This window comes from Chiloscyllium plagiosum, unplaced genomic scaffold (assembly GCF_037043375.1).
Source record: "Chiloscyllium plagiosum isolate Xiang-an unplaced genomic scaffold, Cpla_swu_hap1 HiC_scaffold_13, whole genome shotgun sequence".
Lineage (NCBI taxonomy): Eukaryota > Metazoa > Chordata > Chondrichthyes > Orectolobiformes > Hemiscylliidae > Chiloscyllium > Chiloscyllium plagiosum.
In genome coordinates this window covers 115,717,613-115,789,701 of record NW_028270151.1, presented here as the reverse complement: position 1 = coordinate 115,789,701, position 72,089 = coordinate 115,717,613, and the positions used below count along the sequence as shown (strand labels likewise).

Below are 72,089 nucleotides of genomic sequence, written 5' to 3'. Positions count from 1 at the left end.
CAGTTGTGATCACTTTCAACAAAGTGCTCTCCCACCGTGAGTTCTGACACCTGTCCTGGCTTGTTGCCGAGCACCAAATCCAAAATGGCCTCTCCTCTCGACGATCTGTCTCCATCGTGAGCAAGGAAACCGTCTTGAACACACCTGACAAAAACGGCTTCATCCACACCATCTGCACTTAGGCGGTTCCAGTCGATATTGGAAAAGTTGAAATCACCCATAACATTTACCCTGCTACTTTTGCTCTTTTCTGGAATCTGCCCGCATATGGGATCTTCAATCTCTCTACTGCTATTAGGTGGTCTGTAGAAAACCTCCAAATGCGGTAACTGTTCCCTTGCTGTTCCGAACTTCCACCCATACTGACTCAGTAGACAAACCTTCCTCAACAACCTTCATTTCTATAGCTGTGACACACTCTCTGATTAGCAATGTTACACCCCCTCCTCATTGTCCACCCACCCTGTTCTTTTTTAGATAAGAATAGATTACTTACAGTGTGGAAACAGGCCCTTCGGCCCAACAAGTCCACACCAACCCTCCATAGAACAACCCACCCTGAACCATTCCCCTACATTTACCCCTTCATCTAACACTACGGGCAATTTAGCATGTGCCAGTTCACCTAATCTGCAAGGAAACCGGAGCACACCCACGGAGAAAATGTGCCTCTCCCCTCGTCGGTCTGTCTCCATACTGAGCAAGGAAACCGTCTTGAACACACCTGACAAAAACCACACAGACAGTTCCCTGAGTTGGGAATTGAACCCGGGTCTCTGGCGCTGTGAGGCAGCAGTACTAACCATTGAGACTCTGTGCCACCCCGAAACATTTTTAAACGTTTTAAACCCTGGAACATCAAGCAATCATCCCTGCCCCTGTGAAACCTACATCTCCGTTATGGCCATGACATCGTCGCCCCAAGTACTGATCCATGCTCTCAGTTCGTCACTCTTATTTCAGACATTCCTTGCATTAAAGTAGACGCACTTTAACTGACCCCTTTGTTTCATCGCTTTGGAAACCTTCATGATAGATTCAATATATCCTGTCACTGTCCCGTCTGCAACTAACCCCCTCTCAGTCTTATTCCTACTCCACTGCCAAACTCGTTTAAACCGGCCAGATTCACAGGAGCAAGCCTCCCAAACAGGACATTTGTGTCCCTCCAGTTCAGATGCAACCCGTCCTTCGTATACAGGTCCCACCTTATCCAGAAGGTATCCCAATGGTCTAGATATCTGAAGCCCTCCCTCCTGCACCAGCCTCGCAGCCACGTGGAAAGCTGCATTCGCTGACTGTTGCTCAACTCACTAGCTCGTGGCACTGGGAGCAAACCTGAGATCACTATTCTACTCGTCCTCCTCTTCAGCTTACAAACTAACTCTCTGGAGTCACTTTTCACATCCTCAGTCCCGTTCCTGGCTATATCGTTGGTGCCAAATGATCTCGTTTCCACAGCCTTCTGTTGTAAGGAATTCCCCAATTTCACCACTCTCTGGCTAAAGATGTTTCACCTTATCCCCGTTCTAATGGGTTTTCCCATTTCTTTACGTCTGTGTCCTTCTGCCAGTGCCAACGTCCTCCCAATTTTGTCTGTGTCCAGGTCATTCAGTATTCCGTAAGTTTCAATTGGATCCCCCCCTCCCCCACCCTCATCCTTCTAATCTCCATCGAGCATAAACACAGAGTCCTCCAACGTTCCTAATGTGTTAAGCTTTTCATTTCTCTTGACACACACCAAGGCGAATGCATCCTTCCTGAGGTATGAGGCACAAAATGTTGGAAATGTGGTCTGACCAGAGCCTTAGAAAGCCTCAGAATCCCCACCATTATATCCTACTCCTCTCAAGATGAATGACAACATTGTATCTGCCTTCTTAACTACTGACTCAACCTGCAAGTTTATCTAAGGCGAATCATGGGCTTGGAATCCCACGTCCGTTTGTTCCTCAGATTTCTGAATTGTTTTCCTATTTAGGAAATAGTCCATGCCTGTATTCTCATACCAAAGTGCATGACCTCACATTGCCCCACATTGTATTCCATCAGCTACTCCTTTTCCCACTCTCCTAAACTGTCGAAATCTTTCTGCAGACTCCCGGCCTCCTCAATATTACATGGCTCTCCAGCTGTCTTTGCTTCATCAGCAAACGTAGCCAGAATGCCTTGTGCCCCGCCACTCAGATCATTCACCTATAAAGTGAAATCTTGTGATCCCAACACTGACTCTTGTGAAACATTGCAAGTCACTGGCTGCCATCCTGAGAGAGACAACTTTATCCTCACTCTGCATCCTGTAAGAGAGCCAACCTTTTATCCATCCTAGTACCTTTCCTCTGACACCATGGGTCCTTATCTTACTCAACAGCCTCCTGTGGGGTACCATATCAGAGGCCTTCTGGAAGTTCAGATAGGTAACGCTCTCTGGTCCAACCCATCATTAACTCCTCAAAGAACTCTCATTATCTTGAGAGCAATGTAGGTTATTGAAATGGGGAGCAATCAGAAGGTCAGGATCATTCCTACAGACAGAATGGAGATGTTCCTCAAAGCAGTTTCTGTTTAGCTCAGTAATGTAAAGGAGACTGCATTGTGAGCAGCAATGACAGGAGATTGAATTGAAAGCGTACAAGTGAAATGCTGCTTCACCTGGAAGGTGTGTTTAGAGCCTTGGACAGTGAGGAGGGAAGAGATGAATGGGCAAAAATTGCAGCTTCTGCATTTACATGAGAAGGTGCCATGGGGATGTGGAGAACTGTTCGAGGTAATGGAGGTGCCACAGAAGGAATGGTCCATATGAATTTCTGACAGTGGACGGGAGGGGAAGATGTGTTTGATGATGCTGTCCTGCTGGAGGTGGTGGAAGCGGCGGAGGATGATTCTGTGAATGCAGATTCTAGTGCAGTAAGAAGTGAGGACAAGGGGAGAACTATCATTGTTCTGGGGAGGAAGGGACAGAGTGAGGGCAGAAGTGAGGGAGATGGGATAGACACAGCTGAAAAGTCAGTCCATCAGATTTAGGGGATTTCTCGTTTGAGTGGAAAGGATGACATGTAGGAAGCTTCCCACTGGAATGTGACATCATCAAACAGAAATGACAGAGCCAGGGAAACTGGGAGAATGGAGTCACCTTCAGCTGATCATGTGTTCAGCCAAATACGTGGGTTCCCCCTGAATGATTGAAAAAAGCCAGGCATTTCAAATGCAGATTTATGTCATATATCTGGTCAAATACGGAGTGTGAAAATAGACACAGATGAAGGTAAGCAGATGTGTGTGTGTGTGTGGGGGGGGGGGGGTAGGGGTGTGGGAACATTTAAGCAGGTACTGATTAATAACTCTCAGTAATGTTTGGCTCTGGTCAAAAAGAAGATGGTATGAAGATGTGAAGAGGAACCACCCATGATACACAAATGCAGTGAAGGATACTAATCAATCACAAACTAAAGAATTCAGATTGGTGAGCTCTAGCGTCGGCCACATTTGGGAAGTTTACTTTTGGAACAAGACGCAGATTGTATAAAACAAAATACAAAGAAAAAACATTTCAAAACTGGCAAGAAATATGAAAAGAAACTAACCGCAAGAGTTTTCCCATATCGAATAAAAAACATTCAAGATGTGTGTGTGACCCTTGGAAGGAAGGCAGGAAAGAATATGTGGGACACCTGGAGTATATGACTGGGGAACTTGTTTCAGGGAACATGCAGAGAATTTAAAACATTATTTTACATTGTTCCTCGCAGGGGAAGGCACGAAGAGTTTCAATATTATAAACAAAATTGTAGTCAGGTGAAAGTTTTGCATAGTCTCTAACAAAATGAACAAGGCTTTTCTCAAACAGAAAAGGTAAACAGCTCATCAACAATTCATAGCTTGTTTTAATAGAAGTGGTTACAGAATGACTGGCGGCATTGTGAGAAATATTCCATAATTCTCGGGATTAAAGGAGTGTTCCAGTGAAACTGAAGAAACTCCAAAGTGGCGCCTGTCTTCAAGAAGCGAGTGAGTCTTCAAGTGTTTAGGTGCTCCCTTTGTCTGAATAGTGGAGCATATTTGAGAGGCTTAATGGCCTCATGATGCACTTTTATCCTGAGTGGTGTGCTCAGACCATGCTCTGGGAAGAGAATGGTCCCCCGCTGTACTAGACCATTCACCACGACCTCCGTGCCCCTGTCGACAAACTGTGGTGTAATTTCCCCATATCTGTCATGCTCGGGTAAACTGTGCAGGGCAGCTCCAAACTGAGAAAGCTCAACCGTGTGCCCATTGGCCTTTTAATGATGGCAACAGTATCAGGGATCACTGAATATCCAGGGGCATCCGGGCGATTGTGAGTACTTCCAGTCATGATGGGTGGCAGAATCGGGCTGGCATTGTATGAGAGGGACACTATGGAGTGGGGTGGGTAGTTAATTAGGTGAGTTCGATAAGATAACACCAGGAAACTAGCTCAGCCTCGTGCAGATATTCCTTCTGTCACATTCAATGAAAATGACACTGAGACAAATTATTGTACGATTCAGCCCAGTGAGTCGAAGACTCTGCTGATTCTACTGCCAGTTACAACGCTGCAGGCCAAATGCTTATACAAAACTCTCCATCATCTTAACTTACACAAATATCCTGCTCACCCATCATTCCTAGAAACAGTGCCTTATATTGCAAGACGCTATCGAAATGTTCTCATTTCACAATTTTTAAACATACCGTCAGATTCTTCTCTGAAATTCTCTCTTAATCTCCCCCTCTCTTTTAACCAAGTTCCTCTCATTTGTTGGTATTTAAACTGAATCCCCTGCCATCTCTCTCTGACAGTGAGTTTCACACCCACAGCACTCCTGTGTCATGCCACACTGGAGATATGGAGCTGTAAATGGAGAGGTGTTGCACATCCTGTCGCTTCCAGCATGAGCTGCAAGGTTCCCCACGCTGGGCAGTAATCTAACCCAGTGTTACTGAGCAATGCAGCGATTGGTGCACACAGCTGCGTATGCTGGGAAGGTAACTGCTCCAGATTAAAAGACAAATTCACTGCTATTTACTGCACAGCTCCCCATGCTGCACAGATATCCAGTCCGTGTGTATAGAACAATACCTTTGTGTGTTCTGCACAGCGCCCTGTGCTGACCAGATCATTTAGTCCAAATTTATAGATCAGTGCACTGTTGGACACATAAGTAGTGAACTGTTGAGCTCTAAACAGTGTTCGATCCTGGACGGATTGCGAAGCAGTACACGAACCTGGTCTACGCAGTACTTCATGTTGAGGAGGAATCTCAGCTGGGCTTTTTCGGGTCCGGGCTGGATCTGAGAGGTGGATTGGGTGTCCGATATAATTCCTGCCATGATAATCACTCCTCCACCTCGGCCCATTCCGCTGGTAAATGTGAGATGCTGCGTTTGAGATAGAATTTACTTTGTCAAAATATTCGACATTAAGCAAAACACAATTTATTCGAAGACTGTCGATAAAAGACAACAAAAGGAAGAGGAACTTGCAATAACTTTATTCTGTTGGAAAACTTATCAGAATAATAGTTTATTTAACTACTATACGGTAACTGCTCCAATATGGTATCATCACAAATGTCAAAAAACAAATGCAGGATACAGATTGTCTGACATGCAGTTGTCCAATCCAGGAGGAAAGAACATCAAAAGACAGTTCCGAGAGAAATCACAGAGAGAGTGTGTAGAACGGGGAGAGGTTTCCTGCCTTCCAACCCTGCTGAGACACCAGCAATAGCTGGCCAAAGGTAAAAGTAAGAATCCTGGTTCTGTGTGAATTTGAACATCACTCCACAGGACCAGACCGCGGCTGCAAGAACACAAGGAATGGACTGTATCTACATCGTCTATGGCCCTGTACGTGTCTCTCAAAAATACCTAAACCCACCTAAGCTGTTAAATGCTGGACAGAAAAAAGTCAATGTAAAACATAAATACATAAAGCAAAAAGATGCAGCGGGCCTGGTGATCAGACACAGACGGCCTCGGGAGCCCAGCAATTCCGATATTGCCAAAAAACAGCATAATAATCGAACTTGTGAAGAGAAAGTATTATGTCTCTCCCTCACCTCGATGTTTACAACTGGAGATGTGCCATTAGCCCAATAATCGTTGATATCAAAATCCCACCCACACCAAGTATTATTGTGATATATCAGAGTTGCCGTGAAATGGGTTAACTGGAGCTGTTTGCTCAGTGACTGTGATTAATATCAATCTTTCTGGACCTAACTGGATCACTGGAGGATTTCCCTCTTCCATAATTAGGGACTTCTTTCAACTTGTTATGCCATAGTATTCGGCGCAGAGTCAACCTCAACAAAATTGGGATCAGCTACAGTGAAAGAGAGAGAGATCAGAATCTGAGAACATTAGAATGGTCCAACAATGGATTTTAATTTGAGAACATTAGACTGTAATGTTCCAACAATGGATCAGAATCTGAGAACATTAGGCTGGAATGTTCCAACAATGGACAGGATTTATTATCGGGGCTTTATTGGCCTTCTCAGGATTGGCCACGGTTAGAGTTGCGGATACTAGCCGTGCTGATGATTATTCAAGCTGGATACTATCCCATCCTCGCCATTATTGGTGTTCCTGGTAATTCTATCTTTGTCGATTCTATAAATGAGGCTTTATGTTATTGCTATTCTGGTTGATTATAGTTAACAAATACATCAACTTTCAGTCACAAACGCCACTTCCTTCTCATGCATTTCCAAACTACTTACTCATAAACATCTGAGAAGGAATAAGACTGTTCGGAACCTTGAGTCTCCTTTTTACCGTGAACTGTTTTATGTCTCCATATTCTCTCTGTGATCAAACCTGCTGACACCCTCTTCATAATATCCCCAATCTCCAGCTCAGCCTGAGTTATGTTGCTGACTTCGCCATCACCTACCCCTTCGTTAACGACAGATTTTATGGCTCCAGATTTTATGACTTCTGACCTCACTTCCACTTGCAAATAGTTTGACCACAAACTTGTTCTTGTCTCTACAGTTACTTCACAACATGGACTCTTAAACAGAGTAATAATGTCACTGACTGTGCAATTCAGAGGCACAGGTTATGACTCTAAACGCATTGTCTGAAGTCCTACCACATTCGATGACTAAATTTAAATTCCAATATCAAAAATTGGAATGAAACCTAATTTCACTCATGGCAAGCACAAACCATCAGGATTTCTTTTCTTATTTTATTAATAACCTTTGGTAAAGAAACCTAACATGTTTGCCCTGTCTGAACTAAGTGTCACCTCAGACCCACGACACTATGGTTGCCTCCATATTGCCTTGACAAATGGCCGCGTGGTCAAGGGCAGTTAGGATGGACAACAAATGCAGCCCTTGCCAGTGATGCTGGCATCCCGCGAAACAACAACATTAAAGGTGAAATAACCAAGGAAATGCGGATGCTGGCGATCTAAAATAAAATTCTCCACCTTCTGAAAGAATGTTGGGTATTCTCAGCCAGTATGGCAGTCTGTCGGGAAAAAAACAAATACCGCTGCGAGTTCAGTGAACCTATCAAAATTGAATGCAACTGAGAAATAATATTATTGTATCAGGGATGGATGGAAGGGTGAGCTGGAGGTTTGTGTTGAGTGGATGATGTCCAGCAAGAGAGAGAAAGTGAGAGAGAAAGAGAGAGAGATGGAGTGAGAGAAAGAGAAAGGAAAAGCAAGCAAAATGATTGCTGATAATGGACTGAATATCGTATTCCACATATGCCTGAATATCGTATTTATAATGGGATGTCCCTGCTTATCGTGAGTTATGTTCCCTCTATCTCTCGTCTCTGAGTGTGGTGATCAAATCCATCAGCAATACTTATAGTCGCTGAGAAAGAGAAACGTAATGTTCCATTGTCAACTGCTTCTTTGGAGAAAGGAACTGTTACGGTGCGACAGTGTGGAGATGTCAAAGCTTTCTCAGCCAGGAAGAGAAACTGAGGAGCTGGAAAATGTATTGCTAGAAAAGCACAGCAGGTCAGGCAGCATCCAAAGATCAGGAGAATCGACGTTTCGGACATGAGCCCTTATTCAGGAATGAGGAAAGTGTGCCAAGCAGGCTAAGATAAAAGGTAGGGAGGAGGGACTTGGGGGAGGGGCGTTGGAAATGCGATAGTTGGAAAGAGGTTAAGGTGAGGGTGATAGGCCGGAGAGGGGGGTGGGGCGGAGAGGTCAGGAAGAAAATTGCAGGTCAGGAATGTGGTGCTGAGTTCGAGGGTTGGGATTGAGACAAGGTGGGGGGAGGGGAAATGAGGAAGCTGGAGAAATCTGAATTCATCCCTTGTGGTTGGAGGGTTCCCAGGCGGGAGATGAGGCACTCTTCCGCGCCTCCCCCAAGTCCCTACTCCCTACCTTTTATCTTAGTCTGCTTGGCACACTTTCCTCATTCCTGAAGAAGGGCTCATGCCCGAAACGTCGATTCTCCTGAATTTTGGATGCTGCCTGACCTGCTGTGATTTTCCAGCAACACTTTCTTCAGCTGTGATCTCCAGCATCTGCAGTCCTCACTTTCTCCGAGAGAAACTGAGGAGACCGAGGCATTTTCAATACTGAATGGATGCATTGTAGGTGTGGGGAATTCAATTGCTGTTGTCAGTGGAGTGTCTGTGGATGATGTTCTCAGGATAGTGATGTCAGCTACTGGGTTCATTCAAGGAGCCTCGATGGTCTGGGGACCCCACTCTGAATACTGCATTTACAGTGTGTCTGGGTCCATGATAAACAAATGGAGCTGAGACTACAAAGAAGGGAAGCTGTATAAACAGGGAGGAGCGAGACACTATATTTTCCTCTCTGAGTTTTCCAGGAACATCCGTCTAAGCTGCACCCATTCAGGTGTAAAGTGTAAAACCAACTTGTCTCAAAATTGAGGGGGTCACTGAGCTGTATCCCCTCCTTCAGTATAACCTGTTTTCTCGCACCAGTAGCAGGACTGCGCTGACACTCACGATGAATTAAACTGGATTGATTCTGGAACTTTTCAGGATGCAGTGGGTAATATATCCACCATCTCTAAAGTGCAGTCCTCCAATGTATTCACGAGTTGACTGAAACCATCTGTCCGCTGAGAGGAATGCATTGGTTCCATCTCCACAGGGGAAGGTACAGAAACTAATTTCCAGAAATATTAGGGAACAGAGGGACTGGTAAAAATTGGAAACTGCAGGAAATCAGAATTAATGAAGAGTATGTTATTGAAAATCTAATTGAATTGAAGTTTCATAAGTTGCTGCATCTGATGAGCTACATCTCAGAGTGATTGAGATGAGAACAGAGCTCGTGAAATAATTACTGATTATTCTTCAAAGCTAGTTAGATTCTGGAAAGGATCCTGCACACTGGACAGCAGCTATTGTCAACCTAAATATTTAAAACATAATGGAGAGGGAAAACAGAAAAATAAATAATTTGATGTCAGCTGTGAGAAAAAATGTTGAAATCTTTTATAAGGAACGTGACGACTAGACACTTGGAGAATAATGTTATGATTTGGTACATTCGGCCGAGATTCAGGAAAGGGAAATGATCTTTGATAAACCTGTTTGTGGAGATTGTCCATTGTGACATCGGCAGTTGTGTAACAATGGGAATGGAGTATTTGTATTTTTAGAAGACGCTTGACATGTTTGAATACAGGTGAGTGGGGAATGTTCGAGTCCATGGGTAGGTAGGGGTGGAATATATACCACATGGATTAAAAATTGGGTAATGGAGATACAAGAAGAATACTATTTTTCGCTGAACTGAATGATTGATGGTTGGGAGCAGGATCAGTGTTTGGGCAATAGCTGTTCACAAGGTATAAAAATGATTCAGATGTGAACAACAAATATCATCATGTACATTTATATTTATTAAAAGGCAGAGAGGTTGATGAGTGCTTTTGTTGAAAAGGATCTGGATCTCCTTGGTCATAAGTCACTGACAGAATTCATACAGGGCAGGAAGTAAATGATATGTGGCTCTTCATGCAAAATAATTGAAGTACAAAAGTTAGAATATCTTTCCCACTGATCGTGTTTTATTGAGAGAGTATTTGGTGCATTGTGTAAAGGTTTGGTCTGCTTTATAATCAATGATCTCTTTGACACCGAGACAGTGCAAAGGAGTTTGACCAGACTAAACACTGGCATGATGATACCATGAGGAGAGAGTGCAGTAATTATGTGCTTAATCTGTAGCGCTGTGAGAGAATACGAACTCGAAGCTTGATGGGTATGGACAGAAACTCATTATGTCCCAAACAGCTGAATGGGGTGAAAATGTCATACTTTTCATTAGATGTTTGATTCACGACAGTTTACATGCATCTGCAGAGCCCCCGTGTCGATTGATAGCGAGATGCAGGCTCTGAATGAACTCTGAACACTTTAATGCACAGTTACTGTGTGACACTGCATTGAATGTCACTTTGTACACAATCCTGTCAGCTCTCACAATACCTTCATTCTGAAACAGTTAGTTATTCCCCGACGGTTTCTGACGTCCACGGAGACCATGGATCTGCCTTCTCGGAGATGGAAGGTAACTTGGAGAATGGCTAAAAAAATGTTGACTTCATTCCGACTGCCAGAAAACCATGTTAAAGTAACACATATGTACCATGAGTAATTAAGGCATGTGGATCAATTTGGAGCAGTCTGTCTGTGCAGCCCCTGCTCCATTGGTTTGTGATGTTGGAGCATCTCTGACACTTTCCTTTTCCTGTGTTAGTGGCTTGACAAGCTGAATTATCTCTTCCTGTTCCTTTGTAAGTGACTCCGGGTGTGAAATGGTTCTTTCTGATCCCATGTATGTAAAATGTGGGAGAGAGCAGACTCCCTGACTTCCTGTGCAACAGGCAGGAGGGAGTGAATGGTCTATCCTTCTTTTGCCCAGTAGTTTTGATGGGATGAATGGCTTCCCCACATTCTTGTGAAACCAGATTGATCTGCTGAATGAACTCCTCTTTTTACTGTGGAAATGTACAGTGCTGTTACATAAATGTTCCCCAGACTTTAACAGCACGATCCTGAATGTTGTCCGAGTCTTGCTGCACATGGTCACAGACTGTTTCAAGAGCTGAAGAGGGACAACTTGTTCTGAAAATTTTGTAAAATTCAGTGAATGCCCCCTCTTCTGCTGCATGGTGGTTCAGTAGCTAACACTGCTGCCTCACATCACCAGGGAACCAGGTTCGATTCCAGCCTTGGGCAATTGTCTGTGTGGAGTTTGGACATTCCCCACTTGTCTGCATGAGTTTCCTCCGGGTGCTCCGGTTTCCTCCCACAGTCCGAAGATGTGCAGGTCTGGTGAATTGGCCATGCTAAATTTTCCATTATGTTAGGTGCATTAGTCAGAGGAAAATGTGTCTGGGTGGGTTACTCTTTGGAGGGTCGGTATAGCATGGTTGGGCCGAAGGTCCTGTTTCCACACTGTAGGAAATCCAATCTGCTCAGTTGAGACTCAATGGGCTGAATAGCCTCTTTCCTCACACCGTCGGGATTGTATGATGACAAACTGGAGGTGCCTGGGCTGAGGAAGCTACGCTGAGGATCCCGTGCAGATGTGTCCCACGGCTGAGATGATTGATGCCCACCTATGATAATCATCTTCCCTTCTGCCGTGAATGATACCAAACACTGGAGAGGTCACAATTAATTAATTCTCAGTATGTGTGATTTTGTTCAGATTCCTTGATGTCATCCTCAGTGTAATACTGCCTTGAGTTCAGGACCAGTCTCTCTTACCTGAGCCCCTGTGTTACCTCTTTTGTTCGTATCAATAGGTCATGGTGTAGAAGCAGAAAAGTTTTCTTCAAACAGAGGGTAGTGAATGTCAGGAATTCTATTACACAGAGAGTTAGGAGAGGTCGATCACTGAAAGGGACTAGTGATGTCCCACACTTGCATATGAGTGTTGAAGAGTGGGCTAGTAAATCTGCCGATGACACAAAGGTGGTTGGAGTGGTACAGAATGTGGAGGGCTATTGTAGGTTGCAACGGGGCATTGACAGGATGCAGAGCTGGGCTGAGAATTGGCAAATGGAGTTAAAACTGAAGTGATCCATCTTGCAAACTCGAATGTGAATGTAGAATACATGGTTAAAGGCAGGATTCTTGGCAGTGTGGAGGATCAGGGGGTACTTGGGGTCCTTGTCCACAGATTCCAAAAACGTTGCTCTCCAAGTTGATTAGGTTTTTAAGAGGCGCATGGTGTGTTGGATATCTGTTGCAGGGCGATTGAGTTTAAGAGACATGAGGTTATGCTGCAGCTCGATCGAGCCCCTCAGACCGCACAGGGAATATTGTGTTCAGTTCTGGTCTCCTTACAATATGAAGGATAAGAAAGCTTTAGAGAGGGTAAAGAGGAGATTGACCATGATGCTGCCTCGACAGGAGGGTAGGTCTTATGAAGAAAACGTAAGGGAGCGAGGGTTTTTCTCACTGGAGGAAAAATAGATGAGAGGTGACTTGATAGAGGTGTACAAGATGATGAGAGGCATTGAACATAGAACATTATAGCGCGGTACAAGTCCTTCGGCCCTCGATGTTGCGCCGCCCTGTCATACTCAGCTGAAAACCATCCCACCTACACTATTCCATGTACGTCCATTTGCCTGTCCAGTCACGACTTAAATGCACATAAACATGGCGAATCTACTACAGATGCAGGCAAAGCATTCCATACCCTTATTACTCTCTGAGTAAAGAAACTACCTCTAACATCCGTCTTATACCTATCTCCCCTCACTTTAAAGTTGTGGCCACTCGTGTTTGCCATCCCCATACTTGTAAAAAGAGAGAGTAAGTGGCCAGAAACATTTTCAGAGGGCAGAAATGTCTATCACTAGGTGGCATAATTTTAAGGTAATTGGAGGACGTTTTAGGGGAGATATCAGAGGTAGATTCTTTACACAGAGAGTGTTGGGTGTGTCGAATGCACTGCCAGCGGTGGTAGTAGAGTCAAAAACTTGAGGGAAACTTAAGAGACTCTTGGATAAGCACATGGAACAAAGTGAATGGAAGCATGTAGGTTAGCCTGATCTTAGAGTAGGACAAACGGCACAACGTCGAGGGCTGAATGTCCTAACTGCATGCATTCATGGAGACCTCTGAGCTCAAAAACTGCATGAATTCATGTAAAACTCCGTTATCTCACTTTATAGATTAGAATCAATCTAAACATTATGGCACAGACAGACAACCCGGGGGCACAACTTTCAACTTTTTGTCCAGCTATCACCATCATTAACAGCTAACCTGAGAACGCAACTTTAAAAAAAAAACGGTTTTGTCATTTACATATGAAAGAAATGAAACTATCATGGTATTCTAACAGATGAAAGGCTTAACAGACAATTAATTTTTCATTGTATAATTTCAGTTAAATCACACTGTAAATTTCTGCTATAAATTATGTGTTAGGGGTGAGCACTCCACTATCACCTGATGAAGGAGCGACGCTCCGAAAGCTAGTGTGCTTCCAATTACACCTGTTGGACTATAACCTGGTGTTGTGTGAATTTTAACTTTGTACACCCCAGTCCAACAACAGCATCTCCAAATCAGTTCTGTTCTTTGTTCTGTGTTCTATGGAAGTGCTCAAGAAGACTTGGACATTGAGGAAGATTTGAGACTTGGAGCCGGTCAGCCTTGATCTTAGTGAAGGCCAAGGCAGGCTTGGGATGGGAATGACCTGCCCCTGTTCCTGATGTTCTCCCATTCTGTTATTGGAAAGTTAGTAGGTGTTATTTTCCTGGAAGGTCTTTTATGGAATGTTGCAATCAGGGACACCATCGGACTTTATGAGTCATTGCTGGGTGAGATTTGGTATTCACAGTGAATCTGGGTCTCAAACATGATCAACAAATGAAGCACAAGTAGAAGAGAGAGGAAGCTCTGTAAAAAGAGATGAGCGACCTCTTTCATATCCAGCCTGGGTCTTCCAATTACATTTTCCAAAGCTCCCAAACCGTGTGGGACAGTGTTGAGGGACGAAACGGTCTCCTCTGTTTCTGTGCGCCATGCTATAACAGTAAGTGGACTTCAACTGCTCCTGTCTAGCAGGTTTGAGGGGTTGAATGGAACACAGAAACATGGGACTGAGGAGCAGGAGTGGGTCATGAGAGAATTTGAGCCTTCTCCACCAGGCATTAAGATTGTGGCTGATCAGATTGTGGTCTCAGCCTCATCGTCCTCTCTGTGTCCCATTATCCTTGACTCAGTTCTCTGTCAAATCTTTAACTAACTCAGCTGTGAATACTTGTAATCAGAGAAGCACCACAAACTTCTGGCGAAGAGAATTCCCATTCGAATGGCCCTTTTAGAATTTTTCCTCATATCGCTGTGAGAATAAGAGAGTCAGGCAGAGTGGAAACAGATACTTTTGTCCAAATTGTCCTTGCCAATCAAGCATCTTAATCAGATCTCGTCCCACTTGCACATCCCTCTGAACCATTCCTATTTATGTATCTATCCAGATACATTTTAAACGTGTAATTGTACCCACTTTCACCACTTCCTCTGACAGTACACCCACCAGCCTCTGTATGAAAAAGTTTCCCCTCAGGTCCCTTCTAAGTCCGTGCCATGTCACCTTCACCCTACGCCGTCTAGTTCTGGACGCCCCTACTCTGGGAAGAAGATCTTGCTCATTCAGACTATCCATGCCCCTCAGGACTTTTTTTAAAACCTCTGTAATGTCACCATTCAGCCTCTGACAGGCCAGGGGGAAAAGCCTCACCCTGTTCATCATCTCCCTGTAGCTCAAGCCCTCAGGTTCCAGAAAATCTTGTAAACATTTTCTGAAGCCTTTCAAACTTAACAACATCCATCCTTAAGCAGAGTCAACTGACATGTACGCAGTATTCTTAAAGTGGCCTCACCTACGTCCTGGACAAGAACAACACTACCCCACTTTAACTTAACAAAATGCAAAACCTCACCAATATATAATTAAACTCCATCTGCCAGTCCTTGGTTCCTTGATGGTCAAGGATCCCGTTATATTCTGAGATCATCTTCTTCAGTGTCCACTGCAACAATTTGGTGATGGTATCTGTAAACTTACTAACCATGCCTCCGATAATCACATCAAAGTTGTTTATAGCCGAGATGAAAAGCTGTGAGCTCAGCACTGATTCTTTCAGCGCATCGCTGGCTACAGGTCTTCACTCTGGAAAGCAATCCATTACCTTTAATCCAATTTTGTATCCAATTGGTTAGCTTTTCCTAGATTACATATAAGCTAATTTTAGTATTCTGTCTACGATGGGGAACCTTATTAAATGCCTTGCTGATGTCTGTGTAAACAATTTACACAAAAGTTTCTTCTTCAATCTTCTTTGTCACATCTTCATAATACTCAATCACATTAATTAGACATGATTTCGAACACACAAATCCATAATCAGTCCTTGTCTTTCTAAATAGATGTAAATTCTATCCTTCAGAATCCCCTCCAACGAACTCTTCGAAACTGACGTTGGCTGATTGAGTCAATAATTCCCTGTGTTTTCTTTTGTTGGCTTATTGCTCCCTTTTCTAGTCCCAATCTTCCACTGGCCACAAAAAATATTTATAACTAGATTGGTGATATGGCCAATGATATAGTTCTCAGAGTGTGTCAGGGTCAGTGTTAGGAACAAGTCAGGCAGATTTCTTTAATCTACTTAGCCAACACGTTTATGACCAAAGCAACGTTGCTCAAACCATGATGGAAAGAGGAATGACGGGAAGATATTGCAAATGTGTACCTCATTTCTCAGCACTTGGTCCATAGAATTCTCGTCCTTTCCTGTCCATGTACTTGCACAAATGCCGTTAAAATATCGTTAATATAAATGCTTCAACCACTTCCGTTGGCGGTTCATTCCTTTTGTGGACCACTCTCTTTGAAAAATACTGAGAAACGCACACACACGCACACACACACATGCACACACACATACACACACACACACACACACACACACAGACACACACACCCACGCACACACACACACACACGGATTGTTGATAACAAACTGAAAAGCAAAATATCTGCAAAGTTAACTTGAAAGAACATTGTCCAAATATGATTCGAACTCATGACCAAAGGAAAAATGAGAGTTTGACCCAAATGCTGTACTATTTGTAATCATCAAATCTTACAGCATGGAGAGAGGCAGAGAGGCCCTTTGGTCCAAACTCGTCCATGCTGACCTAAATATCCAACCACACTAACCTCATTTTCCAGCACTTGGACCATAGCATTCTCGTCCTTTCCTGTCCATGTACTTGCCCAAATGCCGTTTAAATATCGTTAATACAAATGCTTCAACCACTTCCGTAGGCAGCTCATTCCCTCTGTGTAAAATAGTTTCCACCAGTTTCCCTTTTATTCTTTCCCCTCTCACCTTAAACTGATGCCCTCTCCTCCTCGATTCCACAACTCTAGGATAATAAGGATGGGTCCATTCACCCTATCCATGTAAACTTCTATAAGATCCCTCTCAGTCTTCTATTCTCTAAAGAAAAAAGTTCTCGCTTGTCCAACCTCTCCCTATAGTTAATACTATTGAGTTCTGGCAACATTTTTGTAAATTCCATCTGCACACATTCCAAATTAAAAACATCTTTCCGATCGCAATGTGACTAAAATTGAACACAGCACTACAAGTGCAGCCTCACCAACATCTTGAATAACTTCAACATAACTTCCCAACTGATTGCCTCCATGTCCTGACCGATGCATGTTCGTGTGGCAAAAGCTTCTTCCCTACCGTGTCTAAATATGACCCACGTTCAGAGAACGGTGGACCTAAACTCCATGGTCCCTCTGCTCAACTACATTCCTTAAGGTCCTACCAATCACAATGAAACTCCTACCTTGATCTAACGTTGCCAAAATATTCCTCAGTCCACTTCTCCAGTTTGAACAAGGTTCTGCTGCAATTTCTGATATACTTCCTCACTGTCCACGATACCACCTATTTTGATGTCATCTCCGAATTTCCTAATCATGCCTTGTACATTCGCCAGAATATCATTGATGCAGATAACAAACAGCAATGTGCCCAGCACTGACCCCTGAGGCACTTCATCTGTCTCAAGCGTCCAGTCCGAGAGCATCCATCCACTATTCCCCTCTGCTTACTACCATCAAGCCAATTGTGTGTCCAATTTGTCATCTCTTTCTGGATTCCATGCGATTCTAACCCTCCAGACCAGCCTATCAATGGTAACCTTGTCAAAGATCTTACTGAAAACCATACAGACTACGTCTACTGCCCTGCCCTCATCAACATTCCTGGTCACTTCAGCAATGAGCTCAAACAAATTTGAGAGGCATGATCTCCCACTCACAAAGCCATGCAATCTTTCCAGTCTAAGAACAACTAGTAATAATAATTATTAAAATTAATAACAACAAACTAATAAATAAGAAGAAGATGACATTTTCAGTGGAGAATAAATTTTCCATGGTATGTGATATTGGAACGTGCATCATGGGTGAAGGGCAGAATAGATTTTGTGCCTGTGTCATTGAACTGTGTTGAAATAAAGCAAGGGTGGCATGGTGGTTCAGTGGCTAGTACTGCTGACTCATAGAGCCATGGATCCGGGTTTGGTTCCAGCTTTGCTTGACTCTCTGTGTGAAGTTTGCACATTGCCACTCTGTTTGTGTGGGTTTCCTCTGGGTTCTCCATTTTCCTTCCACGATCTAAAGATGTACAGATCAGGTGAATTGGCCGTGCTAAGTTACCCATAGTGTTATGTGCATTCGTCAGGGGTAAATATAGGACAGGGGAATGGAACTGGGTGGGTTACTGTACGGAGGGTCGGTGTGGCCTTGCTGGGCCAAATGGTCTCTTTCCATAATATAGGCAATCTGAAAAAAAAAAATTCTAAACAAACCCTATCTTTCCAAGTGCACGTATATCTTATCCCTCAGAGTGTTCTCAAGTAACCTAACTAACACAGGTGTTAAGTTTCCTGGTATATAGATCCCAGATTTTTCTTTGCTTCCCTTCTTGAATAATGGCACAACATTTGCTACCCTCCAATATTCTGGAACCTAACCTGTGGCTACCGATCATGCAAAAATATCAACCAGGTCCCGGTAGTTTCTTCTGTAACCTCTTGCAGTGTCCTTGGATGCATCTGTTTAGGACCAGCAGATTTATCCACCTTCATACATTTTAATGCATCCAACACGTCTTCTCCTGTGATGTTGACTCAACCCAAAATAACACCACGACTATTATTAATCTTCCTAGTCTTCATGTATTTCTCCACGGTAAAGACAGAGGAGAAATATTCATTGAGAATCTCGCAAATTTCTTACGGTTCTAGACATGCATGTCCACTTTGGATCTTGAGGGATCATATTCGCATTTAGCTATTCCTTTTACTTTAATATACTTAAATAACATATTTGGATTCACCATAATCTTCACACACAAGGCTATCTTGTGCTCCCTTGATCTCCTTCTTCACTAAACTACTGTATCCCCTGTGTACCTCCAGGGATTCCCTCCATCCCAGCTGTCTGGACATGAGCCACACCTCCTTTTTGCTGGTCAAAGCCTCAATATCTCCTGACATCCACGGTTCCTTATTCCTACCAACCTTGCCTTTTACCCTCACAGGAACATATAGACCTTGAACTCTAGACATTTCACTTTTAAAGGCCTCCCACTTGCAGGAGGTCCCTTCGCCTGCAAACAAACCCCTCCAACCAACCCCTACAAGCTCCTGTCTAATTCCATCAAAATTCACCCTGCCCCAATTTTGAACTTGAACATGTGGAGCAGTTTTATCCTTCTCCATAACTATTTAAAAATTAATGGAACTATGGTGACTGGTCCCAGAGTGCTCCCTCACTGTCACCTCAGTCACCTGTCCTGCCCTAGATCTTAGAGTACGTCAAGTTTCTTCCCTTCCCGAGTTGCACCCTCTACTTACTGCTTGAGGAAACTATTCTGAACACACTTAATAGATGCACCCCATCTCAGTCCTTAATTCTATGTCATTCCCAGTCTATATTACGAAAATTAAAATCTCCTACTAATGCAATTCTATTGGCCCTGCAAGTCTCCCCAGTCTGTCTACATATTTTTGTTCTCCTAATTGCTCGTTTACTATTTGGTGGCCTATAGTGCAATTTAAATACTATCACCATTCCCTTCTTATTTATTTTCTCCACCGTCAAATCCTCACAGGATGATCCATCAGTTATTTTATCTCTGATTACTGCTGTGATACTCGCCTTAATCAAAAATGAAAGTCCCCGTCCGCTCCTTCCACCATCTCTGTCCCGTTTAAAACACCTGTACCCTGGTACATTAAGCTGCCAGTGCTGTCCTTCCCTTAGCCATGTATGTGTAATGGCTATCATATCCAGGTTTCACGGAACTAGCCACGCCGTGAGTTCATCGGCCTCATCTCTCAACCATCTTGCATTGAAACAGATGCAATTTAATCCAACAGGCATTCCTTGCTCCCTGTCGTGTTCCAGCGTGAACTGTCTCTTCACTTTACTGTTTCTGATTACTGTATCTCCTTCCAGCCTCGCACTTGTCTCCTTGCTGTTGAGGATCCCAACCCTCCCCAACCCCAGCCAATCCAGTTGAAACCCTCCCTTGCCCCAATAACAAACCTGCCTGGCAGGATATTGGTCCCCTTCCAGTTCAGGTACAATGCGTCCTTCCTGATCACGTCACCTCTGCCCCTCAAAAGATCCCAGTAATCCAAAAATCTCTGCCCCCTGCACCAATTCTTTAGCCACCCCTTCATCTGCCGTATCCTCCTGTTCTTACCCTCACTAGCACGGAGCACTGGAAGTAAACTGGATAGTACCACTGTCATACTGCTGTCTTTTATCCCTTTCCCTAGCTCTCTGCAATCAGACTGCAGGATGTCATCACTATTTCTACCTGTGTCACTCTGTTAATGTGCACAATGTGCACAATGACTTGTGGCTGCTTCCACTCCCCCAACTCCGCCCCCCCCCCCCCCCCCCGCCCCCCGCCGCCGCCGGTGAGAACGTTCTGCAGTCGCTCTGAGACATCCTGGACCCTGGCATGTGGGAGGCTAGACACCATTCCGGATTCGCATTTGCAGCCACAGAATCTCCTATCTGTTCCCCTCACTATCGAGTCAAATAATTACTTCTGTAGTTATTCTGCTCGCACAACCTTCTGACAATGGGATTTATTCCTGAAACAGTTGAATTTAGTTGAATTGCTTTGCTTCAGGCAGTGGGGAGATTCTAATGAATCCTCATCAGAATCCTTCATTACTGGGAAAGAAGACTGGGCTTTTCTTTTCACTTCCACACATTGGCGTGATGAGTGACAGGGAAACAGAAAGGGAGCAATAGACTGTTCTTCCACAGGTAGGCTACATTTTCCATCTGTAAGTAAAATCAGTAACGTTATTAGTCCCACACTGGACGCTGTGAGCTCTTCTTGAACATTGTCCGAACTATATGACTCCATCACATTCTCGACTCCAAGTCAGTGTGTTATTGCAGAATCAATTCATTTACAATAAATGGTCCTACTTGTTTTGAAGATGTGTTAATATGTACTTGCATAATGTAAAAATAAGCGTTTCATGTCTTCACAATATCTGTAATAAAATGAATATTCTTAAACATATGCAGTAATTGCTGAAAAATCTCAACCTGTCTGTCAGCATGTAGGAAGAGAATTCACAGTTCAATGTTTCTGTCCAATGACCTTTCCTTTGAACCTGACTTATTCTTAAACTATTTCCCCAGTTTTATTCTCCCACACAAGAAGAAATATCCATCCGGTATTCACCACCTACACTCTTCTCAAGGTCTTACATGGTCAATAAAACATCCCTCATTCTCAGGCTGAACTGTTAATTCTTCATAACCTCATGCCTTCATGCCTTCATCACAAGAATGAGTAAAGACAGACATCTTTGAAACGTTTCGAAAGCATTTTTTTTCAGTTTAGACAGTTATGACGATACATAATACAACAGATATAATCTCAGCAATGCCCTGTACTGATGCAGAAAACATCGCTATGATCATACCCAGCACCCCTTGCATGAAACAGGATCACGACATTTACCTTCCAAATCACTTGCTGCATCTTCAGGGTAATTTGATGTGATTCATGTACGAAGACACACAAATCCCTCTGTAACACTGAGTTCTGCATTCTCCTTGCATGTAAATACATTTCTGCTTTTTTGTCTTTTCCCCAAAACAGAAAGTTTCCATCACATGTATATTGTACTGTTTATTTTTACTGAAATTTTGCTCACAGCCATCCTCTGTTTGTATGCGATTGCTGTTGCTGTGCCCTCCCCCAGTTTGTGCCCCATTGCAGACTTTCTGTACTCCCACTTTCTGTATCCCATTGCATACTTTCTACTCTCCCTCTGTGTGTATTCCATTGCAGACGCTATGCCCTCCCCGTCTGCATTCCATTGTAGACCTCTGCCTCCCCCTGTCTGCATCCCATTGTAGACGTAATGTCCTCCACTGTATGTATCCCATTGCATACGCTCTGCTTCCCCTATCTGTATCCCATTGTCGATGCTCTCCCCTCTCCTTTCTGTATCCCAATGCCGACGCAGTGCCCTCCCCTATCTGTATCCCATTGCAGACGCTCTGCCCTCCCCTGTCTGTATCCCATTGCAGACGCTCTGCCCTCCCCTGTCTGTATCCCATTGCAGACGCTCTGCCCTCCCCCGTCTGTATCCCATTGCAGACGCTCTGCCCTCCCTTGTCTGTATCCCATTGCATAAGCTCTGCCCTCCCCCTGTCTGTATCCCATTGCAGACGCTCTGCCCTCCCTTGTCTGTATCCCATTGCAGACGCACTGCCCTCCCCCTGTCTGTAACCCATTGCAGAGGCTCTGCCCTCCCCTGTCTGTTTCCCAATGCCGACACAGTGCCCTCCCCTGTCTGTATCCCAATGTAGATGCTCCCCCCTCCCTTGTCTGTATTCCATTGCAGACACTCTGCCCTTCTCCTGTCTGTATCCCATTGAGGATGCTCTGCCCTCCCCTGTCTGTATCCCATTGCAGATACTCTGCCGCCCCCCCCATCAGTATCCCACTGCAGATGCCATGCCTCCGCTGTCTGTATCCATTGCCGACTCAGAGCCCTTCTCCTGTCTGTATCCCATTGTAGATGCTTTGCCTTCCCCCGGTTGTATCCCAATGCCGACGCAGATGCTCTCCCCTCCCCTGTCTGTATCCCATTGCAGACACTCTGCCCTTCCCCTGTCAGTATCCCATTGCAGATATTCTGCCCTCCCCAATTTGTATCCCACTGCAGACGCCATGCCTCCCCTGTCTGTATCCCATTACAGACGTGCATCCCTCCCCCAGTCTGTATCCCATTGCAGACGCTCTGCACTGGTCCTCACCTACCACCCCACCAATCTCCACATACAGCGTATCATCCACCGTCGTTTCCGCCACCTCCAAACTGACCTCACCACCAGGGATATATTTCCCTCCCCTCCCCTATCAGCGTTCCGTAAAGACCATTCCCTCCGTGACTCCCTCGTCTGATCCACACACACCCCCCCAAGAGATACCACAGAGTGAGATACAGCCTGGAATCTAATCGAGGGTTTCAGGGTGGTTCATATTACAGAATAAAAGATACCCCGGAGTGAGTTACAGCCTGGCATCTAATCAAGGGTTTCAGTCCTGCTCAGGTACAAAATAGCTGTGCTGGCTCTCTACAGAGATAAATGTGCTTCTCTTTTCGTATCATTCTCTTGCCTTCTCCCTGTAACTCTACATATTTTTACATTCAACATAAACATTGAATTAATTTTTCAACAACTCGTTTGAAACTGCGTCTTTGTCAATGTCAGACCCTAACCATTCCCTCTGTGAAAACATTTCTCCTCATGTACATTTTTCTTCTTTTACTAATGTCTTTAAAACTGCTGAATCGTTCTCTATCCTTTCAGGCGTAGGGAGCATTCCCCCTTCCTTATTCCCTCTGTCTAACCCACTCATGTCTTGGAAAGTTTTAACAAGGCCAGCTTTTGGCCTTCTGCTGTCCAAGGAGAACTGACCCAACTTTCCAAATGACCTTTATTGTTGACATTCCTCATATTCTCACCAACCTGTGCAGCGCTGTTTTCAATCATTTCACGTCCCCACTTCCTAAAGTTTCACACCCAGAACTGTGCGAATATCCAGATGGTGGATTTACTCAGAGTGAGATTCTGTGGGTGAACATTCTCTAACGCTTGTTTGACTTTCGCCACATGTGGTACTGTGCTATGCCCACTACAATGACACTTCTGACCCCAAAACTCAAAGGTATTTCAAGGGTGCAACTTAATGATTTGCATCCTTTTTTATCAAACAGTTGATAGGACGACCAGGCAAAAGTGAAATCAAACAACCAAGGCTCGATGGCGACTTGAAGTAAGACATTCTCCCATGCCAGTATTAACACAAGCTGCTAAGCGAAGATCATACCCTAGACACTCTGACATTGCCAACACCAAACCAGCTGAGATTCGGTCAGGTCCAACTACACCTCAATTTGTTCTCAGATTTCTAAGCGTCAAAGTGTTTTAAGAATATCGCCTTGTCATTTTGTCTCCTTGTTCACAGAACAGTAAAGCTTATCCGTTCTGCTTGGACTAAGTTGTCTCCATCAGTAGAGTATTCAGCTATTTCCCTCCACCGGCAAGCAGTGTGAGGAGAGGCAAGTGTGGTTACACTCTAAAGCTCGCACTCATCGGTATGGTCAGTTCCATCAAGTGCTAGGAATCAGCAAGTTTGATTGGGAGCTTCCTGCAAATATCATTTATCTGAGCCAACGATAAAGTTGTTGAGCTGGTGGGTAAGACACAAATGTACTCCCGACTCTCTACCCTCAGGTAAAGTCATGTGAGGGCATTTTTTGCAGCCTGTTTGCTGTTCAAAATCCATCTTCACACAGCAATCCTGCAGAAAGGCTTTTGTAACAGTAACATCGGCTTCTTTGCTGCTATCGGGCAGCAGTGAACATCTGAGCCCCAACATTCATAGATAAAGACAATCCGAGTGAAAGTCTCACTCACAGAGAGCCATCCCTATGTCCCTGAGCTGCGGAGCTGCAGACAGTTTAACGCAGACGATACGGTTAACAATGAGACTTTGTTTCACCATCAGCCACTCTGTCCCAGAGACAGGAAGAGGGACCACATCAATGCGTGGCGTCACTCATGCGCCGATCGAAGCTGTTCAGCCCATCGAGTCCATAGCGACTCATCTGACGCTTGTTATTATTCATAGTTGGTGATGTATGTCCTAATAATGCGGAGCTGTGCCTGTATCGCAATTCTGTCTCCAACAAATTGATCCAATTGTAATTCACAGCTTTTCATTTCACAGTAAGAACACTGCTGTGTGAAACGGCGTGGGGAATAACTGCAGGGCGTCATGCACATAGAACACTCTAAAACTGATGTATCTCACTTTCGTCAGTTTATTCCCAGCTCTGGCAAGAGATTTTGAGAATCAGATCAGAGCACGGTGGCACAGTGGTTAGCACTGCTGCCTCGCAGCGCCAGAGACCCGGGTTCAATTCCCGACTCAGGCGACTGACTGTGTGGAGTTTGCACGTTCTCCCCGTGTCTGCGTGGGTTTCCTCCGGGTGCTCCGGTTTCCTCCCACAGTCCAAAGATGTGCAGGTTAGGTGAATTGGCCATACTAAATTGCCCGTAGTGTTAGGTAAGGGGTAAATGTAGGGGTATGAGTGGGTTTCGCTTCGGCGGATCGGTGTGGACTTGTTGGGCCGAAGGGCCTGTTTCCACACTGTAATCTAATCTAATCTAAGCACACCGACAGAGAACAGGAAAAGAGCTTCCAGAACTTCACAAGTGTGTTTCCTCATTTGTGTAAATTTCCCGGGTGTATCAGTATGAAATATTCATTTCAGATACATTGAATGAAAGGAAGCGGAAAATGAAACAACACGCAATGCGTAGAATGGAGATCTATTCTAGAGAAACACTGCAGGGGGCAGAACACAAACTGAAACTGGGAATTGTCAACGAGTAGAGGATGTTTTCAATCCATTAGTTTCATGGTTATGAGTCCAATACGCTCCCGCTGGGCCGCTCTGTTAGCGCTGACCACAGCAGTTTCACACAGTCTTCAGCTTTTCATCTGGCGTGCGGTATGTACCTCAGAGAATGATTCCAAAAGGTATTCACTGTTATTATGTGACAGACTGTGGCGCAGATGTGTCCCGGCTGTATCAATATAACCTGTGACTAACTTGCCACATTCTGTTGGTTTAACTGTGATTTCACTCAGAATCACAACATATGTCACAGTTGTTGTGGTTCTGTTCGCCGAGCTGGAAGTTTTTGTTGCAAACGTTTCGTCCCCTGGCTAGGTGACATCATCAGTGCTTGGGAGCCTCCTGCGAAGCGCTTCTTTGCTGTTTCCTCCGGTGTTTATAGTGGTATGTCCCTGCCGCTTCCAGTTGTCAGTTTCAGCTGTCCGCTGTAGTGGTTGGTATATTGGGCCCAGATCGATGTGTTTGTTGATGGAGTTTGAGGATGAATGCCATGCCTCTAGGAATTCCATGGCTGTTCGCTGTCTGGCTTGCCCTATGAAACTAGTGTTGTCCCAGTCTAATTCATGTTGCTTGTTGTCTGCGTGTGTGGCTATTAAGGATAGCTGGTCGTGTCGTTTCGTGGCTAGTTGATGTTCATGTATGCGGATTGTTAGCTGTCTTCCTGTTTGTCCTATATAGTGTTTAGTGCAGTCCTTGCATGGTATTTTGTACACTACATTCGTCTTGCTCATGTTGGGTATCGGGTCCTTCGTTCTGGTGAGTTGTTTTCTGAGCGTGGCTGTTGGTTTGTGTGCCATTATGAGTCCTAGGGGTCGCAGTAGTCTGGCAGTCAGTTCCGAGATGCTCCTGATGTATGGTAGTGTGGCTTGTCCTTTTGGTTGTGGTATGTCCTCGTTCCGTGGTCTTTCTCTTAGGCATCTGCTGATGAAGTTGCGCGGGTATCCGTTTTTGGCGAATACCTTGTATAGGTGTTCCTCTTCTTTTTGCAGTTCTGGTGTACTGCAGTGTGTTGTGGCCCTTTTGAATAGTGTCCTGATGCAGCTTCGTTTGTGTGTGTTGGGGTGGTTACTTTCATAGTTTAGGACTTTGTCTCTGTGTGTGGCTTTCCTGTATACTCTTGTAGTGAATTCTCCGTCTGGTGTTCTCTGTACCAACACCAGTTTGCAACAAAAACTTCCAGCTCGGCGAACAGAACCACAACAACGAGCACCCGAGCTACAAATCTTCGCACAAACTTTGAATATGTCGCAGTGCAAAGTGAGGTTATGCCGCCCCCAAATTTTAAGGAAATGTCTATGTCGGTCGATTGATTGACTTTATTTGATTGATTGATTGTCACATGAACCTCAGTGAAAACTTTTGTATGCGATTAGTAAAGGCAGATCATACTAATCAAGGACATGTAGATCACAGCATAAGTAAAACAAAATTTTGGACAGATTAAGGCTTTCAGGTTACTCCGCACAGGACATTCACTCGGCTAAATTCACATTAACAGGATCAGCATCATTTGAAGTTAGGGAATCCATTTCTCAGTCTTGTAACGACCTCCAAGCTTCGGTACCTTGTTCTGAACTCGAGCTCATCAAAAATATACATTCTGAGTCACAAATACAACCAAATGCAAAACTCCAGTGCTCAAGTGTGACTTCTCACACGGACATCACCCACCCGAGGCGATATCACACCCAAGACCAACAAGCCAGAACCGCAACAGAAGCATGATCCATAAATCAGGTGAGTTTCCTTGCTTAAAAAATAGGGGTTTTCTGTTGTTTCGGAGGGAAGGCCGCACTGAGTTTCAATAACAGCTCCTTGTCATTCTGACTTCCGGTTCCCGGAGGCTGTGCTAGCCACTTCTTTTGCGAGCGGGCTCCCATCATTGGCAGCTGGACGAACTCATCTTCAATTAGCAATTAGTGTTATGGGAGATAAACATGAACGCGCTTTTCAGCCCACTATCAAACAAGGGGTTGTGGAGCGCGGGAGGGGGTTAGAGGTAGTGGGAGTTATGGAAATTCTGGAAAGCTGTACAAAAGAGAGATCGCGCATGCACAGGACTTAATATTCTTTAGGGAACCTTGTGCAAATAACGCCATCTGAGACAGGTAGAATTGTGAAGAACTGCAGGGAGAGAGAGAATCTCTCCCAGTCATCTGTGTTTGCGTCCTTCTCGAAATCACAGCGAGGAATCTGCTGTCTGAATCAGCATGGGATGTAACTGCAGCGAGTCCTGTCGCTCAGGCACGTTGTACGTGATGTGTATAAGTTTTATCACTTTATCGCCAGCTCAGAGAACAGATTTCACAGCTCACATCATCCCGGAGTGACAGGGAACAGAAGAAAGCGATTCAGACCATCATCTCACCACCTGCTGGGGAGAAAACGGATGTGGGAGAGCAAACAGTCACGACCAGTGCATGTTCCCAGCATTTACAATCTTGGTCTGTGTGATAACAAAAGCAGGAACCAGGAACTGTTTATCTTGCTTCTTAAAACAGGCGTGAAAATTTGCAGAGCATCGATATATGCTGTTAGTGAAATGATGAAAAGCAGACTTCAGTGCACAGAGTATGGCCTAACCTCTGGGTTATGGGGTCAGCATGCTCCAATTGTGACCCTCTGCTCAGGGGATTTGAGCACAAACAAAGAAATGACTCAGTGACAAAATCTGTTGAAACGGATTCTGTGAGGAATTGAAACCGATGGAATGAAAAGCCCCTTGAGAGCTGGATGATCGTTTTCCAGACTCGAGGAGACTGCGCAGTGCTGTTTCCATGGATCAATATCAGGATAGATAGATTGAATCAGCGTCGAATGTTATTGTTGGGATCCCTGTCGCTTAGACACACTGCACCTTTTGTACAATGGTGCAAAAGCACGGACGTTTTGTGTAGAGGGGACAATTTCAAAATCGTTACTGATGTAAAATGCACAAATGAGCAAAACAACAAAGCAACCACAGAATCTGGTGTTACGTGACGGGGTAAACCCCCTCTGCTAATGCAAACCAGCAAAGCAGAAAGGATTCACCCCGTGCTGTATTCTGTTAAAATTCCAGAGGCAAAGAACCAACCCAAAAATCACTAATTAGAGTTAAAAATAACAACTTTATTGCTTTTTATTGACAGAGAATAATCAACCTATAAGTCCTTTCTCTAAACTTTCTGCTCCACAATACCTTCCCTCAACCCGACCCCAATAACTTTTACAAAAAAAGTTCAAATTTAAAAACCAGCTAGTTTCCGAATCTTCTCTTTGTATCTTCCTCTGTCGATTTTTTCTCCAGGTCGGTGTTGATGCTTTTTTTCTGTGCAATCTATTTCTCCAGATAGGCACCTCTTGGAGATTTTACTAACATCCTACATCTGTTGGTCTTTTAGCTGCTCTCTTTGCTGTTCTTTGTCGCTCTGTACAACTGTTCCAAATGTCCGATATTTGTCCCACAAAACGTTGGAACGTTTCATTGCTTTTAACATTGTAAAAATATCAAATTCTAACTTGATTGGGGCATAATTTAAACTGATTGGCCGAATTCAAATTTGATTTTTGTATCCATGTAACACAGCTCTTAGTTGCTTCGACCAAATGTTACGTTGTTGCCTTGTTCTGGACTCCTTGTGCTAGCCAGACATTTCAACACCATTAAAAGTATGTTACATCCACAACTTCATAACATCGGCATTTGCCAAGACAGTCTATTTCTCTCAACATCAATCTCTTGTGCCTGAGATTTGAACAATCTCTAGTCAATGTTAATCAAAACTGCCCTATTCTCATAACCTCAGATTTAACACGCCCCCTTACGTATGTCTAACAATATTAATTTATTTCTCACTGCGTTACTTCAGCACACGTTGAGAAGAAATAAAAATGAAAACAACAGTCACCTATGTGACTGCGATTTGACCCAATGTTGCTGCAGCCAACAGACTCAGCTGTAAGTGAAATAGCCTTCATCTTTCCTGTACCAGTAATGAGATTGCATAGCATGTGGTAAGTTTTCATGAGTTGAATTAGACCCAGCATCATTTCTCAGGGCGAAATTTACTGATGAAATACACGGGGGTTGGGGGGTTCAATTTGGTTAGGAAGGATATGGTCAGAGTTCCCTTGATACAAAATCGTTAGAGACGATGGAAATTAGATTTACTGGGAGGTATAGCCACGAGAAAAGAAAATAAGGGATTTAATAGGATGGTGGAATAGATGAAGATTCACGCGACATAAATCAGGAATGACTGAGTTGTGTCCTAATGGAGGTTTTCGAGCGGATGTGAGGTTGGTAAGGGTAAATAAGAGGGAAGTTACCTCGTTGAGGTGAGTGTATAACTAGAGGTTAGAGCTTCAAAACCAGCGAGGAACGACAACGAAGTTTGCAGCAGGTATTTTTTATTCTGAGATTTTGAAATCGCAGATTACTTTTCAGACAGAAAAAAAATTTAGAATATGATTCCAGCATATTTCAAAAACCAGTTGCAGACACACAAGGAGCGAATTTAACAGGGGCAGGGATTCTGGGATGCCTGGATGGGGTGACAAAAGTGACACACTCACAAATTGTTTAACGTTCATCGGAAAGAAATTGCATAACATCGGCAACTGAACATGTTAAGTGTAAGAAGAGCTGGTGGTGTTGAAATGTGTAGCAGCTGGTTCTCCGTGAACTACTACAGATTGTTAATGTGCTGAGCTGTTTGTTTTAGCTTTGCATTACATGGAAGCCGGTTACCTCAGTCCACTGGCTAAATGTTTATGGTATAGAGTGAGACTAACAACGTGGGATTAATTGTCGCACGGTCTCAGGTTGCCATAATGATCATCATCTCCTCCGCTCACGTGATCTATAATACAATTGTGACTCTCGTAAGTAGGAATGGACCTGCCAATGTCAAGCATCAGTTTCTTTGCCATCTGTTGCCTTGAACATTTGTTCACAATAAGCAGGAACGGGTCTGAGTCATTTTAATACTCACTGATCTCTGTTCGACAAATCCAGCGACAAGAATCATCCTTACTCCTGTTGAAACCCACTATTCTGCACAGCAGCAAAACTATTTGTCATGACTTTACCAGATTCGCTGACAACATTCAATCTACCCTAAGAGAGAAATCGAATTCCTTTCGAACGTTTTAATGAGCTGTGTGAGTTGGCAGCAAACAGGATGATATGAAAGGAGTTTAACAACCTTTTCAACAATGTAATCCAGTGCAGTTTCAGAGATTTGAAAAAGGTCATCAAGCTAAAATATCACCTCTGTTTCTTGATCCACAGATGAATAGTCATGTGGGGGATATGTGCTGATTTACGGTGAATAATTGATACCTTTCCCAAAGACAGAACAATCCCACAAATCAGAAACTGGAGTTTTAGAAGCAATGCTGCTTTATTCGACATTATTCTTCAACTACGCTTTAGTCTGATGCTCCAATAATTCCTGATCAACGTGAGTAAAACCAGCGTTAGATCAGGATTGAAATTACAACTGCGGCATTTTTACACACGTTCAGTGCCATGCGCTGATCAGTTGCTCCACTGGAGCCGCCGGCAGCAAGCCTATAACGTGCCCTACTCGTACCTCTGGGACCTCCGACCCGTGTGTTCTACTTTTGCTGTTGTTCTGAAATTAAAGCTAAGGCAGAGAAGGAGGAACTGATATGGACCTGTGACTATTTGAGCATCAGGTTCAGGAAATGGGACACAGAAAAATGTTGTGCAAAATAGACTTGATTGAAAACTGGGTTTCCGTGTGTCGCTGCGTTGTTTATAGACAATGTTACATTATCGCTGTCACAGGGCTTCTCATTCGGTCAGCTTCAATTTAGCACAGAATTCGATTCAACGACACTTCACTAACTTTTTCTGCAAGTTCCTACTGACAGCATGAAACATACTGCACTCACTATCAATCTTCACCATGGCTACATCCAAGGACATGTTGCACGGTTTTCATGAATACTGAAGATAGAAGTATGTCATGCAAGAGTAAATTGAATTTCAGTTTAAATTGTAAAGTGATAAGAATCCAGAGTGAGATACTGAATTTCCCAAATTCATGATTATTACCGTGGCCAGAACTCTAGCCAGGCAATGGGGAAATCTGTTCCTGAATCCCCAATATCCACACGGCCGTTTGCTCCATGTGTCCAGTTGAAAACCTGTGTGAAGGAGCATGCAGTATGACAGAGTGTCTGGGAGAATCCTCCACTGTCTGATCTAAAGCTGCAACAGGGGCTGTGTATTCCAGCTGTGAGAGCGGTAGGATAAAGGGGAGTACCTTGGTATTCCGTGGAGTAGATTCACAGGGTCCTCATCATGTTATCGTTTAAAAAACCCTCTGTCAGAAACAGCACAGACAGTGAGCAATAGGAGGGGACATTTCGCTCGCCAGCGCTTTTCCACCATTTGATGTCACCATGACTGACCAAACACATCAACGCCTTTTATCAGAACATCCACATCAATATGTCGCCCAAAGGGAAAAAGGCACAGAATAAACAGAAAAACTCTGCAACTGTGGGAGAGGGATGTGTTTATATATAGTGGGCTTCTGCAGTGGGTTTTGCGAATGAGAAGTCGATTCTAGGCTGATCATGTTTCAAGTGCTATGATTCCCTTAAAACTCACCACCCAGAAAGTGAGGAATCTTCTCTGTTCAGTTGCAGGGAGAAAAACTCCAGACGACAGGAACTGATGATGAATCAGCATTCATTCAGCAGAAATCTGAACTAAACTCCGATTCTGTTGTAACTCAAACTCACAAATTTTGAATCGCAATCTTAACAATTCAGTAGAAGTCCAACACGTCTTTCAATGTGCCACAGAGCTGTACTAGCCTCCATTTTACTGCACCAAAAGTTACGGTGGTCAAGTCTTTCATCAAGCACTTCTTTATTCTCGCCCCAGTTTACAATACTTGGTACTTATCCATGTATGGTCTAGCCCCTCAAGTGATCAGCTAAGTACTCCTGAAGCATTTTAAGAACCCTTCGCTTTACCACACGTTCAAATAGTGAATTCCAGACAAACGACACTCTCAGGATGCAAACATTCTTCCTAAATCTTTACTGAACATCCTCTCTCTAGCGTTTTATCTATATCCCTGGTTATTAATCCTTCCCATAAGAAGTTTATTCCTGTCACACATATCTATCCCCTTTCTGTGCACGTTAATCAATTTCTCTCTCAGCTTTCTCTGCTCTCAGATGAAAAGCCCCAGTCGAGCTCATCTATCTTTGCAGTGACGAGGGTGTAGTGCTTTAAAAGTACAGCTGGTCAGGCAGCATCCGAGGATCAGGAGAATCGATGTTTCGGGCATAAGGCCTTCATCAGGAATTAGACATTTGAGTCGGTGTTGGGGGTGGGGGGGGGGGGGGGGGGGGTGGGGGGGGGTGCGATTGGTGGTCAGGTAGCTGGGAAAGTGATAGGTGGATGGCGTTGAGGGAGAAAGTGATAGTTCAGAAGGGGGATTGTTGGCCGGGTCCAGAGAGCAGTGCATAGTTGGAGGCTTTGGACTGGGATAATGTGGGGGCAGGTGAAATGAAGAAGCTGTTGAAATACACATTTATCCCGTGTATTTGAAGGGTCCTAAGGTGGGATATGAGATGTTGTTCCTCCAGGCATCGGCTGGTAATGGAATGACGGTGGTTTGTGCTCAAAACATCGATTCTCTTCTCCTCAGTTGCTGTCTGACGTGCTGTGCTCTTCCATACTACTCCTCGACTCTGAGCTCCAGCACCTGCAGCCATCACTTTCGCTTATCTTTGCAAATGGAATGGTCGAGCTCAGGAACCACCTTGGTAAATCTCCTCTGACCACCCTCCCGTGCAAACACACTTTTCCTGAAGGCTGGCGATCAGAACAGAACAAAATTATCGGAACAAAATCAGCAGGTCTCGTGCATCTGGGGAGAGATTTTCCAGCTAAACGATCCGCTTGGAACGAATGGGATTTGTAGGTGTGGCAGGAACGTGAAAGAAGGTGGACAGGGTCTAAAATGATTGAACTCGATGTTGGGTACTGAAGATTGCACGGTCTCTCAGTACGAACTGTCGTGCCGGTCTTCCAACTCGCGTTGTGCTATGCGGGAGCTCTGCAGCAGAACAAACAGAAATGGAGGTTTGGGAACACAGTGGGATGTTGCAGTGACAGGAAGCTGGAAGCTCAAGGTCTTTTTTTGCGTGCAGATGTCACGTTTCACACCCGCTCTGTTTTTCTTTCCCTAGTCTAGACGAGATCACATTGTGAGCTGGAAATGCAGCTTGCTTATTTGAGGGAGGGGCAGATAAATCACTGTAACCTTGCTCAGTGAGGAAAGACATCGTAAACGAGCAGCATTACATCTTCTGGATTTCGTGGAATGTTGCCATACGGGGAAGTGCTGGGGGTCAGAGAGGAATGGACGATGGTGTACTGAGAGAAATTGTGCTGCATAGTGCTGGTATTCAGTTGTATGGGCTAGTGGGGAAAGGGCTGTAAAATGTATATCTTCCTGAGCTTTCTGCTGTAAGTAAACACCTCTCAATGGAGCAAAACTGTCAAATGATTTTCATTCCAACACTGGCAGTAGGTACAGTTTACAGAAGTCACATGTTTGCACTGTCACTGTCACTCTGTCTCCCCGGTAGCAGTAGGACTCCCCCACGCTGATTCATACAGCACAGTTCTTCCTGTGACATGTCCCTTTGAGAATGGAAGGACAGGTATTAATACTTGGAACTGAGAATCTATATTGCTCAATAACAGCCGTTTAACTATCCTAACTCCTTTTCAAGTCATTTGACTCATAGCCTTGTATGTCTTCGCATCACACATTTACATCTGAACACTTCGGAAAGTTATGTGCATTTCTGCCTCTGCGACCCTTGCATACACTGAGTTCCAGATTTATACCACCCATTGTTCGAAAACGTTTTTCCACGCATTTACCCTAATCTTTCCGCCTCTGACCTTAAATCGATGGCCCCCCGTGATCGAAATCTCCATCAAAGTGAAACATATATTTTAGTCTACGCTATCCATATTTCTCAGTAATTTGTTCATCTTAATCATGCCCCCCTGAATCTCCTCTGATCTAAGAAAATCAACTTCAGTTTGTCCAATCTCTCTTCTTCAGACCAGAAAATATCCTGGCAAATCTCCCCTGCATCGTTTTCAGTGTTATCACACCCCTGCTATCATGTGAATTGCATAACTACACACTATAGTCTCGCTAGAGTCGAATGAACAAATGAAATAAATGATGCAGAACTCGACAGAATTGTGTGTTTTTTGAAACAAATCTTTTCCTCAATGCTTCCCTGTGCCCTTTTCCAGAGCCTGATGTTTCAATAATCGCTGGTCCATGTCAGTAAAAGCTGCGACATGAGGCTTGATCTCACAGCGGCGGTATCGAAAAGGATCAACTGGTTCGAATGTCCCGATGTTGAGACTTGGACATGGTCACTCAGCAACAGTGAGCACAGCAACACAGACTGAACACGGTCAATGTGAAAGTGATTGCAAGGGAAATGCGAGGGGGATCTTAAACGAGGTGATTGCGGGAGGGAGGGAAATCTCCGAGAATGGGTGAGTCTCAATCCTGATATATGACTCGCAGAGGTGTGAGAGACATAGGCGTTTGATGGAAAGAAAATCATAATCTCTGAGAATGCTTTCATGTAAAATTAACTTTCATGTAAAATCAACTAATGTGTTTCTTCAGCATGAGTCACGAGGAGTAAAAGGCAGTGACTCGGATTCGAACGAGCTTACTGCGGCCACAATGCAGAATATCTTAACATTCAAACCATCACTGAGTCCTGCAGAGACACGCGTTTAAAAACAGCAATATTTACAGTGACAGAAGAGATGTTAGGAAGAGTAGCAGATGCCCAACAGGAACATTAGGCGAGCGATAGCAGACATGTGGGAAGTCAGAATTAGTTGAATCTTTAAGTTCGACATCCCCAGACGCTGTGGTGGTTCCATTGAGTACTGCATGTTGAAGACTGAGTTTGATAGATTTCTAGAAACAAAAAGGTTCAAGGGATAGTGGTGTACTGCATGTTTCAATAACAATGTGTTATTAACAATGTGTTAATCACAGTTTCGTCACTAATATACCCACACAAGGAAGTACCCATTGCTGTAGTCCGTCACATAACCGGAGATCCCAGAACCGGAACCAGACAAACTTCGTGGCGCAGCCGCGAATACCAAACCGGAAGTGGGGGTGGAAATGAGCACGTGAAGCTATTCTGTGGCACCACTGACATGATTGGTAAAGGCCCGGTCATAGACCAAACAAATGCATGTAGTTGACTATGACTAAGAATGTCAGTGATTTCAGGGATGTATCAATCAGGTCGAGAGGAAAAATGGCGAATGGAATTGAATCCAGACCAATGAGTGTTAACGAAATTGGGGAGAAGAAACAATAACAGTGAGTATTCTGTGTGGTGTAGACGGACAAAGAGATCTTCGCGTGGACATTCGCAATCGCTGAAGATCAATGGACAGGGGAATCAGTTGGACGGACGTGCGTACTGTAGATGCTGGAGATCAGAGTCAAGAGTAGAGTGGGACTGAGGAAGCACAGCAGGTCAGGCAGCATCAGAGTTGCAGAAAAAAAATGACGTTTTTGGCAAAAAGCCTTCATCAGGAATAAGGCTGGGAGCGTCGAGATTGGAGAGATAAATGGCAGGGGTGGGGCTTTGGAGACATTAGCTGAGAGTGCAATATGTGGATGGAGGTGGGGATAAGAGTGTTAGGTCGGAGATGAGGGTGGAGCGGATAGATGGGAAGGAAGACAGACAGGTGGGACAGGTCAGTAGGACAGTGCCAAGCTGGAGGGTTGGAACTAGCGTAAGGTGGGGGCGGGTGGAAATTAGGAAGTTGGTGAAATCCACATTGATGCCATGAGGTAGAAGTGTCATGAGTCAGAAGATGAGGGTTTTTTCCTCCAGGCGTCGTGTGGTGAGGGAGTGGCGGTGGGGGCGGCCCAGGACCTGCATGTTCTCTGGAATGTGGCGTGGGGGAGTTGAAGTGTTCAGTCACAGGGCGTTGGGATTGATTGTTGCCGGTGTGCTGGGGATGTTCTCTAAAGCGCGCTGCGAGAAGGTATCTGGTGTCCCCACTGTAGAGGAGACTGCATCGGGAACAATGGATGCAATACGTGACATGTGTGGAAGTGCAGGTGAAATTTTGATGGATGTGAAAGAATTCTTTGGGGAATTGGGCGGAAGTGGGGGGTTGTTGGCGCAGGTTTTGCAATTCCTGTGGTGGCAGAGGAAGGTGCCGGGAGGGGAGGGTGGATAATTGGAGGGCGTGGATTTTACTAAATAGCCGTGGAGGGAACGGTCTTTGCAGAAAGTGGATAGGGATGGGGAGGGAAAATATCCCTGCAGATCAGCGCTACTGATTTTTTTTACAAACCCACTGTCACCCACAGATATGTGGTTTACACCTTCTCCCATCCCACCTCATACACAAATGCTATCCTCTGCCTGAGCTGCATCTGCTCCCAGAGGACCAGTTCCACCGTCGAACACACCAGAAGGCCTCCTTCTTTAAAGACCCGAACGTCCCCTCCCATGTGTTTGAAGATGCCCTCTAACGCATCTCATCCATGTCCTGCATCTCCATCCATGAACCCCACATCTCCAAACACAACAAGGACAGAACAGGACAGAGGAATGTGTTCACCTTCCAATCCACCAACCTCCGCATAAATCACATAATCTGCCGACATTTTCGTCACCTCTAAATTGACCCCACCGCCAGGGATATATTTCCTTCCCCAAACCTATCCGATTTCCTCAAACATCTTTCCCTCCGTGACTACCTTGTAAAGTCCAAGCCCTCCAATGACCTCCATTCGCTCCCAGCACCTTCCTCTGCCACCGCAGGAATTGCAAAACCTGCACCCACTTGTTCCCCCTCACCGTTCACCAAGGCACCAATGGAGCCTTCCACATCCATCAAAGGTTCACCTGCACTTCCACACATGTCATTTGTTGTGTCTGCTGCTCCAGATGCGGTCGCCTCTAAGTTGGGGAGACCAGATGTCTTCTGACAGAACACTTCAGAGAACATCTCAGGACAACTGCAAGAATCAACTTCACTGCCCCATGGCCAAGCATTTCAACTCCCCCTCCCACTCTCCCGAGGACATTCATGCCCAGGGCCACCTCAATCGCCACTCCCTCAGTACCCGTCGCCTGGAGGAAGAATGCCTCATCTTCTTTCTCAATGTGGACTTCATGAGTTTCCTCATTCCCACTACCCCATCTTACTACAGTTCTAAACTTCCAGTTTGGCACCGTCCTCCGGACCTGTCCCACCTCTGTATTTTCATTCCCAACATTCCCTCCACCCTCCTCTCTGACATATTGCCTTCACCCCCTCCTCCATCCACCTACTGGACTCTTAGATATCTTATCCCCAGACCCACCCCCGCCCATTTATCACTCCAACCATAGCCTCCCAGTCTCTTTAATGATGATGGGCTTTTGCCTGAAACATTGGTTTTTCCTCAGATACTGCCGGACCTGTTGTGCTTCTCCAGCATCGCTTTCATGTTGAGGGGTATCAGTTGACTGAGAGGGTGTTTGGATATTTTCTGTTGTTGTCCACAGAACTTTAGCAACCACCTGTTCAGTAAATAGCTAAAAGACTGAGCACAAGTCTGATCTCTGCATTAATCAACATTTATTAAATGTTAAGATAAATGACGAAGGGCTGAAGTATGTAACTTTGCCCCTAAAGACTGCTTCACCACTCAATGAGTTTACCACTGATTATTTCTAAGTCAGGTTAATATGGGCCTTGGAGGATAATTTGCAAATGGTGGCGTTTCGTTGCATCTTCTAAGCTTGTCCTTATAGTGAGTACAGCTGTTGAGCTTTGAAGGTTCTGTTAAAAATTCCCGGATGACTTACTCCATCGTGTAGTTGGTGCACTCTGTTGCAATTGTGCCTTAGTGGTGAAGGAAATAAATATTCTGGTATTGAAGAGGGTACAATCAAGTGTCTGCATTGTCGTGGACAGTGTCCAGTTCCTTCAGTGTTATTGAAGTTACACCCATCTAGGCAAATGGAGAGAGTTCTGTACCACATCTCATTTGTGCCTTGCAAACGGTGTAGGAATCACGGAGCAATGAGTTGATTTTGTCATCAAAAACTGTCTACTAACAGACATGTTTTTGTTGTCAAAGTGTTTCTATCGCCAGTCTCAATCCGTTTTTCCTAAATACTAGCTCCGTGGACGATTACACGCGGTAATATTGAATTTCAATGGGATATGATTAGGTTCTCATTTGTCAGAGCTATCATTAGTGTATTTCGTCCTTGTGTGGACCAATCTGATTCCAATCGCTGTCTGAATTCAATTTCCAATTCCCGTCTGTGCTTGAAATTGTTGCCTCACATAAATTTCTCCACTTGGCTTAATAATATGTAAGGACGCTGCAGGGGACAGCAGAGATTTATGAACGTGTTGTTAACACTGGAGAAAATGAAGCTTCGTAGAATGATTGGTTAGGCTGGGATATTCTCCTTGAAACAAAGGATGCGGAGGGGACCTGTAAAATCACATAAAAACATTTATAATCGTTCAATATTCATAGGATCTTGACAGGGTAGGTACAGGCATGTGGTTTACCCTCTGGTATGAGGAGAACATCAGAGTACATGAACTCAGAATTAGATGTTGCCTATTTAATTCAGAAATGAGGAGTCATTTCTTTGCTCAGGTGCCAGTGAATCGGTGGAACACTTTACCGAAACTGTTGTTGAGGCTGAGTTGTGTATTTCCAAACTGTGCCAGACTGATATTTAACCAGAAAGACGATGAAGCTCTGTCGAGGTAAGGCAGGAGAATGGACAAAGCTAAAAGTCACACAACACCAGGTTCTCCGAATCAAGAGAATGGAGTTGAAGATTATTAGATCAGCCATGAGATCTTTGAATGGTGGAGCAGTCTCGATGGGCTGAATGGCCGACTTCCAATCCTATATCATTTGGTCTAACTCAATAGTTTATTGATATGTTTAGAATTCTGAAGGGATTGGATGATGTGACAGGAAAGTTTTATCAAACTGATCAGACAGATCAGGAACTCGGCTCATAAACTGATGAACAAGAAATGTACTGTGGCCTGGATACAACAAATGGCACTGGTCATACCACAGACAGATATGTGCATAAGGTGTGATTGGTAATGAAAATTCGTGGATGTAATGTTGTTGGCAACTTGGTGATCATGCTGGATGATAGATCGCGGTATGATTCACACAGCAGTAGTTTGTGAAAGAATGAAAGGTTCGTTTCATTGGAGAAGTTTTCTGCTGTTCCAATTCCAGGTGACTGTTTGAAATATTGATCAGAACTTTGTGTGGAGTGTTACATTAAAATTCAAAATCCCACTGAATAAACTATTGCACCCGATCTCTCCATATTTGTTTCACTTTCATTCGATGTAACTTCATATAAAGTCAAGATGAAATGAAATGAGGAAAGAAACGTTGCACTTCTTTTCATTATCCCAATTTAACTTACAACAGAAACAAACTGCTTTATTTCGATTTTGATGAGACATCGATTTATCACCAATTTCCGGTGCAATGAAATACATGGGCAAGAATCTCCATCCAGTGTATACTAAAGATGCGAGGCACAAAGGGAAACCACAGCTGCGTTTGATAGAAGTAACAGCCAGAGTAGGATTCAAATCCACACATGCGCAGTGACAGAGCAACCCGCCACCTTAACCTCTGGACCACTTCAGCCCATGGCAAAGTGTGTCACATGTGACCACATCAAGATTACATATGGTGCACCTAGGAGATAAGAAATGTCCTGAGCGGAATCGAATCCACACCATTATGTTTCTGCTTTCAGTGGAATAATAATACCAGCAAAATCCAAGGAATTGACCTCGCCCTTGGAAGGAATTCCTTGTTCTTGATTTATTCCGCGTCAGAACTGTCTCAGAATGAAGCAGCAAACATGAAATTCCCGTCATATTCACACGCACATTTGACGCATAATTTCTTCAGACAGTTTCTCTCTCATGTGAAGACGTATATATGGAGAGAGAAGTGAAAGTGATGTTTTAGCTCGATGGTCTTTCTCATATGGCTGAAACTGAACTGGGTAAAATTCCCGGAAATGCTGTTTTGTTTGTTTCATTTTATTAATTTTGCTGCAACTTCACTCTGTTCATTGCAATGATCGGAAGTGAATTGGATTTGTGTCATTGGAACGTTTAATGTTGCATTCAATTTTGCTCCGAATTTATTTCAGTTTAAAGAGTATACTGATGAGAAAAACAGAAGGTTAAACTACAAAACAAGATGCCAGTTTTGATGTCAGTTACTTTGGCAGATTTCAGTGGGTTTCAAATGAACCCAACATCATGGCGATTGTCCTCCCATCTTTAAGGCATGGGATTAAAGCAGGAAATCGATCTCCAAGAGACGGGTCATTTCTTGTTCATTATGGAATATCTTTCCTTGACAATATACAAAATCTGCTCAGTTCAATTTATAATGCTTCATGTGGAATATTAGTAGAGACCTTTCAAAACTCAGAGTATTTTTTGCTGAATCTTATTCTTCTGCATACGTTTGAGATATTTCTTTACATCCAAAAACCGTCCAAATTAGACATTGTTTCCTTGCACCTTCCAACCCCCACACACCACTTTTACGCTTTTACCTGGCCACAGGCTGTCTCTCTCATTCTGAAACTCACTGCTTGTGTGTCTCTAAATGTGCCTTTCCAAATATTTTGGAAACGAATTCTCTGAGTGACAGAAATTCTGCCCCATATATTCTTTGTCCGACATCGATGGTTTTGAAAGCCTGACGTTCAGAAATTTACGAAATTAAAAGAGTGAATTTACCACCTATTTACTCTCTCCAAACCTCAAATACTCTGGAAAACTTCCATTCGGTTTTCCTTTGTTTAGTTTCAAAGTTTACAAAACACAAATAAATAAAATTCTATCCCCACTAAACGCCGTCAGCATCGTCTCTAATGTCTTAGCAGCCCAGTAAACGCTGGCAGTGTCCTCTCTGATAGAATCACAGATTCCCTACAAGGCAGAAAGTACAATTCAGCCAATCGAGTCTGTACGGACACTCGGAACAGCATCTCAACTCGACCTAGCTTCCTTCAGCATCCCCGCAGGCCTCTGGCTTGTGATTTCAAATAAACCTGCTGGAATAAAACCTGGCATCGTGTGACTGCTGACCTTATCACTGCATTACCCATGGCTAATTCACTTAACTTACTGAATTAACTCCCTGGACACATCAGCGCAATGTAGCATGGCCAATCCACCTAACCAACAGACTTAACAGCAGTGCGAACCACTGAGCAAACGTACCATCACATTGAACACTATCTGTATCATGTATGATGGCTTTACACACTGGTAACTCAGCCGAGTTCAAGCAAACTGCGCTCATCAACCCGAATTCAATGCATCCAAACGCGGTTCTGCGCTGTACAACCTCATTAGTGCTGCTGGAAATGTTTCTGCACTCAGGTCTGACTGGGTTTACTCTGTTTTCTTCCTCAGATTCCTGCTTTAAATAATCAGATCAGTCAGGAACAACTCTATATCATGGTTTTCATTGCAACACAAACACAATGTGCAGTCTGCAGAAGTTACGTGTTTGCACTGTCACTGACACTCTCTCTCCCCAGGAGCTGCAGTCCTTCCCCAGCTGATTCAGACAACACTATCCTTCCTGTGACATATCCAATCGTGAATGGAAAGTCAAGCATGAATAACCTTCACTGGGTAACAGAGCGACAGGTTTAAAACCTTTACGATGCCCCCAGCGGAGAATTGAGCCCTGTGACAGGCGGGGACACAAACCACTGTACTGTGGAGGACAACAACATCGAAGGAGGCGCTTCAGCCTGTTGTGGCTGCACTTGTCCAACACAACTGCTTAACGACCTGAATCAAGTTTTCCATGATTTAGCCCATAGTCTTATATGTTTTGGCATCACAAATTCACATCTGTTTTTTTTTTCAGTTTAAAAGAGTTTCCGCCTCTCTGACCCTTTCCGCACATCTACTCAAAAAATTCTGCCTTTTCCCGAAATCTCTTGGCCCCAGTGTTCGATCCCTCCATCAATAACAAACGCTTATTTCAGTCTATCCTATCCATATCTCTCATAATTTTGTACATCTCAGTCATGTCTTACCCAATCTCCTCTGCTCGGCGACAAACAACCCCAGTCTGTCCAATCTCTCCTCATAACTGAAATCTTCAGCCCAGACAATATCCCATTGAATCTGTCCTGCAACGTTCCCAGTGCGATCACATCATTGTTATACTGTGAATTGCAGAACTGCACACAGTAATCTAGCTGGAGCCGAATTAACATTTTTTCCCCTATTCTGTTATAGTATGAGGACGTCGCTGGCTCGGCAGTATTGATTGCGATCCCTAATTGCACAGCGGGCAGTTGAGACTCAACCGTATTGCAGTGAGTCTGGAGTCACATTGAGGCCTGAGCAGGTAAGAATGGCAGGTTCCTTCCTCAAAGGATGTCAGTGAACCCGATGGTTTTGTTTTTTCAACAATTGACCATGGAATTATAGGTGTTATTAGATTCGTAATTCCAGATATTTATTGAATCTCAATTCTAACACCTGGCATGGTTGGAGTCAAACCCGGGTCCCTGGTTCATTTGCTTGGTGTCTGAATTAACAGTCCAGTGGTAATAGCGCTTGGCCATTGCAGAAAACTCGAGAAACTCATCTTTCTCAATGAAGTCGCTTTTTCTCGATATTGTCCTTGTCATTTTCCTGAGCTTGACCCCCAATAATCGCAAGTCTATATCAGTAAAAGCTGCTACCTGAGGATTGGTCTCACAACAGCGGTAAGCAAATGGATCAACTGGTCTGCAGGTCCCGATGGTGGGGTTGGGGCACGTTCACCCAGCCACAGTGACTGCAGCAGCACAGACTGAACGGTATCAATGTGAGAGTCATTGATAGATTCTGCAGTGCCTTACTGAAATAGGAAATGACTCCACACCCACATGATGAAAGAGCAGCGCTCCCAAAACTAGTGCTCAGTTAAACCTGGTAGACTCTAACCTGGTGTTGTGTGATTTTTAACTTTGTACACCATAGTTCAACACCGGCATCCCTAAGTTAATGAAATGGGAGTGCGGGACGGAAAGTTCAGTTCGTGATCGAAGGAGGGAGAGAAATCTCTGAGAACGGGAGGATTTGAATTCTGACATATGAAACACAGAGATGTGAGCGAGCAGAATTTGAAGGCAAAAGATCATCACCTTGGAGAAAATTACAATGTTCAAACAACTGATTCCTTTGTGTTTCACAAAAACTGGGGCATATAGAGCAATTACTGCCGTGACTTGGATTCGAACCGCGGTTGCTGCGGCCACAACACCGAGTACTAACCACTATACGATCACGGCAGTCCACAGACGAGCACAGCGACGATGCGCAATAAGCACAGTATCATAGGAAATGTAAGGCAGCGCACCAACTGCACAACATCAGTGTTAAGCGAACAGTGGCAGATATGTGGGAACTCCGAATGGGCTGAATGTTTAATATAGTTTCCCTATGGCTGTGGTGTTATGACTCTATGATTGACGCTATGGAACAAATAGCTGGTTGGGATTAATATGCTGAATGCTGAGATAAATAGATTTCTCCAAAACATCAAAAATTCCGGGGACAGTGCAGGTGTTGTTGAAATGTATGCTTCAAGAGTAATGCAGTTTAACATCGGCTAATTCACCAGTTTCCCCCCACAAGGCAGTAACCACTGCTGCCACAGAGTCCCAATTCCCACGCCCAGAATCAGAGGAACTGAGTGACGCAGTCACGAAGATCCAACTGGAAGTCGGGATGGGAATGAGGTCGTACAGATACTCGGGGACTCCAGTGACACAACCGGTGAATGCACGGTATTTCTATGACGGTTTAGAGGCGCAACCAATTCGGAGGTTGGGAGTGCTCCTGGTCAAAGGCGGGGCAGAAGGGTATTTTTTTCACGTTTATAGCAACCTACAGTGCATCTTGCTGAGACAGCTGAGTGCTACAACTGGAGCGTGGGCGGCTGGTTTGAAGTTTTAACTTGCTTCACTGCCACCCACTTTCCTGGATTGAATTACTTTCACAATTTTTACTTCCAATTGTTTGATATCTCCCTGCAGTCTGCGGCTTTCTTCCTCATGGTTAATTGCATGATTAATTGTTGCATTATTTGCACACTGCTAAATCACGGCCACTACAAGAAATATGAATCATTGATCTATTTGAGAAAACAGTGGAACTAACTGCAGGCATGCTTCGTAGGTTTGCAGGCGATACCAAAATTGAAGACACTGAGGAACATTATCTAAGTTTCAAAAGGATCTTAATCCAATGAGACGTTGACCTGAAAAATGTAACATGGAGTTCAATCTGGATAAATGGAAGGTATTGCATTTTGGTACACCAACAAGAGTAGGGCTTTGCGTAATGTTGGAGAACACGAAAGCTAGGGGTGCAGGTGCATAATTCCTTGTAGTTTGCATCACCTACAGACAAGATGTTTCAAAGGCATTTAACATACTTCCCTTCATTGCTCAGTCCTTTGTGTATAGTAGTTGGGACGTTGTGTTGAAGCTTTGCAGGACGTTGATGAGGCCTCTTCTGGAATATTATGTCCCGTTCTGGCCGCCCATCTGTAGGAATGATATTATTCAGCTGCAGTAGGTTCAGAAAAGGTATACACGCATGTTGCCAGACTATTTTCAGATTCGAGATCGGGGTGCTGGAAAACCACAACAGGTGAGGCAGCATCCGAGGAGCAGGAGAATAATTTTTTCGCGCAAGTGTCGTTCATCAGGCTCTTGCCCGAAACGTCGATTCTCCTGCTCCTCAAATGCTGCCTGACCTGCTATGCTTTCTCAGCACAACACTCTGGACTCTGATCTCTCATCTGCAGTTCTCACTTTCTCCTAGTTGAGACCGATTTCACTCTCGGTTAGGGGTTTGAACGGTGACCTGACAGAAGTTTATGAATTATTGAGAGGCAAGTTAGAGTTTACGATAACTGCTTTTTCCCAGGATGGGGATTTCAAGGCGAGAGGGCATATGTTTAAGATGAAAAGAGAGAGATTTTTTTTTTGAAAAGGTCATGTGAGGCATTTTGTAAGGAAGGTGTTTTACGTGTGCAATTAACTTGCTGAGGAAGTGATGGATGAGGGTACGTTTGCAACATTTAATGGACAATTGATTCCAAACATGAATGGGAAAGTGTGATTTTTAAAATAAATTTATTTATGCCTAGTACATCAGTTATTTCCCAGAGGACATTTAAGAGTCAACCATGGTATTATCCATCTGGAGTCTCCTGTGGGACAGAACAGATGAATATGAGTTTGCTTCCCGAACTGGCATGAATGAATCCGATGGGATTTTCCACACAACTGATTCATGTCATCACGAGACTCTTCAATTCCAGGTGCGTATTGAATCCAAACTCCACTATCTGTCCTGCCAGGACCTGAACCCTTTGTCCCCAAAATATTACCCTTTTTTTGGATTAACAACAAAGTAATAAAACTACAAGGGCATTATAATCACCCAACGGGTACAGGAGGAGGCAGATGGGACTATATATGTTTGGCAGTATGTTCAACATGGATTGGTTGGACTGACAGGCCTGTTTTCATGCTGTATGACTCTATGATTGTCGCTATGGAACAAATAGCTGGTTGGGATTAACAACAACATTGACAGCATAATCGAACACCTGATGGGACATGTAATCCTGCTGGAGTCTCCGGAGGTTGTTTTGCTCAGTGACCCCTTCCCACACATGGGACTGGTGAACGGTCTTCCACCAGTGTTACTGATTAAATGAGTTTCCATTTCTGTCGTTAAATGAATCCCATCCAGCAGTTCCCACATTGCCTGCTTTCTCTGTGGTATCAGTGTCCTTTTTTCCTACCCAGGGTGAACGATCCTTTCAAATTGTGTCCACACAGATAAGAATCCCGTTTTCCATGTTGTGAATGTGTTTTCATTGTTCCTCATTCACCCACAGGGTGTGAGTATGACTAGTCAGGGCAACATTCATTATTCGCCCCTCGTACATTGCTGTCTAGCTGCACCACAAACCGGGGTGCGATCCCAGCGTCGGGTCTCTGTCTATGGGCAGTCTGCACATTCTCTGTGTGTTGTGTTTTTATTTCTCCCTCTGACCTAGGATGTGCCAGTTACAGGGATCAACAATGGAAAATGTAGGCTTATGGGATAGGGAATACCGTGGGGTCTGGTGGGATGCGCTTCGGATGGATGTGTGGACTGGAAGTGCCGACTAGACTGCTTCCCACACAGTGGGGATTCTTGGACTAAGGGTCAGGTAATTTTTTTTCTGGTCCTGGAGTCTCTCGGAGGCAGGACTGGGTGAAGATGGTAGAATCCCCTACATAAGGGACATGAATGAATGAGATTGCAGGAAATTAAAGTCATGATCTCTGTTCCTGAGGTCAGGCTTGCATTTAAGGTTTTATTCGTCGAACTTAAACATCACCGTTTCCGTGTCCCAATCCCCAAAGAGGACGAGTTTAAAATATCAGCCCAACACCACATTCTCCAGGTTGAAATCTTGACTGTGTGGAAGAAACTGATACTGAGCTGATGCGAGCAAATATAGCTGTCACCGCCAGTGTCGGAAACACAGATCCAAATAGCAAAATCATCTTTTAAACCCACCACTGCAAAGTTAAGGGCTCAACACGCTCCACTTATGGCATTCAGCGGTCTTAGAAAGATGCACCGGAAATCGCTATGATAGTATAAACAGGGACAACCATTCCCTTGAGCAGGACCACATTCAACCGAGGAATTTTGTGCGCCTCGATACCATTATAGAAGGACAGCACGCTCACCTATTGCATCATTGGAGCCAGTGAGTAACTCTGCGCACTCATTCCCATCACCATTTCCGGTTGGATCTGGACGGTTGTGCCGATGTTATGCGACAAAATGCAATTGAAGCAAACATTTCAATAATATCCTGTACTCTCCCCCGAGTGTTTGATGTTTTGTCGAAATGGATCAATCTCATTTTTCAACATTCTCTTTCAACAGATCTCCACAGCCTCTGAGGACATCGAACTTAAAGATTCAGCTCATTCTCAGTTCCCACATGTCTGTCACTGTTCGCTGAGTGCTGATATTGTACATTTGCTGTTCTTCCGAACATTTCCTCTGCTAGTATACCTTTTGCTGCTTGCAAGCATCCTGTTCTGTGGTGACTGTGATCGTGGTTGTCGGTATTATGCATTGTGACCACAGCAACCTCGATTTAAAACCAAATCACGGCACTAAGTGTTCTCTCCGTTGTCCTTTTTGTGACACATGGTAAGAAATTAATTGTTTTACCTTCAAATTCCGCTCTCTCACATCTCTGCGTTTCATATATCAGGATTCAAACACACCCGTTGTCGGAGATTTCTCTCCTTCCCACGATCATTAAACCTCCTTTCCGTCCCTCCTCCCATTTATCTGGGGCAATGCACAATCTATCACTCTATTTCACATTCATACTGTTCTGTCTGCGCTGCTGCTGCGGTCACTGTTGCTGGGCGAACGTGCCCCAATACCACCATCGGGACCTTCAAACAAATCGATCCATTTGGATACCGCGGTTGTGAAATCAATCCCCATGTAGCAGCTTTTACTGACATAGACCAGAGACAATTGGAGCGTCAGGCTCATGGAAAGTACCCAGGGCAGTTTTGGTGAAAAGACATTTTATTGGAAAAGATCAGCTTTTATGGCTTTCTGCTTTGGTCTTGTGATAATTTCATAGGACTGACAATCCAGAGACCCAGATAATAGTCTGGGTACTCGGGCTTGAGTCCCTCCATGCGAGATTATAAAATTTGGATGCCGCAAATATCTGCGATGAAGTATCCAATGACTATTATAGATACATTGACAATTTTTGAAAAATATATATCTGGTTTACTGATGTCATTTCAGGATGGAATCTACTATCCTTACTTGTTCTGGCCTGCATGTGACTTCAGACTCGTAGCAATATGGTTGAGTCTCAACAGCCCTCTGGGCAATTCGGAATGGGTAATAAATTCTGCTTCGCCAGAATCGCCCTCATGCTAATCCAGCAATTTTAAAACAAATGCTCATTAGGCTCAAGCAAGAGTGTTGTATGAAGTTTTGCAAGTCCCATTATCGCAGGGATGTGATCATACTGAGAACATTGCAGGAGATATTTACCAGCATGTTGTTTGGGATGAAGAGTTTCAGTTGTGAAGAAAGACAGGACAGAGTGGATTGTTTGTCGCATTGCAAAGGAGATGTAGATAAGTCATGAATCAGTTAGGGTATGGACCGATTTGACTGAACGAGTTTCCCATTGATGGAGGGATCGATCAGCAGGGGCCAGAGACTTAAGGAGAAAGGCAAAAAGGTTTGAGAAAATGTGCAAAAAGCTTTATCAGCCAATGTGTGGTTGGAATTTCCTGCATTGTTCAGAGCGGCAAAAACCCTTATAACCTGAATAAATATTCAGATGTGAATTTGTGATGCCAAGACAGATAAGGCTGTGGGATAAACATTGAGAAATGCGATTCAGTTCATTAGGCAATTGTTTTTGACAAGTATGGTCACAATTGGCTGAAGGGCCTCCTTTGACACTCCTGTCCTCGGTTGCATAATGTTTAGTGTCCCCGCCTGTCACCGTGCTCAATTCTCCGCTGGGGACAGTGCATTTAAAAAAAAAAAAACTGTCACTCCATTCCCAAGTTCGGGCATCGATACCTTTCCTTCCATTCTCGATAATGCATGTCACAGGAAGGACAGTGCTGCCTGAATCAGTGTGGGGAGGGGCTACAGCTCTCAGGGAGGCAGAGTGTCAGTGAGGGTGCAAACACGTGACTTCAGCAAACTGTACATTGTATATGTGTTGGAATTAAAAGCATTTGACAGACTTGTACTGGATTGAAGTGTTTACTGGAAGCAGGACGGTTTAAGAAGAAACAGCGTAAAAACATTCAAATATGATTGCAGAAACATTTCCCTCAGCACGAATGAAATTGTAATGGACAGAGAAGCGTTTCGATACATTGAATTTGGGTTAATTTGCTTTGATGAGGCTGAGTTACCAGGGTATAAAGCCATTAAAAAATGATACAGCAATTGCTCACTATGATGGAACATTGTGTCAGTAATTCGTATTGCTGTTCGGTCGGAGGGTTAGGTTGTTTGGCAAAGTTGAATTGCCCTCTCGTGTTCAGGGAGTGAATTAAGTAAGTTAGGTGAATTATCCATGGGTAACGCGGGGACAATGTCAGAAGTCACAGGACGACAGGTTATAGTCCAACAGGTTTATTTGAAATCATAAGTGGGAGGGCTCACTCTACCTCAGGTGAAGTATACGGGAATAGGGAGGGGAGCTTGGTCTGAGTGAGATGACCTTCAGAGAGTCGACACCGGCTCGATTGACTGAAATGCTCTTTCTACACTATAGGATTCTGTGATTCTATCGGAGAGGATAATGACGGTATTTACTGGGGTGTAAAGCGATTAGAGACGATGCTGGCGAGGTGTACTGAGGATGAGATTTTATTCATTTGTCTTCTTGGAAAATTGAGAACAGTTATCCCTGAACCAAGGAAGACTTAGTGGGTTTTTCTTTCCCGTTATGACATGTTTGGACAGAGTAAATGGGTGGAAAATTCCCTCTTTCAAGTAAGTAAACTTCTAGATGTCAGGCATTCAAAACCTTTGAATAAAACCTTTGAAGGACAAAGAAATGATGAGAACAGAATCGCTGTCACTCCGAGAATCTGTTTTTCAAAATATTTGGAAAGGCACAATTGGTGACATACAAGGAATAAATTTCCCAAGGAGAGCGACAGAGTGTGGCGAGGTAAAGGATAGGGGTGGGGTGTAGTCAGTCAGAAGTTGCGGGGAAACAATGTCTACGTTGGTTGACTTTAAATGTAAAGACATTTCTTGAAGATGTGCAGCTGAAGATGTGCAGCTAAAAACTCTAAATTTTGAAAGCTTTGGCACAATATTCCACTTAAAGCATTGTAAATGGACCTGAGCGGATTGTTTTTTATTGCGATGGGAAGATATTACATAATGAATAGGAAGTGACCAGTTGCTTGGAAATCGACTTCGTGCTTTAATCACATGCGTTAAAGATGTGAGGACAATCACCGTGATGTTTGGTCCATTTAATACTTGGTGAAATCTGCCAAAGTAACGAGCAACAAAACTGCACTTTAAACCTCTGCTTTTCTAAGAAGTATTCTCCTTAAGCTGAAATAAAGTCGGAGCAAATTTGAATACAACATTAATCGTTCCAATGAGATAAATCTAATTCACTTGCGATATTACAATGAACATTGTCAGGTTGCAGCAAAATTAAAATGAAACGAACAAACAGCGTTTCTTGCGGTTTAATCCAATTCAGGTTCAGCCATATGAGAAAGGCCATTGAGCCACAACATCGCCTTTATTTCCCTCTCCATGGCTGCTTCTTCACGTGAGAGAGAAAGTGACTGAAGAAATTATGAGTCAAATGAAGATGAGAATATGACGTAAAAGTCTTGTTCTCTGTTTGATTCTGACACAGTTCTGACTCAGAATGTATTAATGACAGCTATTCATTCTGACCAGCCTGGCGATATATTGGAATTTGCTGTCTTTATAATTCTGGTGAAAGCAGAAACACATTCGGTTCCGCTCTGGAAATTTGTCATCCAAGACTTTCACTGCATGTAACAGTGGTCAGGTCACATGTCACCGCTTTACAAAATGTGCTGAGGAGACCGAGCGATTATGATGGTGGGTTATTATACTGTTGTGCTCCACATTCAACATTCGAGTCACACTCTGGTTGCTAACTTCACAAACCGCTCCAGCAGTTTTTCTTTGCATCTCACACTCTGGTATACACTGGATCGAGAATCTTCTTCTTGCCGTTCACTGCACGGGAGATTCACCAGCAGTCGATACCACATTAAAGTCGAAATGAAGAGCGAGAGCAGACATTCTATTCAATTGTGCATTAAATTGTTGTAATAAGAAAGAACGCATTTTTCTTTCTGCCCCACATTCCATCTTGTCTTTCTGTGACGTTACATCGAAAGAAAGAGAAACAGATAACAAGAGATCGGGAGCACAAGTTTATCCAGTGGGGTTGTTCATGAGTATTTTAACCAAACACTTCACACAATGATCTGATCAGTATTTCAAACAGTCACTCGGAATCGGAACCGCAGAAATCTTCTCCAATGAAACGAACCTTTCATTTTTCCACAAATTTCTGCTGTGTGTGAATCATACAACGATCCATCATCCAGAGTGATCACTGACTTGCCAACTGTATAAAGTCCACCAACTTTCTTCAGCAATCACAGCTTCTGGACACAGCCACCTGAGCTGTGCCCAGTGTCATTTGTTGCAACCAGGGCACAGCACATTTCTTCTTCCTGTGTTTATGAGCCTTGTTCCTGATCTGTCTGATCTATTTCATAAACGTTTCCTATCACTTCAGCCCATCCCCTCACAATTCTGAACTTATGCATAAAATAAGGCGTAAGACCAAATGTTAAATAAAGAAGAAGTATGCCCCTCAGCCCATCGAGTCTGCCCCAACATTCAATGAACTCATGGTTGATCTGATAATCTTCAACTCTATTCTGCTCACTTACCTCGACAACGTTCCATCATCTTTCTGATTAACTATCCGGCAGAGTTTGAAAATACCCAACAACTCAACCTCAACCATGGGTTCTACAAAAATGCCACAGACTTTCTGGCCCCTGAGCAAAGAAATTACTCATTATTTCTGAAATAAATAAGCAATGCCTAATTCTGTGTTCATGTCGATTGGTGCTCTCTTCACAGCATAGGGCAAGCCACCTGCCTGTATCTACCTGTCAAGATCCAGTGAATATTGAACTTTTATAATTGTTATTATGTGAATATAGAGCTCCCCTCCACCTCCTTTGTTTCAAGGAGAATAATCCCAGCCTAACCAATCATTCCACGAAACTCCATTTTATACAGAGTTAGCAACATGTTTGTAAATCTCTGCTGGCTCTTACAGCGTCCTTACGAAGTTACAAGACAGGCGGAGAAATTTCGGTGAGGAAACGGGTTTAAAGTTCAGACGCAGCTGGGAATTGGAACTTGAAATCAGAAAGCGATTGAAATCGGATTGATCCACAGAAGGAACAAATACAGCGAAGATAACTCTGGCAAATGAGAATCTAATCATATTAGATTGACATTCAATGGCTTCATTGTAACTGAATTCCTCCGTGTAATCGTCCTGGGAGCTAGTATTTAGGAGAAATAGAACCTGACCGCCCATATAAAGAAGTTGACTACAGTAACGTGTCCGTCCGTCGACTTTGTTTGATTAGTAACTCAATTCTCGTCTCCGTGAAGCCTACGTTGTCCGCAATGCACAAATTAGATTTTAACAGAACTCTCTCCATTTGCCTAGGGGGGTGCAGCTTCAATAGTACTGAAGGAACTGGACACCTTCCACGACAATGCAGTCACTAAACTGTACATTCTTCAATACCTGAATATTTATTTCCTTAACTGCTAAGGCACAATTACAACAGAGTGCACCACCTAGAAACCTAGAGTATATCACCCAGGTTTTGTTGACAGAACCTTCAATGTTCAAAAACTTTACTGACTATGATACAAGGTTGAAGATGCACTGAACCGTCACCGTTTGCAAATTACCCTCCAAGACACATGCAATATGACTTGGAGAGGAATCAATGGTAAATTCATTGAGTGATGAAGCGGTCTTGATGGGCAAAGCGTTATACTTCAGCCCTCCATCTTTTATCATACAATTTTTAAAAATGTTGATTATTGCATTGCCCAGACTTGTGCTCACTCCTTTGGTTGTTTCCTAAACTGGCACTTGCTGAAGATCGAGTATTATCCTCAACCTGTAGCCAACAATAGAAAATATCCAAAAACCCTCTCGAACAACTGATCTCCCTGTCTAACAATCTTCAGAGATCTGTAAATGTTCACTCCAAGATCTCTTTGTTCCTGTACACCACTCAGAATCCTCACTGTTACTGTTTCAACTCCCCAAATTGATTACCACTTATTGGTCTGGATTCAATTACATTCGCAAATATTTCCTTTCTACCTGATTGTTATATCCCTGCGGCCCCTGAAATTATTTATCATCGTCAACTACACAACTAATTGTTATATCTTCTGTAAACTTCTAAACCATGACTCCTACAACTAAGTTTGAATTATTGATCGACATCAGGAAACAGTGGCACTCCACTGGAAACGGGCATCCAAACATGGTTCATTTTGGATGGGATGAACACCTGCAAGAACAGCAGAAACGGACCCTTGCTGTCATTTGTAAACCTGATGGTGACTCTGCAGGTTGATCGCCAGATTGATTCCTTATCACATATGGGAATGGTGAATGACCTGTCCACTTTGTGACTGAGCAAGTGAGTTTACATTTCAGCGGGCAATTGAATCCATTCCTGCACACCCCGCCCGCAAGGACATGCCTTCATTGCGGCGTGGGTAGCCTTGTGTTTGTTTAGTTTGGATAAGCATTTGCATTTGAGTCCACGCTGAGACGACTCCCAATTATCCCCATCATCCATGAATCTTTTTTATCCTTCCTCATTCTCCCACGGAGTGTGACCATCATAGTCTGAACAGCACTTGTTGTTCATCCTTAACTCTCCTTGACCTGAGTCGGAGGGAATTTATGGGTGAACCGTACTATTGTGCGGCTGGAGTCATATTTTGGCAGGTCTCGCTTAGGACGGCAGATTTCCCTTTTGAAGGGATATGAATGAATGGCTTTTCAGCAAATTAAAACGTTTTGTCACTCATTCTCTGAGCGGCTTTATATTCCAGATTTTATTCATCAAATCTAATTACTACCAGCTGCCACGCTCCATTCTCCAAGGGTTGCTGGCCCAAATATCACCATTACATTTGCAGATGACACGAAGATTGGTGGAGAAGCAGAAAGCATAGGGGACTGTCAAAGAATGAAGGAGAATATAGATGGATAGGAGAGTTGAGTGGAGAATTGGCAGATGGAGTTGAATCCAGGCAAATGTTAGGTAATGCATTTTGGGATGTCTAATTCTCGAACAAAATATACTGTAAATGGAAGACCCTTGTGTAAAGTTGATGAGCAGAACGATCTGGGAGTTCATGTCCATTGTACCCTGAATGTAGCTGCACAGGTGGATCGAGTGGACAAGAATCCATATGGCATGCTTGCCTTCACCAGATGGGGGGCATTGAGTATAAGAGCTGGCAGGTCATGCTAAAATTGTGCAAGATTTTGGTTCAACCGCATTTAGAATGCTATGTACTGTTCTGGTCGCCGAATTACCAATACGATGTGCACGTTTATGAAAGAGTGCAGAGAAGGTTTATGAGAATGTTGCCTGGTATGGAAGATGCTAGCTCCGAAGAGACGATGGGTAGATAATGTTTGTTTTCATTAAAGAAAACGAGATTGAGGGGGACCTGATTGACATCAACAAAATCCTGAAGGGTATAGCGAGGGTGGACAGAGATAAGCATTTATCCCAAGGTGAGGGATTCAATAATGAGATGTCACGCGTTCAAGGTGAGAGGTGAAAAGTTTAAGAGAGGTCGACGTTAGAAGTATTTTACACAGAGGGTGGTAGGTACTTGGATAGTGTTGCCAGCAGAGGTAGTAGAGGCAAGCACGGAAGATTAATTTCAGGTGCGTAAGGACAGATGCGTGAGTAGTGCAGAAGGATGCAGAAGGATACAGTTTGTTTGGAATTGGGTGATAGGTTTAGACAGTGGATCAGCTCAGGCTTCGATGTCCAAAGCGTCTGTTCTTGGCCTGTAAATTTTCTGTGTTCTCTGTTCTTCTGTGTTCACTACACCATCAACTTCATGCTACATTGCTACATCTCAGAGAAAGACATTGTCAATTCCAATTATCACAGAGGGAATGAGAATATGACATGCGGCTGTGTCGGAATGCAAGTGATATACGCTGGCTTGGAGTGTTTTCTGGGAGCAAGAGGCTGATGTGGAGACGATGTGATCAAAAACAGCTCTTACTGTCAAAGTAACAAAACGGCGTATTGTTAAGGAAAATTTCAGAGAATGCTTTCAATTAATCGACCTCTCGCTTAAGGCTCCACCACGCTTCAGCTGAGTCAATCTGTAGTGCGGGTTAATGCTGCTATTGTATCTTAATGATCTAATGAACGGAGACAAACATGCCCTTCCTCCCTGCCTTTGACCAGGAACACTCCCAGCTTCAGCATTTCATGCGTCTCTGTACCATCATAGAAGAACCACGTCCTCACTTTCAAACCAATCATTCCATTTCGATACCGTGGTTGTGATATCATTTCTCATGTCGCAGCTTTTACACCATGGAACATAGATTATTGGAACATCAGGCTTAGGAAAAAGGACAATTGGTGAGTGTGAGGAAAAGAAAATTTATTTGAAAGTACCTCTTCCTGTGGAATTCTACATCACGTATTTCACTTGCTCATTTGGCTCTATCTAGTCTATTGTGTGCAGTTCAGCAATTCGCATGATACCCACGGATATAGCACTGGAAATGATGCAGGACAGATTTACCAGAATATTGTCTGTGTAGAAGAGTTTCAATTATGAAGATAAATTGGATAGTCTGGACGTGTTTTTCTTGTAGCAGAAGAAATTGAGAGGAGACATGATTGAGATGTACAAAATAATCAAGAACATGGATGGTGTCGACTGAAATAAACGTTTCTCTTTGATGGTGAGATCGATCACGGGGGAAAGGCAGGGTGGCATACACTTACGGATAGAAGAGGAAAGATTTGAGTGAATGCGCAGACAAATGGTTTAAAACAGCGGTTGTTTGAAATCTGGAACTCAGTGCATGCAAAGGTTGGAGAGTCAGAAATACTCATAACTTTCAGAAATATTCAGATGTGAATTTTGTGATGCCAATATAGACGAGGCTATAGGCCAAGTGATTTAAAAAAGTGTTAGGATAGTTAAGCGAATGTTAATTTCCAGTAATACCAAATAGGCTTCTTTTTGCATAAAATTCCTGGATATTACCACCGCCTGTCGCTGCGTGAGCACCGGTTCAATTCGCTTCCAGGACGTATGCTTGCATAATTGGGAGGGATCAGTGGGTGGAACTGTGCCTTTCTGCACCAGAAACCCGCATTCGATTCCAGACTTGTGTGACTGACTGCGTGGAATTTGAACACTCCTCTCTCTCTCCCGTGTGAATTTCCTCTGCCTGCTCCGATACCTTCCCACAGTGCAAAGGTGTGCAATTCAGGTCAATGGCAAACAACATCTAAATGGACTGTAAGTGTTGTAAATCAGAGACAAAAGTCAGAATTGCAGCTCAGGGGAAACATAATGACCATTTCGGGTCAACAGACCCTTCCTCGGAACTGTTTTAAAATCGCAATGTTAACTCTGATTCCTCTCTACAGATGCTGCCTGACTCGCTGAGCTTTTGGAACAATTTCTATTTTAGTAGGTGGATCATAAATGCGGATTTAGAAAGATACCGTGGGCAGTGTGAATCTCTTCCACGGCACAGTGCAGACTCAACTGACCAAATGGCTTCTGTCTGCACTGTGTCTAATTCCATTAACTTTGTATCTATAAGTATTTGTCGTATTTTTAATCTTTGCTTTTCACATCTCTCCTGTCATGTGAAGTGCAGAGCAGGACAATCGACGTTTCGGGCATAAGCCACCACCAAACCGTTAACATCTGACGCCTGGAAGATGAACGCCTCATATTCTGCCTTGGGAACCTGAAACCACACGAGATAAATGTGGATTTCCACGGCTTCCTCATTTCCCCTCCCCCTACATTATTACAGTCTGAAGCATCAAACTCAACACCACCCTTCGGGCCCATACATCTCTCCCCCTCTGATATATCACCTCCTCCCCTGCCTCGATCCACCATTCGCTTTCCCAGCTACCTTGCAACCGACTCCAAACACCTCCCATTTATCTCCCAGCCCCCACCCACAAGACTCATTCCTGATGAAAGACTTATGCCAGAAATGTCGATTCTCCCGCTCCTCGGATGCTGCCTGGCCTGCTGTTCTTTTCCAGCACGACACTATCACCATGTTGAAGATAGAAGAGATCAGCTCAGTCTCGTTATCTGAGAACGGAGATGGCTGAGTGAGGAAGTGATTAAGGTGCACATTAAAGGGATCGGTATGTGTGATAGGAATAAACTTCTTATGGGAAGAGTTAATAACTAGTGATCTCTGTCAAACGCAAGTGAGACGATGTTCAGAGGAGATATAGGAAGAACGTTTTCACTCTGAGTGTGTTGTTTATTTGGAATTCACAATTTGAATGTGTGGTAAAGCTATGTGTCAGGAGTATTGAGCCGAATACTTGAGAAGCTAGAGCACACATAGATAAGGACCATGTATTGGAAAGTGGGGTGAAGTTAAACAGATGTCCGATGAAAGAACAGAACACTGTACAGAAAATACAGAGCATGAAAGCATGGGAAGGATAAAGAAATGGAAACTACTGGCGATCTGTTACAAGGGGGTCTGCAGAATGCTACATTCGTCAAAAGGTCCCTGGGGCAGGATGGGGCCAGTGTGTCAGGATAGGATAAGAATAGTAGAATGCTCATACACCAATTAGCAGAGTCAGACTGGGCTGAAAGGTTACAATGGCAGACGGAGATAAAACCAATTAGTAAAGTCACCCTTGCCTACTCAATATCATCATGGCAGTTTGGGAGAAGTCTTGATAATACATACTTCGGGCATGACTTTAAATAAATAATTGATAGTACAGTCAGCCTGCTTGAGACGCTTGTAGACGGAAAGATATGACACTAAATACCTAATCAGTAGTTAGTAGAGTAAGCTTGGAACAGGAAAACATTGTGATAGATGGGGTAGCTAAATATCTAATCATGACAGGTTAGTCTGGGATGGAAGGTCATTGTAGCACAGGTGGCAGTAGAATACCTAATAGTGACAGTAGAATAATATTAAGTAGAATTATGAAAAACCATAGTGGCAGAAGTAGAACGACAATGGGAACTAAAACCATTGGTTTATTGTATAGCTGGAGTGAGGTAATTCTGACAAACACAGTTGGGCATTCTGATAAGCTAACAAAACATGAATAATTACAAGGCATAAAGTGATGGAGTTTAATTCAGATACATGCGACGTGCTGCACTTTGGGAAAGCAAATCTTAGCAGGACTTATATACTGAATGGAAAGGTCCGAGGCAGTGTGGCTGAACAAAGAGACCTAGGAGTGCAGGTTCATAGCTCCTTGAAAGTGGAGTCGCAGGTAGATAAGATAGTGAAGAAGGCGATTGGCATGCTTTCCTTTTCTGGTCAGAGTGTTGAGTACAGGAGTTGGGAGGCCATGTTACGGCTGTACAGGACATTGGTTAGGCCACTATTTGAATATTGCGTGCAATTCTGGTCTCCTTCCTATCGGAAAGAGGTTATGAAACTTGGAAGGGTTCAGAAAGATTTACAAGAATGTTTCCAGGGTTTGAGGATTTGAGCTATAGGAAGAGGCTGAACAGGCTGGGGCTGTTTTCACTGGAGCGTCGAAGGCTGAGGGGTGACCTTATAGAGGTTTACAAAATTATGAGGAGCATGGATATCATAAATAGACAAAGTCCTTTACCTGGGTCGGGGAATTCAGAACTAGAGGGCATAGGTTTAGTTTGAGAGGGGAAAGATAAAAAAGAGACCTAAGGGGCAACTTTTTCACACAGAGTGTGGTACGTGAATGGAATGAGTTGCCAGATGATGTGGTGGAGACTGGTACAATTGTAACATTTAAGAGGCTTGTGAATAGGAAGGGTTTGGAGGAATATGGGCCAGTTGCTGGCAGGCGGGACGAGATTGGGTTGGGATATCTGGTCGGCATGGGCAAGTTGGACAGCAGGTTCTGTTTCCATACTGCATATCTCAATGACTCTATGACTCTATGCCAAGAACCTTAAGTTTCAGGGGATTCAAGAATTTGTTTTCTGAATGTCACTGTTTTTGTTTGCAAATAAAAGATATACTCCTTGAAAAACTCTCCGCATCTCCTAGTGATTGTTGACATTTTCTCCACGACAACCGCAACTTTGGGTGCAGTAAAATTGTTGTGACTGCAGCTCTATGGCGCAATGAAAAACGTGTTAGTTTTCTACAAATTTGGTAACTTTGCTGTTCAAAGTTTGTGAGTTTGGACCGCATCAGAATTGGAGTTTAGTTCAGTTTTCAGCTGAGTCATTGATTGTTGTGCTGATTCCTCGCCACTCCCTGCCGTCTGGAGTTTCCGTCCCTGCTACTGACCAGAGGCAATCCCTTACCTTCTTGGTTGTGAGATTTTACGGAATCATGATCAGACCAGAATCAGATGCACATCCGCAAAACCTGCAAATTTCGTGCAGAAACCCACTGTCTCCAAACACATTTCCCTCCCAAAGTTGCACAGAAATGTTCGATTGCTTAAATGTCTTTATCCCGTTGTGTGACAAGTTGTTGTGGATGAGCTGTGGAAAGACATTGACGTGTTTGGTCAGTCATGATGATATCAAACGGCGGGTAGTACAGGTATTTGGAATAGCCTCCTCCTGTTACTCTCTTTCTGTGCTGTTTCTTACAGAGTTTTCAAAATTAACATGATGAGAGCAATGTGAATCGACACTACGGAATATCAAAATCCTCCCCTCTACACTACCGCTCTCACAGCCAGAACATACAGCTCCTCTAGCTGATTTAAATCAGATAGTGATGGATTCTCTCAGGCGCTCTGTCAGACTACATGCTCCTTCACACAGGTTTCCAACTGGGTACATGGAGCAAGCAAACGTGTGGATATTGGGATTCAGGGACAGGTATCAAATCTGTTGGGCTGCAGTTCTAGTCACATGAATTTCTGACATGCTAAGACTTTCTGTGCATTCTACCTACTTGACGATTTAAACTGTAATTGAATTTTTATTATTGCATAACATTCTTACATCTTCAACATTCATGCAAACTGTGCAACGTGTTCTTGGATGTCGGAATGGTGAAGATTATTAATGAAATCTTTATGTTTCATGTTACCTGTATGAACTTTCAGAAGGAAGTCGGCGAAATTTCATTGATTCGAATTCTGTGCCGATTGGAGCTGATCGAAGGAAAAGCTCTGCGACAGCGGCCAGGTAATATTGTCTGTAAACAACGCAGGAACCAACGAAAACCCATTTTTCAATGTCGTCTATTTTTTCACATTTTTGTGTCCCTTTTGTATCCTTTTCGTGAACCTGATGCTTCAATAATCACATGCTCATGTCAGTTTCACCTTGACTGCATTAGCTTTAATTTCAGAACCAGACGGTTCAGGGAAATGAAGTAGGTTGAGTGACTGAGGTACCAATGGGGCAGCACATCACCACCAAAGATCCCACAGTGTTGTGATTCAGTGGTTAGTACTGCTGCCTCAAGGGGGTCCAAAGTTCGATTCCAGCCTCGGTGGACTGTCTGTGTCGAGCTTGCACATTCTCCCCATTTCTGCGTGGGTTTTCTCCGGGTGTTCCAGTTTCCTCCCACAGTCCAAAGATTGTGCAGGTCAGATGAGTTGGTCATTCTAAATTGCCCATAGTGCATTTGTCAGAGGGGAAATGTTTCTGATTGGGTTACTCTTCGGAGTGTTGGTGTGGACTTTTGGGTCCGAAAGGTCTGTTTCCATACTGCAGGGAATCTAATAATCACAGCAAAAGTAGAGCAGTTGAGTTAAAGTTCCCAAGGTACGTATTGGTCACGTGACAGGTTCGCTGTCTGCGGCTCTCGTCACGCAGTTGGTCAGCGCTGAATACTTAAAAGTGCATAACATGCCAAGGCTGTAAGTTCAATGCTTATCTAAAAATGTTGTTACTGAAATTGACCAGGGATTATTGAAGATCAGACTGAAGCGCAGTTGAAAACTATGTTGAATAAACTAGCATTTATTTGCATACTCCAGTTTCTGACGTAGGGAAAAGTTTTGCCTTTGTTAAACATGCCAATTATGAACAGAAAATCTGCAAATATTCCCCACGTGAATATTCATCGGTGGATAGAGAAACAGAGGTGAAGTTTTCGCTTGATGACCTTCCTCAAATCGCTGACCCAGCGCTGGATTACATCCTGGGAAAGTCTGGGAAAATCGTTTCATATCATTCAATTTCCTGCAAGCTGCACAGCTCATTCAACCAATTGAAAGTATTAGATTTATCTCTTTGTAGCGTTTGACTGTTGTCAGTAAACCTGGTAAAGGATCTGGGCAAGTAGTTTTGCTGTTGGGAGGAATAAAGGGTCAAACTGGAATAAGTTTGAGTCTTGACGCAGGATTTTTCAAGCGGAGATAAAAGTGTATTAAATAGACTCACTCCCCTTTCCCTTGATTATGATCAAATTTTGAAGACAACACATGGCAATGATAATGATGTTTTACATCGACAGACCAAATCTTGCTCACTGGAGGCACCACAGTATTACAGATCAGGAGAGCGGGGGAGATGATGATCCTTGTGGAAACCTGAGACAGTGAGAGAATTAGTCCCACACTGTTTGTCTCACTTTTCTCATAAACCAGTTAGTCAGGGGACTGAGCTGACAGACTTCCATTCAATGCAGAGCGAAACCAAACAGCTCAGTGCATTCACAGTATATAATTCATGTTGAACGAGTTGCTGCACCTTCCAACTCCACGAGCTCTTCTTATACTTAACATTTTCTGTTGCAGGTGTCATGCAATTTTTTTCACATGAATGTTAACGAATTCAGGAACGTTTCCATTTTGCATCCCCATCCAGGCAGCCCAGAATGACTGTCGCTGTTTAATTCTCCCCGTGTCTGCGTGGGTTTCCTCCGGGTGCACCGGTTTCCTCCCACAGTCCAAACATGTGCAGGTTAGGTGAATTGGCTGTGTTAAATTGCCCGTAGTGTTAGGGGCAGGGGTAAATGTAGCGGAATGGGTTTGGGTGGTTTGCGCTTCAGCGGGTCGGTGTGGACTTGTTGGGCTGAAGGGCCTGTTTCCAAACTGTAAGTAATCTAATCGAATCTAATCCAATCTAATTCACTCCTTGTCTGCCTGCACTCGCTTTTCGAATATTCTTGAATCCGCTCCTAAAATGATTCTATTTCTGAAAATTCATCTCCGAATTCAATAACTCTCAGAATAAAAAATGCCTACGCCAAACTTCTTTATCGTGCCCCGATGGGTTTGAAGTTCTAACCTTTAGTTTCCACTCACCTAAACGAGGAAATTTCCCTCGGATTTACTCTTAACAACTTCACATCAGATGGATAACTTCTTTTCGGACACAACTCAGTCTTTCCTGATTTCTCCCGCATTATTCCTTATCTATGCCAACATCCCATTAAATCCCCTCTTTTCGTTTCTAGTGGCTTTATCTCCCAGTACACCTCATTTCCATCGTTTCTAACGACATGGTATCATGGCCGTGTCATTCCTAACGTCTTTATAGTCCAGTAAATACTGCCCGGGTCTATCATTATGTCTTTATATCCCTGTATATTTCAACCTGAGAAAGGATGCTGGGTCTAATTCCATGCATGAAAACTCACCACTAAGCTGTGCAATCTTATTACCGACATCGGAAAGGTGGAAGCAATTTCAATTACAGCTTAATGGATTGGTTGCAACAGAATCATGTCAAATCCCATTCACATACTTGACTGTTGTTCTTATAGTTATTTCCTCTCTACGTGTGCTGAAGTAACACAGTGAGGGATCAATTACTATTGCCAGACATACACAAGGGGACATATGAAATGCTGAAGTTGTGAGATCAGAGCAGTTTGTATTGACATTCCATTCACTGTTCGAATATCAGGCTTAGGAAGTATACAAAGGCGATTTTGAACGAAATTTGAGCAGGGAAGTTTACCGCATGATGTAACACCATATTGTGTGGTTACTTTGTTGTTTACCTCATTTGTGTGTTTTGCCTCTTTGGCGATTTTGAAGTTATCCCCTCTATACAAACGTTCCGTGCTTTTGCACCATTATACCAAAGATGCAGTACAATAACACCCAACGCTGCTTGCACAGATATTGACCCCTGGAAACAGCACTGTGCATTCTCCTCGAGACTGGAAAATAATTTGCTGCATTCCCGTTCTTATTGTTCTTTTCATTACATCGGCTTCTGTTCTTCACGGAATCCGATTAAGCAGATCTTGTCACTGAGTCATTTGTGTTCAGATCATGTGAGCAGAATATCACAGTCCATAACCCAGAAGTCAGACCATACTCAGGGAACCGTACTCTGCTCTTGATCATTTCATGAACACCAGGAAGAAATATCTATGCTCTTCAAAATTTACTAACCTGTTTTTCGGAAGCAAGGTAAACAGTTCCAGGTTTCTACTTTTGTTGTCACACGGACCAAGGTTGTAAATGCTGGAACCAATTTTGACTCTCCGCTCTCCCACATCCATTTTCTCCCCAGGAAGTGTTAAGATGATGGTCTGAATCGGATTCTTCTAAAAAGAAGAATACTTTTATTATTGATTTCTGGTTTATAGGCCCACTAGGCTCCCGCTAAGCCTCTGTATATCGCACTGACAACAGCAGTTTCCAGCCGTCTTCACCTTTTTTTAGAAAATACCTTCGAGGATGACATCAAAAGATGTTCGCTGTGACTGTGTGACACTCTACCAATGGAGACAGCTCGATCAATGGAGGCAGCTCAGTCCGCTGGGATGGGATAATTTCTGCAGTGTGTCCTGCGGATCAGATACAGTGCACTTTATCATTCAGATCATACAGAGTGAGAGCGCTCGAAAAGGTCAATTGGTCACTCGTACCTGCGTCAGCTCGGGAGTTATAAAATATGGGTTAAAGCAGAAACTAGGGATTTGATCAGGTTTCAAGTGTTTACGTGAGACAGGAATCAGAAAAAGATAGACCGTGAAGCGATTGGGATCTGACTACAGGAGCAGCAAATAGGTTGTACATCGCAGAGGAGAGCTTTGAAGTATTGAATTCTGGTTGATGGGCTGATCATGCTTTCACTTGGCCACGCTGCAGCAGAAGATAATATGTCAATGTCTCTTGGAATTGTGATGTCATAGGCAAATATCACCGTTACACTGCTGTAAGTTCCTTTTTCCAATGTGACGACAGTCTGTATGTAAAATAGCTTAAATATTTAATCCTTTCTCATAAACAAGTCCATTCCATCTCATTGTGTTGTATGGTATTCTTTCCAGTTTAACTGTTTTTGAGCCTGCACTGAAGTTGATTTGCTCCTTCTGCATGTCTTTTCCAGTCTGGGTGATATGATGCAGTTGTACTGATCCACCATCTGACAGAATTTTCCACTTCACTTCAGCCTGCCCTAACTTCGCTACAGGATACCATTCCCGTTATTTAGGTGTTAAGCGCTCGTCTCAGATCCAGCCTACCCTCACCCAAAATAAATGCAAAACTCAGTCCCACTGTGATCACTGCAATCCGGTAAATCTTCACTCCGAGGTCATTGATTATTCCTAGGAGAAAGTTGGGACTGCAGATGCTGGAGATCAGAGTCGGGAGTGTGGTGCTGGAAAAGCACAGCAGGTTAGTCCGCATCCGAGGAACAGGAGAATCCACGTTTCAGTCATAAACCCTTCAACAGGAATAATGCTTGTGAGTCGGGACTGAGAGATAAATGTTAGGGTTGTGGGGTTTGGAGGATGAAGCTGGGAAAGCGATAGTTGGATGAAGATGAGGGAGAAGATGATAGTTCAGAAGGAGCAGAGATGGAATGGGTCCAGAGCGCGGTTCCAAGTTTGAGGCTTGGAACTTGGGGGAAGGGAAATGAGGAAAATGTTCAAATTGATACTTATCCTGTGCGGTGAAAGAGTCCCAAGGCGGAATATTTGGCGTTCCTCCACTAGGCATTGGGTGGTTGTGGTTTGGTGGTAAACGAGGCCCAGGACCTTTACGTCTTTGACGGAAAGGGAGGAGGAGTTGAAGTGTTCAGTCACGGGATGGTGACGTTGATGGCTGCAAGTGTCCCAGAGATGTTCTCTGAAATGATCTGCAAGAAGGTGTCCTGTCTCCCTGATGCAGAGGAGACAACACTGTGTGCAACGGATGCAGTAGATGACATTGCAAGCGGTATAGGTGAATTTCTAACGGATGTGGAAGGATCCTTTGGGGCCTTGGACGGAGATGAGTGAAGTGGTGTGGGCGCTCGTGTTACCCTTACCCTTCCTGTGGTGGTAGGGAAAGATTCCAATAGTGGGGTGTGGGCTTATTTGGGGTTGTAGACCTGACGAGGGTTTCGTGGAGGGAATGGTCTTTTCAGAATGCTGATAGGGATGAGGAGGGAAATATATGTCTGATGGTTGGGTGTGTTTGGAGATGGCAGAAGTGGTGGAGTCTGATGTGTTTTATGCGGAGGTTGGTGGGGTGAAAGTTGAGGACCAAGGGTTTCTGTCCTTGTTGCGGGAGGGGTGGGGTTGAAGGGCGGTGGTGAGTGAAGTCGAAGAGATGCACTGGAGGGCATCCTCAACCACGTGGGAAGGGCATTTGCGATTATGGAAGAGGGAGACCAACTGGGACTTTCTGATGTGGAATTGGTCATCCTGGGAAAAGATGTGGTGGAGGAAGAGGAATTGGGAATAAGGGATTTCGTTTTTACACGAGGTGAGGTGGATGGAGGTGTAGTATTGATAGCTGTGGGAGTTGGTGGGGTTGTAGTATTTGTCTGTCATTAGTGATTCGCTGGAGAAGGTGATGGACAAGTCCATGAAGGGGAGGGGAGTCGCCAAGATGATCCAGGTAAAGTTGGTGTCGAGGTGAAATATGCTGGTAACCCTTGCTGAACAGTTCAACCTCCTCGTGGGAGCACGAAGTGGCGCCAATGCATTTATCAATGTAGTGGAGGCACAAGTGGAGAGAGGTGCCATTGTAACTGCGAAAGATGGACAATTCCCGATATCTGACAAGCAGGCAGGCATAGCTACGTCACATGCGGGTGCCCACGGCTATCCCTTTGGTTTGGAGGAAGTGGGAGGATTGGACGGAAAAGTTGTTGAGGGTGAGGACCAGTTCAGCCAGGTGGATGAGGGTGTCGATGGAATGGTACTAGTTGGGATGGGGTGAGATGAAGAAACAGAGGGTTTGGAGACTTTCATCATGTCAGATGGATGTGTACAGGGACTGGATGTCCAAGGGGAAGATGACGCGTTGGGGGCCAGTGAAACAAAAGCCTTGGAGGAGATGAAGTGCATAGCTGGTATCACAAACGTAGGTGTGAATTTCCTGGACTGGGGAGACAGGAAGGTGTTGTGGTAGGAAGAGATGAATCGTGCCAGACAGGTGCAGGCTGAGACAACAGGTCTTAGGAAGGAGGTAGAATCGGGCAGTGGTGGGTTCATGGACAATCAGGTTGTTGGCAGTGGGTGGGAGATTCCCCAGAGGTGATGAGATTGTTATTGTCTGGGAGATGATGGGAGGTGTGGCTGTGATCGGGCGCAATAGGAAGAGGTATCAGCGAGTTGGCGCCTGTCTTCAGCAGTGTACCTCAGACCGTCTCACATGCCTCATTCCTGATGAAGGACTTATGCCCGAAAATTCGATTCTCCTGCTTCTCGGATGCTGCCTGACCTGCTGTGCTTCTCCAGCATCACACTGTCGACTCATTCATTATTCCACTTTCATTTCACACAGCCAGGTGCGTGCAGCCTGTTTGCCTCTAGAAAGCATTGTTCTCATAACCTTGCACAACATCTGCCAATCTCAAACAAAAAGAGAAATTGCTATTAAACCTCAGCAGATCTGGCAGCATCTGGCGATAGGAAGAGGTGTCCTCGAGTTGGTATTTGGCTTCAGCGGTGTAGAGGTCAGTGCGCAGACTACCACTGCGCCCCCTATATCTGCTGGCTTGATGGTGAGGTTGGGATTGGAGCAGGGGGATTGGAGTGCTGCGCGTTGTGACGGTGAGATGTTGAGGTGGGGGAGGGGTAGACAGGTTGAGGCGGTTAATGTCCCAGTGGCAGTTGGAAATGAAGAGTTCGAGGGCAGGTAATAGGCCAGCGCGGGGTGTCCAGATTTATGCAGTGTGTTGGAGGTGGGCGAAGGAGTCCTTGGAAGGTGGGCGGGAGTCCTGATTGTGAAAGTAAGCTCGGAGGTGGAGGCAGCAGAAGAAGGGTTCGACGTCACGGCGTGTATTAAATTCATTGATGCATGGACGGAGGGGGGTGAAGGTGATTCCTTTGCTGAGGACTGATCGTTCGTCCTCAGTGAGGGGAAGGTCCAATCCCAACCTCACCATCAAGCCAGCAGATATGGGGGCGCAGTGGTAGTCTGGCGCACTGACCTCTACACCACTGAAGCCAAATACCAACTCGACGACACCTCTTCCCACAGCCCCCTCGACCATGGCCCCACCTCCATCACCAAACCATCATCTTCCAGACATCTCCCAAACACATCTTTCAACCTCATTGTCCGGGAACACCGCACTGCCCCGTTCTACCTCCTTCCCAGGATCCACATGCCTGACCACCCTGGCCGACCCATTGTCTCAGCATGCTCCTGCCTCACTGAACTCATCTCTACCTGCCTCGAAACTGTCCTATCCCCCCAGTCCAGGAACGCCCCACATACGTTCGAGACACCACCCACGCCCTCCACCTCCTCCAAGACTTCCGTTTCCCCGGCCACCAACGCCTCATCTTCACCATGGATATCCAATCCCTCTACACCTCCTTCCACCATGACCAGGGCCTCCAAGCCCTCCGGTTCTTCCTCTCCTGACGTCTCCAACAGTACCCTTCCACCGACACTCTCATTCGTTTGGCCGAACTGGTCCTCACCCTTAACAATTTCTCGTTCGAATCCTCCCATTTCCTCCAGATCATAGGGGTAGCCATTGGCACACGCATGGGCCCCAGCCATGCTTGTCTCTTTGTTGGCTATGGAGAACAGTCGATCTTCCATCATTACACCGGCACCACTCCCCACCTCTTCCTCCGCTACATCGATGACTGCTTTGGCGCCACCTCGTGCTCCCGTGAGGAGGTTGAGCAATTCATCAACTTCACCAACGCATTCCACCCTGACCTTAAATTTACCCGGACCATCTCTGACACTTCCCTCCCCTTCCTGGACCTCTCCATCTCCATTAATGATGACCGATTTGACACTGATATTTTTACAAACCCACCGACTCCCACAGCTACCTGGATTACACCTCTTCCCACCCTACCTCTTGCAAAAATGCCATCCCGTATTCCCAATTCCTCCGCCTCAGCCGTATCTGCTCCCAGGAGGACCATTCCACCACAGAACACACCAGATGGCCTCCTTCTTTTGAGACTGCAATTTCCCTTCCCACGTGGTTAAAGATGCCCTCCAACGCATCTCCGCTACATCCCGCACCTTCGCCCTCAGACTCCACCCCTCCAACCGTAACAAGGACAGAACGCCCCTGGTGCTCACCTTCCACCGCACCAACCTTCACATAAACCAAATCATCCGCCGACATTTCCGCCACCTCCAAACAGACCCCACCACCAGGGATATATTTCCCTCCCCACCTACTTTCCGCCTTCCGCAAAGACCGTTCACTTCCTGACAACCTGGTCAGGTCCACGACCCCCCTACAACCCACCCTCCCATCCTGGCACCTTGTCCTGCCACCGCAGGAACTGCAAAACCTGCGCCCACACATCCTCGCTCACCTCTATCCAAGGCCCAAAAGGAGTCTTCCACATCCATCAAAGTTTTACCTGCACATCCACCAATATCATTTATTGTATCCGTTGGTCCCGATGCAGTCTCCTCTACATTGGGGAGACTGGACGCCTCCTAACAGAGCGCTTTAGGGAACATCTCCAGGACACCCACACCAATCAACTCACCGCCCTGTGGCCGAACATTACAACTCTCCCTCCCACTCTGCCGAGGACATGGAGGTCTTGGGCCTCCTTCACCGCCACTCCCTCACCACCAGACGCCTGGAGAAAGAACGCCACATCTTCCGCCTCTGAACACTTCAACCCCAGAGCATCAATGTGGACTTCAACAATTTCCTCATTTCCCCTTCCCCCCACCTCACCCCAGTCCCAAACTTCCAGCTCAGCACTGTCCCCGCAACTTGTCCTGACTTGTCCTACCTGTCTATCTTCTTTTCCACCTACCCACTCCACCCTCCCCGCTCTCCCGACTTATCACCTTCATCCCCTCCCCCACTTCCTATTGTACTCTATGCTGCTTTCTCCCAATCCCCACCCTCCTCTAGCTTATCTCTCCACTCTTCAGGCTCTCTGCTTTTATTCCTGATGAAGGGCTTTTGCCCGAAACGTTGATTTTACTGCTCCTTGGATGCTGCTTGAACTGCTGTGCTCTTCCATCACGAATCCAGTTTCTGATCCATTGGTCCGTTCCTCCACAGATCTGTCAGAAATACTGAACTTTTCCAGCAACTTCTGTATTTGTTTGATTTTCAACATCGGCGGTTCTTTCGTTTTTTTTTTCTTATTTTCTACCAATATGATTTGGTTTAAGATTATGTTGAATATTTTGAATATGACTGCGATAGAATAGCCAGATTTCAAAAGCCCGCTACTGCTACTTGGTTCACGTGACCAATGCCTTTCCACTTGATCACTGCGCCCTACAGCTGCACTGCAGATAAATTAACAAAATTATGGCATTCTCTCGATTTGGTAATCAGGAGCGAGATGGTTTGACTTGTTGAAACAGTTAGATATACTGATAAAATACAGTATATTAAATGGGGAACCATAAGGAAAAGAGAGAACACCATTCCAGCTGAAAGATGCTCAGACGAAAAGTGAATACAATATTCAGACGGTCCTATGCGATCAGTCTATTTTTTATTATTATTACAATGGCCATTGCGAGTTTGCAACAAACTGCATAACATGAAAACAGATCAACATCTATTTTCCCGGAATTTAACGCAATGCACATGGGAAACTTCATCCGTCTGCTGAAAAATCACCTTCGGCTCTCCCTCCACACTTGTCTCTTCTCGTTTTAAGTATTTGCAGTATGTTTGTTGATCAAGGTGTCATTATCCTGAAAAGGTCGTTTCTCAATCCACAAAAACTGGTACTTTCCCATAAACGTGACATTGCTCAATATCACCTTCTACCCGTACCCCTCAACACGACAAATTTAAGCTGCTCCATGTGAGGCTCAAACTTAAAACTTCGGCAGAGCGCAGCCCACTATACTGGCACAGAGATACCGTGCACTGGTCACCAGCAGCACTGGAGCAACATATTAATGCTTACCTCCACATTCCTGGTTGTACAGTAACGGTTGGGAAACCGAGTTTCTCTGAATCCATGGCTGGTCACTGCGATTATACGATCATCTTCACCAGTGCCTCTGACCCCATGTGAGGCAAGTGGTGAGCTACTCATTGCAAAGATGTAAAAATGTGCAACTTCAACTTTTGCCTTCACTAACCCATGAGCCTTTTATTTTGTTTTTCATCTGTAGAAATCTTAAAACCTTCATCTTGAACAGGCTCAATAACAGATCTCCATTGTGTCTCTGGCATCAAATTCCAAAATGTAAACCCCCTCTGAATTCTTCCACCGCAGTCCACTGTTGGGGAAGTTTTCCTGTTCAGGGGAATGCACTTCCCGTGTGTCAACTGCTGCTCCTCGCATTCGCTCTGGCACTGCACTCATTTTCCTTCTGACACTTGCTCACTGTGTTGCTGTGAACATACAGTGACTTGGTGTCACACCGCCCAGGAAAATGATACAGATCAAGGGTTTTGCATTGTTGAATTCAATTGTAAGTTTAACCTTATTTAGGGTTTCAAAATTGCCTGTCCTGTACACAAGTGCGTGTCAAAAATATCTGAGTGGAAGAAAGGTGTTCTGAATAATGACATTGAGCACTATGCACTCTCCTCCAGTCTGGAAAACAATTCCTCACAGACAACTTTACACCTCCTGCTGTCACGGGCTCTTCATTCCGTTGACTTCAAATCTTCACAGAATTCAACAGACCTTGTTACATCGTCATTTCTTCATTTTTGTTCAGATCACTGTGAGCAGAGTGTCACAGTGGGAGTGGTAAGACGACACTATTGGGACCGTCCTGTACTATTTATCATTTCACCAATACCAGGGATAAATATCTGCTGCTCAGCATAATTTACGCAATTCACTTATTCATAATGTCAAATGTGCCTGTGACTTATGTGACGAGGTGGCCGAGAGGTTAAGGCGATGGACTGCTAATCCATTGTGTTCTGCACGCGTGGGTTCGAATCCCACTCTCGTCGTTGTTATCAACGTTTTTCAATTTTGCTATCTTTGGATGATCACAGCTGTCTGTTTATATGCATCGACGCTATAATAAAATCTCAAAGAATAATTTGAGTCTGTTGCCTAAACTGCATTGAATTGTAGATTGAATTGGGACAATGAAAAGGAACGCGATTGTCTTTTCCAAGTCAAGTTGCTGTGAACTTTTATCGTATGAAAGAGATCCAGGAGAACCAAATAACGAGAGATGCGAAGTGCATGTTGATGCATGCGATTCTTAATGAGTGTTTTGTCAGATGAAATTTGTAGCAGTTGGGTAGAAGTGATTCATCTTGGTAAAAAGAGCACAGAGAGACAGCACGAAACAATGGAGATATTTCAAAAGTGGCAGGGGATGGGTGTAGGGGCACCCGAGAACTGGCTGTAAATGCACAGGAGAGAATTACCGATGTGGGTGCCGTGCATGGGCACGGACAGACTTACACATTGGTCTTATCCTTTCCCCTTGCTCTCGCCATTGATGAATGCTGGACATAAGACACATATAAACACAAGATGTGGGAAGCAAACTCCCTCTCGTTATGCACACACTTGATGCATCATATTGAACTATGAACACCTGGAGAAGTC

The 72,089-nt window shown here is 44.3% G+C and overlaps 1 non-coding gene across 1 annotated transcript; it reads left to right on the top strand.

Annotated features, from left to right (window-relative positions):
- The first annotated feature begins 71,394 nt into the window (after window positions 1–71,394).
- On the top strand, window positions 71,395–71,476 carry trnas-gcu (transfer RNA serine (anticodon GCU)). Its single transcript has one exon. It is a non-coding gene; the product is annotated as a tRNA-Ser (tRNA).
- Window positions 71,477–72,089: the final 613 nt, after the last annotated feature.